Source organism: Crocodylus siamensis, chromosome 10 (genome assembly GCF_052110815.1).
Source record: "Crocodylus siamensis isolate JL-2025a chromosome 10, ASM5211081v1, whole genome shotgun sequence".
NCBI lineage: Eukaryota > Metazoa > Chordata > Crocodylia > Crocodylidae > Crocodylus > Crocodylus siamensis.
Genome location: NC_143404.1, coordinates 9,846,976 through 9,918,633, shown reverse-complemented (window position 1 = coordinate 9,918,633; position 71,658 = coordinate 9,846,976). Strand labels below are relative to the sequence as shown.

Below are 71,658 nucleotides of genomic sequence, written 5' to 3'. Positions count from 1 at the left end.
ACCCTAAATATGGGCAACACCCTAGATATGCATTAAATTCATATCTGACCTAAGCTCATGTAGTTCCCATTGAGCATGTGGGGGTTACCGTCCATTTACATCAAGTCAAAGTACAGCATACAACTCAGACAGCAAACAGACACCCCTTCTGCACAATAGGACTATTTGGCCACTTATAAAAGAGGATAACTATGAAGTAGCATTACATTTCAGCATTAAATATTGGGCTTTTATTCTCTTGATGTATGTATGCCCAAAATACTGTTTTTGAGCTGCAATTGTGGCTCATCTACATAAGGGGCGCTTTTACACATGCTCCAAGAGCGGTGGGGTGGTACTTTAATTAGAGTGGCTCCAAGAGCCACCACGTCTCCTGTATCAGTGTCTCTGTGCTTAAAAATGGCAGCAGGGGTGCTTGAGCTAAAACTCATTCAACAAGCTTCAGCTCAAGCACCCCTGCCATTTTTAAGCACGGGGACACTAATACACAAGATGCAGGAGACTGCTCAAGCATGGCAATTGGCATGCTCCAGCAGACTCGATTAAACGATCACATTAAGTCCCTGTGTAGACAATTTCCTTCACAATTAAAATGGCTTTAAAGTCTGAATCATAGAAAATGAGGCCTGAAGGGACCTCAGGAGGTCATCTAGTCCAATCCCCTACTCAAGGCAGGACCATCCCCAACTAGATCATTCCAGCCAAGCTGTCTAGTCAAGTCTTAAAAACCTCCAAGGATGGAGATTCCAAACCCTCTCTTGATAACCTCTTCCTGTGTTTTACTACTACCCTCCTCATGAGCAAATTCTTCCTAATACCCAACCTAAATTTCCCTTGCTGCAACTTGAGACCATTGCTCTTTGTTCTGTCACTTGCCACCACTAAGAATAGTCTCGCTCCATCCTCTTTCAAGCCATCCTTTAGGTAGTTAAAGGCTGCTATTAAATCCCCTTTGAGTCTCATCTGCTGTCTATACTAAATAAGCCCAGTTCCTTCAGAAGTCATGTCCCCAGCCTCCTCACCATTTTTGTTGTCCTCCACTGGACCCTCTCCAATTTATTGACCTCCTTTCAATATTGGGGGGGGGGGGAGGGGGGTGCGCAAAACTAAACACAGTACTCCAGATGTGGCCTCACCAGTGCTGACTAGAGGAGAATAATCACTTCACTGGACCTGCTGGCAACACACCTACTTATGCAGCCCTGTATGCCGTTAACGTTCTTTGCAACGAGGGCACATTGGGCTCATATTGTTTGTTGTCCACTGTAACCCCTAGGTCCTTTTCTGCAGAGCTGCTGCCCAGCTAGTCAGTCCCCAGCCTCTACTAGTGCATGGGATTGTTCCATCCTAAATGTAGGACTTTGCACTTTTCTTTGTTAAATGTCATGAGATTCCTTTTCGCCCAATCCTCCAATTTTTCTAGGTCACTCTGAATCCTAGCCCTACTCTCCAGTATATCTACTGCTCCCCCAGCTTGGTGTCATCTGCAGGCTTGTTAAGGGTGCACTCTATGCCATCTTCCAGGTCATCAATGAAGACATTGAACAAAACCAGCCCCAGGACCGACTCCTGGGACACTCCACTTGATACTGGCTGTCAACTAGACCTCGAGCCATTGATTACTATTCTCTTGAGCCCAATGCTTCAGCCACTTTTCTATCCACCTTCCAGCTTGTACTTCCTTAGCTTGCCTGCGAGAATATTGTGGGAGACCATATCAAAAGCATTGCTAAAAGCAGATACATCACACCCACTGTGGTCTTCCCACATCCACAGAGCCAGTCACCTCATCATAGAAGGCAATCAGGTTGGTCAGGCATGACTTGAGCCTTTGGTGAATCCATACTGACCGTTCCTAATCACCTTCTCCAAGTGCTTAGAAATGGATTCCTTGAGGATCTGCTCCATGACTTCTCCAGGGACTGATGTGAGGCTGACTGGTCTGTAGTTCCCTGGAGCCTCCTTTTCCCTTTCCTAAATATGGGCATTGTGTTTGCTCTTTTCCAGTCATCTGGGACCTCTCCTGATTGCCATGAGCAACAGCTCTGCAATCGCATCAGCCAACTCTCAGCACTGTTGGGCACAGCCCATCCAGCCCCATGGACTTGCATATGTCCAGCTTTTCCAAATAGTCCCTAACCTGTTCTGTCCCCACTGTTCGCTGCTCACCTCCTCCCCAAACTGTGCTGCCTGGTGCAGTAATCTGGGAGCTGACCTTGCCTGTGAAGACTGAGATGAAGAAGGCATTGAGTACTTCAGCCTTTTCTACATGCTCTGTCAATCCTCTGAAATGACCATTTCCACACTAGGGCTTAAATATAGTCTCATGGATTCACTTTAAATTCACACCATCAGTTAATGTACATCAAAGGTTAAAAATTACTGACTTACATAAAAAACCTAAAATATCATCATCTTTTTTAGTGGCAAGAAAAAAGAAATGACTTCCAATTGTTGGTCTTTTGGTGTTTTACTCATTCTCCTTACATCTGGTTTAATGCCATTATTATGCTGCCACCTAGTGGGAAGAGTTGGAGTTGGAATGTAAATAAAGAGCAACTTGTCAGCCTACACTAGACTAGCCTAATCTAACCTGATTTTGGCTCCTGCTTTCACTAGAGTGAATCCAGAGGCTTGTCACCCATTCTCTTCAGCTGGTTTATATTCTTATTTGACAATCCTTTGGATTTACATCAGGGAAACTGTGAGCAAGTTGCAGGTCCCTGATGCTGTAGTACATCCAATCAGTCAGCCAAAGACCTTGAGTTTCACTGCCTACATACATGGCAGAAAAACAGAAAGTAGAGAGCAATAGTATTAACAGGCCTGGAAGAAAGGAAAAGCTGTTGGGTGCAAGATGGACTAAACGGGACTTTAAATCTGGTATCCTGTCATTAAGCACAGATTTCACCTGTGTGCCCTCAGTTTGCTCTGAATGCTGCAATGTTTTCACTGTAAATATGACACTATAAATTCACCCTTTATTTACAGATAACTCTCTTCACTGTTCTTAGGAGGAAAAAGAAGTGCATTCGGTACCTACAAGGAGAAGGACGCTGTGCCAGCCCAGTTTCTTCCGATGGAAGTGCTATAGACTCCCCTCCCTCTCCTCTGGATGCACTCCAGTGCATATCTTCTGCTTTTACTTCAGACAAGCTTGCTACTACCCCTGCTGATTTCACCCACAGAGAACAAACCAACCCCTTCCCTATCTCTGTTCACATCAAAACTGCTACCCCCTCACCCAGACTGACCTCAAGGTGCTCATCTATGCCTCATACGTCAGTAGCATCCAGTGAATCCTCAGAGTACAGCCTGGCCTCAACAGGAACATAGTACCATGCTCCAAGTTAAACACTTACTAATGCATTGGGCACTTTGCTTTTACCACATGGTTTTGCTGCCCATTGAAGTAGACTGGAGGCTCATCCAAACAATTCATCATGCCGTAAGACTGCCTTTTCAGAGTCAAGGGACAACTGTATCCCATGCCTCCAAATAATCAAGGATGCTGCAATATTCAGTGTTTCACTCAGTAAAAAGGTAGGACTACTCACCCAGATTAAAAGCACCAATCAGCAAATGAACCTTTTCTCCCCACCCTGAGCTGCTTTTTTACTGCATCATCTACTAATGTAGCAGAAAGCAAAATCTAATTCCCTAGCTTGCTGCAGTAGATGGTATGTGCTATATACCTTAAGCAGTGGTTTCCTTTTCATGCTGCCTAAACTGCTTTGAATTGTAGTCAGTCACAGATCTCTTGTAGCTATCATGTCAGACAGCTGAAAAGCTGGAACAGGAACATTTTTTTCCTTAAAGTCCATGTTTCTGAGAATTAAATGTAGCGAAGCTAGGTTTTAATACGATTGGCTTATAAGCAAAGGTGGATTATTTAAAAGAATGAAGTGAATATTATTATTAAACTTCTTGTCTGAGAACAGGAATCATTGTTTACAGGTAACAGCTGTCTGTGCCAGCATGTCAAGTTCCATTAGCATGTGGCATGGTAGATGAAGGGCGAGAGAGAGGATGCACCAGGTAGTCCAGGAAGCTTGAATTGGCCACTTCGAGATCCAACTGTGGGGTGTTCTTTTGTTTTGAAATACTATAGTAGTGCATCAGCCAAATGTAGATTTCTCATTGCTGCCCAGGTTGTTCATTGTAAGCAACAAAGTTTCTAAAATAGAGCTTGAAAACACTCAAACATACCACCTCTTTGCAGTGAAGGCCCTGCTATTGTTAAACTTTGTACAAAGTATGCAGCAGGGTGCATGAGGACATTAAGATACTAGTGCAAGTGCATGTACAGATATCAAGTCAGACACAGAGCATGGCCTTCACATTGAGAGGTGATTCATAAGGCACCCATGTGTTTGTCACAAGCAAGAGGTGGGGATAGAAAGTGGACATAGGCTTCATTCAACATGATGCTCTTCATGCTCATGAAACTTAGCTCCACACTTCCTTGGCCTCTCCCTCCTAGCAGGTAGGGGGACATAAAGAGTGGCAGCAGTCTCACTGATGCAGGGTCTGGATCTCCTATATTCTCCAACTGCCACTGCTCTGCACCTTAGCTACCACTCTCCATCTTAGCTAGTCTAAAACTAAACCCCAAAAGCAGGTTTGATGAGCTGGTGCACAGCTTTTACCATGCACTGTACATTTTATTAAAAATTCCTACTGTCTACTCACCTTCCCAACTGTCAAATGTCAATACATTCTCTCCAGCTGAAGAACATCTAAGGTTTTCTGCTATTTTATTTATATTTTAAACTTGGCAAACAAACAAACACATAGTACCCCTGCTATAGTAATATAAGTGCATTCCTTGGCGTTCCTCTAGGCTTACACTGTGCTCACTGAGATCAAAATCAAGCCTCCTATTTTGAAAACATCCTAGACTGATAAGGAGAGGAGCAACAACACATTAGGGCATCTATTTTTTCTAGAAAAGACTATACAAAGTAATGAAGTATTAATATTATTACAGTATTGCAAGACATTTTAAAAAGGACCTTTTTAACTGTACAAAATATTTTTGTATCTTTTTCATAAGGCACCACCACAAAAATCTACTGTTCTTACATTGCAAACTTATGTTTTCAATAGCTTTCTGTATCAAAGGCTGAAAGTTACAATGGTGTATTGTGTAGAGCAGCAGTTATTGGGATTTTCCCCATTTTAGTCCCTTTCACCTGAAGTTCTTTTAGAGCAGTGGTGCTCAGTCTTTCCATCCAGTGGGCCAGATGAGCAGTGCCCAGTTCCTCCATGGCTGGGTCCAGCAGATAAACCTAATGCAGCACCAAGGCAGGCCTAGCAGGGAGGGAGTTGCAATCCAGTGGTGTGGAGGAGGAAGAGAGTATGGCCCAGTCCCAAACCTGGCCAGGTGGAAAGGGGGAAGAAGGCATGGTTCAGACAGGCAGGGGGAAGAGGTTATGGCCTGATCCCAACCCAGACAGACAGAGGGAGGGAAGGGATGTGGCCCAGCTCCAACCCACTGCACAGGACTTAGAATTTCAGTAGCGGAAATGGACACTGCATCCTTGCCGTCAAGTATCCCAACCCTTCAGAAGCCCCCAAGACCAGATTTGGCTCACAGGACAGAGGCTGAGCACCCCTGCTGTAGAATGATGGGGGGAGGGATGGTCAGGAATTATCCATGCAAACTTTTACTAGAAGATGTAAAGCTACTGCTGTATTTCTTTTGTTGTGTACAGAGCATAATCCCAGAAGCATGTACAGATTTGAAAGAGTTTATGTAACCATCAGATGATTGGCATAATCTGCATTGAAAGCCAGACATACTTAAAACACCTGTGCTAATCCCAGTCAGAAGGATTAATTCTGCAGCATTTGATCAATATTCAGCTTGCTAGCAATGATTGCTAAGCAGTTCAGGAGACAGCACAGTATAGTGGTTAAAGCAAGGGACGAGGAAAGATTTATCCCCAGCTCTCCAACTGACTCTGAACTCAGTCAGGTTTCTCCAGTGCGGTGTAAGGTGAAAGAATCTTCCCTGTTTGACATCCTCAAGTGCTGGAGAAGTGTCAAGCTCCATTATTGCTGTGACAACAGTTGTGTAAGCTAGTAGTCAAGTACAAGCAAGTAAAAAAATTGAGTGTAACAACTTGTGTTCTGTGGTTATATAAAACAAATGCAACTTCAAACCTCTAACAGGAAGTGCCCAAAAGCAAAAGCAGATACAGCTAACTTGTGTATGTCATGGGGAAACGAGCCCTGCAGCAGCACAAGTACAGTTCGTCCAAAGTTCAGCTATTGGTCAAGAGTAAACCGGAACAGCTACCACTGCATGCAGAGGTCACTGGGAGTTGCATCTGTTTAAAATTTGAGCCCAACTCTGGCCCTGAAGCACTTAGAGGGTCTACCATGGCAGAGGGATAGATTAAAGAGGAAGAAGAGCCATTTTATATCCCAACTTCTGTTCTCAATTGCTTTTCATTTGTTCAGTCTGTTGTAGAATTTGCCGAGTGGGTTCCTGGCTTAAACACACCTATTTTCCAGGCACAGCTTTTCCTCCAAGTGAGGCATTTGCACACCCATGGAACCAGGGCCAGTTATACCCATTCACTGACTGATGTACACTACTATTAGAAGGGCTTAGATCACAGTCTTGTTCTGGTTTGAAACAGAATATACAATTTGCCCTGCTCTTAGTTATTACTTCTTCAGACCCCCGGTGCTTCTTCTGTACCCTCAAGCTACGGCAGCATGAAAGTAGTCTTCTGCCTTTATTGCCAACTCCTGTTTACACTGATTTAACTGAGAGCATAATTTGATCATTCTTTTAAAATCTAGCAGCGAAAGACCTTCAGGGGCCTTTCATACACCAACATATGTATAAATGTGCTTTTTACATCCTATAGTGTTATTACACAAATAGAAACCAAAAGAGAAAATACCAAAAAAAAAGTATGTCTTTAGAAATGATACATGAAGTGTTACTTACTTTCTGTTCTTTTTCTTTTTAAAACGGAACTTTGCCCTAAGGTTTTTACTGCAGCAATATTTTTAGTTCTTAAACAGCAAGTTCACTCCATTTAATTATACATTCGATATCCTGAAACCTGTTTGAATGTAGAAGTCATGGAAATACCACTTCATTAAACCAAGTAAAACCACTATGTATGTAGCAAGGATAAATGTTTTGCAGCTGTACTTTCATTTGTCCAAAAACTTATCCATCATTTGTTGTATTTTTTTTTTTTTTAGTTTTGAGTTTGTATTTTTTGGCTTTCATGTTCAAAATATGTTTATAGCTTTATAAATAAAATAATCTGCCAGGGTGACCATTCAGGATGAGCCACTGGAGATTATAATCCTATAAAAAAGTGATCTCTCGTCAAATTCTTCTGTCAAAAAATGCTAAGAGGATTGGAGTGTTTCCACTATTCATGTGGAAAAAGGCATTTTAGAATAATTGCATGTAGTCTCCTATGAGGAAGTTAACAGGGAGGACAGCAGCAGCTGAAACAGTGATCTGTTTCTATGTACATTGGTTTGATTACCCTCATCTTTTCACACTGCCTCAGCAAAAACACTAGCTATACTCATTCCTGATTATACCTAGGTATAATACCCAGCCAAAGAAGGCATAACTACAGCAGTACAAGAATTATTCCAAGCTGCTTTAGAGCATGAAAGCAGGTCAGACATAGACGTTTTTTTATGCTTTTTCCCTTGATTGTAAAATGCCTATTGCAGCTGCCCGTGCTGCTGTAATTTATGTAGTAACAGGTCTGCTAAGAGTACAACCAACTGCTACTATAATGCTTTAACCTCGCAATCCCTTTTGACTGGCTTGTGCAGACTCTAAATGCAGGTTTGAGTCTTGTAATAATTTCCTAAGCCACCCTCTTCTCCAAACCTGTCTCTAGAAGGTGCTCGCTATAAAGAGAGCAAAGCCAAGGATAACTACTGGATGTAATCTGTACAAAAGTTACAGACGACAGGAGGGACACACTTATCCTCAAGTCAAGAGTGGAGATGCACTATCTGAACATACAACTGGAAACAGAAATGAAGGAAGTACAAATTAGTGGCTCTCAGGTAAGTGTGCATTTTGGAAGGTTGCCTCAAGCTGGTTTGCAAGCCGATGGAACTGCACAAGAAGCCACAACTTGAGCTCCCAGGTGCCATTGTGTAGACTCTTGGGAGTTCTGAAAGAGCCCAGCATTCAGACCGTTTATTAGTGCTTAGCCAAGGTACATGAGAGACTTGCTGTGGGAGGAAGCCAGTCAGTCTACTCTGATATACCAAGGAATAGGACTTGCAGGAAACAAAGTGCCATATACAGGTAGAAGCTGGCCAGGTTTATTCTACTGTTGTAGTTGCCCAGATTTTCTTTTGCAAGGCATCAAGTGTCTTTTTCCGATTCAGTGTCCACCAGTAGCACTATAGGTACATCGGTGAATTCCCAGTATCAGGCTTCATCTATGGGAAGGTTTTAAGATCCAACATAACTGCCCAGATACTCTCCAACATTTTACTGCTGGAAGCTCTCTGTGACCATACTAAGTCACAAGGACAGCACCCTTCATAACTGAAAGCAATGGCAGAATGGTACAAGTCTCTAGTTTCAATAGCAGATGCAAACATTGAGACAGATTTTGCTATTGCTGCCTGATCAGCACAAGATGTTACCGTCACATAAAATATAACACTGGCACACATTAGAAGGGGCCATATTGTAAAAGCAAGAGAATTTCTCCTTGACTTGTATTTTATATGGCTAGAAACAAGAAGAGATTTTCCCTTCTGCTGCCCCAATGCACATGATGACCCAGAAGTACTCTGAACACCATTCACTGCAGATCAACAGTTCTCACTGCACCGAGAATAAAGGTACTTTACACTCAGCCACTGCAAAATGATAAAAATGCATCTCTGCTCCCTCCCAGTGCCCAACCCCTCCCTTTTCCCACAGGTTAATGCTGCTATCCACTGCTCACTTTGTGATACAGCAGAGGCAAGCAGAATGGGTACCAGACCCTAGACTAGCTAGTCTAGCACCTGCTGTTAACAGTGATGAGAAAAGCAGGAGTAGGGTTACTTGTTATGAAGAAGTTTCAGGTTAAAGAAAACTACTGCTTAATTGCCCAGACTTGGAGAGCTCTAGCATAAATCCACTGTAAGAGAGGTAGCCTAACCAGCATATTAAGCCTCTTGGGACAGGTTCATCCTTTGTTACTAGCTATACTACAGGATAAAGAATTGAAAGTGAAGACATGTTCCTCAATACTTAGATTCACCCCCACTTTTTAACAGCAAACAATCAATGGCTTGAATATATTTCACCCTCAAACAGGATGGACTCATTCCACCAAGCATAGTAGATAGGAAAGAATGTGACCTAGGAAGGGTCAGATTTCTTGTGGAAGTGGTTAGCATTAATTCCTTGGAGGCAAGTGGGGCCTCTTCTATCCTAGGATTAGGATACTCTGCCACTCCTCTTACCAATGCCAAGGGGTTTTTTGAACAGAACAAGAAGTAGTATCCAGTTAAAGGCTGGTCTGGGGTAAAATCTACCCCAGAGGAACAAATTGGAAAAAAAAAAAAAAAAAAAAAAAAAAGTGCGCTTGACTGGTAGAGTCACAACTCCATTTTTTTGTTGTCAACCGCCCTCTAAGGCTTACCCATTTGCCTGGATTATTATTAGGTTGTGTAGGCTGTAACTGGAGAAACTGTAATGCAAACCAGTTAACACCTTTGAACTTTGAGGGTTAGAACTGATGTAAATGAAGAAGATCTGCATAGCAACAAGAGTGTACAAGAAATTTTCTACCATTTGGCAAGACATGTTAGTTACAACCAGAGTGTCCTTACAGCCATCAAGCAGTTTCTAATACAGAAATTTTTTAAGAACAAACCCTTTATTAACATTCAGAAGTGCAACACTATTTAAAAGGGGAGATAAGTATGTTTATTAAAGTTCATTCTATTCTAAGGTTTATACAGAAGATGGAATGCAATACAAGCCAAGAACACATCTTAAATGTTTAACACTACCATCCCCCAACTCCCTATAAGGGAAGTATAAAAAAAAAAACAAACAAACAAACAAAGGAAAAAAAAATAAATCAGAAAACCAGTTAATATTTAAACTAGTTGCAAGTGGCTTTGTCCAAAGTCATCAAGCTAGCTACTGCACTAGCTTGCGTTTTGTATGCAATTACGACAAGTCTCTAAAAGCTGGAGCCTTGTGTACTCCCAAGGATAAAGATTTGTTGTGGACACAAAACTAGGTTTCAAGAGCTAGACCCTGGCATGCTTAGGATTACCTAAAGCCAGCCACTAATGCACATGCTGATCAATTACATTTACTTTGGTAGTCAGTCATGTTTTTTGGTCAAACTGGGATTTGGCTTTTACACTATTAAAAGCTTTTTAAAAAGCTTTGCAGTACAGCTTACATCTATCAGCTACACACAGGTCTCCAAGACACGGCTGAAGTGTTCCAATTGTCACTGGCTTGTCCAGTTCCAGTCACATTTGCCAAACCCACATTTGTATCATCATCTTCAGTGGGCAAAGATAACTTGGCTGGAAAGTCCTCACTTACAAAAAGATTTTATAACGCAAAACGAGAGCCATGTAAAGTAAAGTAAAGTATCACCACTCTTCATACTTAACTGTTTCAGAAGAAACGCAGCACCTTTTCACCCAGACTGCTTCCTCAAGAAATCCTTTAATTCTTTAAAGCCATTAATACCCCAGGAATTAAAAATGAAAAAGTTAGCTATTTCAGAAATTTTTGCTGTGGTTTTATTTACAATGGTGGAGCTGAAGAATGTCAGATGTCAAATAAGCAATAATATAACACTGTAGCTGGGCACAAACAATTAATGGTAAATGAAAGGGGATAGCCCGGAATGCTACTTTCCATACAGAACCCACACTTAGTTCAGTTTTATTCATAGTAACATAAAAGACATCCGATTACACTGGTAAAAACTCAGGGTTTAAACTGGTACTCAAAACCACTACACATGCAAAGGAACAATATCCTGCTAACGTGACTTCGTTTACTGCTGCATTTGTCTTAATATTAACAATTATGAACAGAGCAGTGCAACTAGTATTTGGAACAATCCTTACAGTGTTAAGAGTGCCGGGCACAAAACTTCACTTCTCTTCACACCACTGGTTCTCTTTGCGTACCTGAAAGAAAACGAAGGTTTAAGAGGACACATTGCAACAAGCTTTATCTACTTGTGCTAACAATATTCCCCAAAAGATCCCAATTACTCCGCTTTAGCAAGAAAGCATGATCCAGAAAGACTCCATTTTTACTTACATTAGAAGCTTGCTAATTTTTAAAGCAGACCTTTACATTCACCAATGCAGATCAAGTTTATTACACACACACACACACACACACCTATCCAATCATTCACTACATAGTTTAGGTCAAACTGTGCATCTCTGCACAGGATTTAGGAAGAGGTGAAGTATGTAGAAACTGTCTTTGCATTCAGTTGTTTAACAATTCCTAAGGTATATTGTTATTCTGTATTTTTATGGTCATTTAATAGTCTTATTTTGAAGTGGGCCATCTTTTATTTTTACTTTTGTTTCTGGAAGATATATCTTACTAGGAAATTCTGAGCATCTGAGGCTTAGCAGCAGCTTCCAACAATATGCTCCGCTTTAAAATAAGCGGCTTAAGACCATGATATTAGTCAGAACATTATGTCAAGGCAGACCAGGACAGGCTGGCCTATTGTTTTGGCTTAGTTGTAGTGAGTTGTGTCACCATATCCTTTAGAAGTGCTGTGGTTAACTGCAAACAGTCAACATGCTGCACTACATCAACTTGTGGAAGTTTGTTGGAGCACTTATCCCAACAAGACTGTATTACATATTAAAATAAACTGAGACCAAGAATGTGACCTAGGAAGGGTCAGATTTCTTGTGGAAGTGGTTAGCATTAATTCCTTGGAGGCAAGTGGGACCTCTTCTATCCTAGGATTAGGATACTCTGCCACTCCTCTTACCAATGCCAAGGGGTTTTTTTGAACAGAACAAGAAGTAGTATCCAGTTAAAGGCTGGTTTGGGATAAAATCTACCCCAGAGGAACAACAAGTCCTTTTATCCAACAACCTAGCTACATTAATATAAAAGACACAGGGAAGAGTTGTTTCAGCGTATAAAACAGGCCAAAGTTTGATTTAGCTGGAACTATGGAATACCTGTGCCTCTTCCTCCTCAGTGAAGTCATTCTTGATATTGAATGTCTTACGAATTTCTTCTGGAGTTTTCCCTTTAATCATGTTTGCAACAGTCTTGCATGTGACATCAAGCAAGCCTTTGATGTCCAAATAGTTTGCAGCCTGCAAGAAAAGTAGAGAGTTAAAGTCTTCACATCATTATTCTGCCTTCATGGATGTATATGCCTGCCAAGATTTGTTTGCACTTCACAGTCCCACTGTAATATTTCAAACCAATTCTAGCCCATCTTCATTTTGAGAATGCTTCTTTCTTTTGGATTCAGTTACAAAGTCTAAAAAGTGTTCCAATATGCTCATAACTGCAAAGTTAAACTGATTTACAATTAAGAGTTTGCTTAGAGAATGAAGCGAAGAAACATTGTTCTTGAAAGTCCACAGACATCCATGGTCTTAATACAGCCAACACATTTGTTCATGCAATAAAGTAAGTTTTCTGCACACAGTTCACACTTTGTATGGGTCAGTGGAAGTGGGGAACTAGCCTGTGAAGTTCTGCAATGCCATTCGCATTTTAAAATTTAGAAGTGTGTTCAGGTTGCTAAACAGAATAAAACATGCAATACTATTTCAAAAGTTTACCTAGTAAAACTTCCACTTTAGTGGAAGAGAAGCCCAATTTCTCAACTGGGGGGGGGGGGGGCGGGGAAATCAAAGCTCAACTCCAATCTGTGCCGATATCCTCAAATGTGTAGCATTAATCCTTCAATGTTCCACATACTGATCAAAGCATCTCTACACATGTCTACTTGAACTGGGAAAGCTGAACTAAATTTCTACTGCTTCTACACCAGTTCAGAAGTCTAAAGAGAATACAGTTGTGCTGAAAATAAGAGGGCATCCACCACCAGCCGGCTTACCAGGATAAGTTCAAAGAGTGTTCCTTGGTCTACCTTCAGGAATTCTTGGTCCCACACAGGGATATCATCTGTTCTTTTCTCTTTGTTCTCATCATCCTCAGGAGGAGGAGGATCATCCTTGTGGTGGGTGCACCACTGGATCACCTGATTAAAATGTCAAGAGATTAAGGTTAATGTTAAGCTCTCTCAAGCAAATCTTCCTTTAGCCCCAGTTTGAATTTCAGACTACATTAACAGAGCCAAAGGCAAAGAAAAAAAAAAAGATGCACAAAATGGTGGACCAGCAGTCTACCTCAGTGCTACTGTCTCATGGTAAGAGAAGAGTCTCAACATAAAACATAACACTCAGGAGTTTCACAGCTGTTTAAAATTCTTACATAGTAAGTTGGTAATAAATTCTTTGGTTCTGCAAGTTTCCTACAACACCAGAGCCACAGGAGCACATTTTTAAACAATACCCCCAGAAAAATGTTAGGAAAACAGCAGACTCATACATGCTGTGTACAATGATATTACAGCCCGAGATTCTGCATGCCCCTGCAAAAATAGTTTCATCCACTTGTGAAACAAGGAATATGGGCAATTCTTATTAGCAGACAGCACTTTCAGTGGATAGTACTACTCTAGATAGTCAAACTAGTTACCAATTTCATGGCAGAAAGAACATGGGTGATCAGCTAATAGAAGCTTTGATATTTCTCAAGGGATGTTGAACTTTTAGTCTGTTTGGGTTTGCAAAATGTTGCCTGTGCACGACAAAAAGGAGCAAATACAGTTTGCTGTGAAGTTTGCCTAATTTGGTGCCAGAGTCAGACTGATTCCAGGAGTGTTTTGAGTACTGATCCCTACCCATGGTGGTAAGATGGGCCTTAGCCAGTTCAGAGGCTGCCAAAATAATGTAAACTGGTTCTCTAGGCAAAGCTTATCCACAGTCTCTTCTTGTTGGAACAGGAAGAGAAGAACCACTTTCAGCCAATTAAATGTACCAGCTTTCATTTGGATTTGCTGTGCCAAACTGCACGCTTGGGACACCACACGGTGACCATAATTAACAAAGATTCCTAGGACACCAACAGTGTGCATGTGGGAGGGGAGGGGAGCAGTCACAAGCATGGCTCCTACACAGTATACTGGGCACACATGACTGCCACTGCTGCTAGCATCACAATCCTTCATTCAGTGCTTGAAACGTATGCTTCTGGGCAGGCAAATCAGTCTGATGTCTAGAACTACAGGTTTGCAGAGCCTGCTCTAACCACACACAGTTTGCATACTCCAAGACACATCCTACAAAGGATTATGGATGTGTGAAACACTTCCAATAATGTGCACTTAACTCTGGCATTTTTTTTTTTGCAAGGTTACTACTGCCACCACCATCTTACCTTTTTTAATATAGCTGCATTAACGTTTGGAAGAGGAACTGGGTCATCATCTCCTTCATCATCCATTCCCAAATCTAAGAATGGAAAGAAGACTGAGCAGTTGGCAGTATTCCACAGTAACTTTTTCCTGAAATTCAGCTACCTGCATCACCCCATCACTACAGACAGATTTAATTTACTCTAACACAAAGTGTTGTTAAGCCATTTGTTTGCATCCAGCTTACCTGCTACAAAGATATGAATTTTAAAGAATATATTTTTGCAATACTAGTGCTGCATTCCTTTAAAGCTACACTGACCGCAGGAGGTTCATCATATCAAGCAGCTAATAAAGTTTCATCTGTTCAAATAAAGTGATGATGCATTTCCTTCTTCAAATATTTATTAGCTCATCAGTTACTTATTAGAATCAAATTTCACTATTTCAGTATTTTAAACAGCGGAACTATTTTATTCCCAACTATGCTAGGAATTTGAGAGGAAGACACTCATTTATATTTTAGCTCCTATGGAAGTTCAGGCCCCAAACTCACCATAAAATGTTTCAATACAGATTTCTCTTCAGTTTTACTATTATATGAAAACAAAGCTACTGTGTTAAGTATAGACAACGTTTTGTCCTCTCTGCAGGAGCAGTTATAGAGATGCTGGGTATTTGGCTTAAAGAAACATTCTGTATCCAGCCACAACAGCCATATAAGTTCGTACTGTGGGACAGTGACTAATTCTTCAAATCAAGTTAATACAAGCTTATGAAATGCAATACCAATAACCATTAGTCTTGTGTGTACATGCAAAAGACCTGGATACGTTTCCGTTTTATTGAGGGGTCAAATTCAAGCTAAAAGATGCCAATATCATGATACAGAAGAGGTACTGAAAGCACAATACAATTCAAATTAGATATTAATCCAGAGGATTAGTACCATATTAAAAGTAGTTGTCCCACTGATTAGACTACTATGGCATTTTTAAATTTGCAGTAACACTGCATAACTGCTATGTTATCTCAGTATACCCTTCATAACGTTATTTGATTGATGCATAAATTTTATTATTTGATGTTTTAAAAAGGACTACACCACATCCAAATTCACTGTCTTAAATATAGCTTGTTAGAACCAACTGCGGTACTGTGACCTCAGAGTAAGATTATGTATAATGGACAAGATCCCAGCAACCTGCTTGCTTTCTTTAGCACCCTATCATTACCACTACTAAGGAGATGAAAAAAAGAAAAGTGCTATTGTCAAGAACTAGCCTTCACTTAACTAGCCTCCAGAGACTAAAAACTACATTAAAACAGGTACTGAGCATTTCACCAATTCATAGGAGGTTCGAATATACTTTTAATGTAGTACAATGCAAGAAAAGAGTTGCTAGTTGCTGTCAAGAGTTGACTGAGGAGGTGATGAGGAATTCAAAAGCCTCAATTAGATGTAGAGAGTTACCAAATAGCAAGGACCACATCTTCATTTTTCACACCAGAGATCTCCAATGCCTCCTGGATAATCTTAAGACACTTTGCACTGACAAACCATACATCAGCCCCTCACTCACCTTTTAAAATTTTGCAGTCTCTTCCTAGTCCTTATGGGAACCATTTGTACATTGAAAATAAATGAACTCTGGAGTACCAGGTATCTGGGGACAGGGAATTCAGTGGCTGCATGCATTACATCTCACACAGGTTTAGGCACTTTCAGTTTTCAAGTAAGCCTAGATACTACTGCACACCTTAAACAGGGGCAAGATTTTTCTGTAAGGATATGCCAAAAATTTTAGTCTATTAACTGTCCATAGAAGTACATATTTACACTTTGTGATTATATTCCCCATCAGTTATGCATACCATATCATAACAAGCACCTTTTGTATTACAGAGTGCAAGAGCACAAAAGCAGCATGCAATTAAGAATCTAGAACAGAGGTTGGTAACCTACACCCCACAGTCTGGATCTAGCCTGTAAAGATATTTAATCCAGCCTGTCAAGCAGGTTTGAGAGAATGCACCATCTAGTGGCTGTCTCTGCCAACTGCCACCTCTGGGCAAGCACCAAGCTGTGTTAGTTTCTGCCAAACCTGGATCTAGAGTATGCCAACTTTTGTTGAACAGAACTTTTTGCCTTTATTTATGCAGTCAGTTTAATGCTTAGTGTGAGAGATGTGGCTTTTGGAGACTGTTATATTTTTCCAGCCAGAGAAGGGGGGAAGGAGAGGCAACAGCACCAACACTTCCCCAGAACACGCTGAAAATAAACAGAACTAGAATCTATACTGGAAGGATCAAGCATAGCTTATTTTATACACAGACCATCTGTTGGTTTTCTGGAAGTTCTTTTATTTGCAGTTTGTACAAGAGAGTAAAATGTTTAATTCTGAACTCTTGAAGTGGTTTGTTTAGTTGCTTACAAAGCATGACACTCTCTGCTTCAGTTCTCATTTTTTCAGTTTGTCATAACATCTCACCTCATGTTACAGAATCTAAAAGGGGATCTGTACTGGAACAGGCCATCTGGTCTGTCCAATTTTTGATCTTTGCAGCATCAGCTACTGCTCAGTTTTACTATATTAAACAAACTGAGTCAAGCTGAAGGCAGATAAAAAAAAAGGCTTGCATTCTCAGTAAGCTCCCCATCAGGATAGCATTAAATTACACAACACTACAAAGTTCAATGACAAGACCTTCTTCCCAAGAGCTCTTTCCCCAATAGTGAAAGTAACTTAGGACTTAACTAATGGCATCAATATGGTCACCCTTTGTTTTCCATTCACATTTTTTGTGGTAAAGGCAGTTTTCTTTCATTCCCCTACCAACTGGCAACAACAGCCAAGGCACCTAGCACCTTGGATATGTACTGTTTTCTGAATGCCTCCCAATCGCACAAAACAGACTTTAGACCCCAAGTACTATATTACAAAGATCTCCCTCTCTATTAAAACCAACATTCCTCTTGTTTTCAGCTCCTCCAGATCAATAGCACAAATAATCTAACCCTACTTACTCTGTAAGAGCTGCATTAACTGCAGTGAGTCTATGCCTAAAGAGTTACTAGAAAACTGGCTTCTTTCCCTTAGCTCAAGGGCATCAAAACAGCTATCACTGCCTGTTCTTCATTCTCCTAGGCATATGAATAAAAGGTCTGTCCCCCTTCTCCCCAACACAGTCAATTTTTAAACTGTCTTTCTGAAGGCATATCCAAAAGTTGTGCAGACAACCAGAACAGCATCTTAAGAGACCTTACTGGTCACCCTGAAGATAAGCATTATAGTTATCATTCCTTATAGACAGACCCTGATCAACATGACAACCTTGAGTCAAGTTCGCCCATCAGAGGCACTTCTTATTAAATCAAGTAGAACTGACAAGCTGATTTTGATCAGTTACCAAACATTACAATGGCCTACTAAATTTCAAGTTTTGATGCCAAACGGGCATCTATAATAAATGTTATTCTAGGAAGCCCCTTTGCACTAGCCAGGTCTTTAGAACACTTGCATAGATCACTTGTATTCTATCATCAAATACCAGCAGTGGCGATTCTACAGAAAAAGAGGTTAGTGCACTGAAACCCAGGCTACTCCAAATCAAAAAAAACCCACCCCTTTAATTCTGTTTCAACACAAGTCCTACTTTCGTTTCTTGACTTTCAACACCATGATACCTTGGTAGCCATCACTTAAATTCATAAAAAAAAAATATATATATGTATATATAGTTCATCATAGGGATTGGGACTGTAAATAAGATGCAGCTATTGAACACACAATTAGTGTTACTTACCAGCTACATAAGGAAGTTTAGACCCAAATTACATGTACTCAGGGGTTGGTACACTAGTTACACAAACCTCACATCACCTGAAATGACTTCACAACAGTAACCTACTTGGGACATCAGTTACAACACAAGAAGCCACACAGCTCCTTTTAGCTAAAGACGGACATTCAAAAAGCCTGAGCCTGAACTGATTCAATCTTTGAAGGTCAGTCTAACCTGGCTAGGCTAAATCAGTTTTGTAACTGGACAGACATCCCAGAAATGTAGGTACATCCCTGCAGTGTCTCAGATTAGAAGCCAGGGGGGCACTAGAGTAGCCCTCCCTTGGCTTCCACAGCATGAAGCCAAGTGAGGCATAGCCAGGCCCTGGCAGCTGCGATTAGCCCAGCAGGGAATTGATAAAAAAAGTGCTTATCTCCCAATTAAGAAAACAGAGGGACATTACCAACTACTTGTTGATTCAGTAGGGACTGTAGCCAGCATGTGGTCTACTAGCCAATACACCAGAGGCGGACAATTATTTTGAGCAGGGGACCGCTTACTGAGTTTTAGCAAGGTATCAAGGGCCATATGACAGGCAGCCAGGGGCACATAAATATTACAGTATAAGCTGCGCTATCCGGCATCTTACAAGCCAGCATGCTCTACTAAACGGCATGCCGGCTTGTAAAATAAAGTGAAACCGGAAGTGCCCACCATGGCAATTCCAGTTTCTCTGAGCCCCCACAGCCAAGGGCAAAGCAGCCTACGCTGGTGAGCCCCCACAGCCTGGGGGCAAAACAGGCACGCCTCCCTGTCCCAGGGGGCCCACAGGAGGGGCAGTGATGCGCCAGGAGGGATGGCAATGTCACAGGAGGGGCAGAGGGACACCCCGGACACAGCGGGAGAAGCAATTAGCTGGCATATTTTGTTATCCAGCATCCCCTATTCCTGGGGGATGCCAGTAACAGAGCTTTTACTGTACTTTTCTAAATTTTTTAGGGGCCCTGCAGGCTGGATACAATGACCTGGTGGGCCACATCCAGCCTGCAGGCTGCATTTTGCCCACTCCTGCAATACACAGACACCTCAGCAAGGCAGAGGAGAGAGGGGAATTCTTGCTTAGCAGGGAGTGGGAGGGGCAGCTGAAAGGAGCCCAGTCTTTGGAACTCCAGCCAAGGACCAGAGGGGAGGGGCCAGCCATGCTGTGGAACAGAGAGCCCCACCAGGAAGCAAAGAGCATGTCAGGATGCTGTGGGTGGGTGTCTGGTTTATCTTAAACCAGCAAAGGGTCTAGGACAGACATTGCATAAACCGGTTTGAGCCAAATCAGTTAAACCTGGTTGAATGTAGTATCGGACTTCTCAAACTGGTTTATGTGCACTGAACATCCGTTCTGTTACAGGTTTAAACCAGTTTCTGATCACTTAAAAACCAGTTTCTGTGTATGTCTGTCCCTAGCCTTACAGAGACTGGACTATGTTCTTAAGCCATCACTACCAAAAGTGTATCGAAGCCAACAATTTGATAGGAAGGAGAGCATGCACTAGAAGTGCATTACGTGGAACAATAAATGCTTCAGCATGTAAAATCATTTATTCCCTCTTCCAGATTAGATTAAGATTCCCAATTTTAGAAGGAATTCCTCACTTCTTGAGGAAAGATACTAGCTCAAGGTCTTCACATTCTTACCTTCCAACATAGTCTTGATAGTTACAGATTGCTTTGCAATTTCAACATCAACTTCAAAAATCTCTCCATCTGAACTCTGAAGTTTAATTGAAGGCATCTACAACAAGAGCAAGAATTATTTAAGTAATCATTTGCAGACAACTTAGTTTTATACAAACTGTTCCAAAGTTATGCATAATAAAAAAGGATTGGCATGCTGCCTCTTACTCAAGACAAATGTTGCCAAGATACCTCGGTACACTAACACAACTACTTTACCATTGGGATCAACAAATCTAATTTGCTTTTCCTAGAGCAAAGCAACTAACAATATACAATAAGAAAAAGGCTACTCTTGCATTTCCCTAAGCAGGTAGGAAATACCTAATTTTTTTTTAGCTACAAAACACTTTCTTCTAAAAATAAGAGCTTACAACATTACTGTGATCCATGTTAGTGGTACAGTATCCCTCACTGGCCACATCCATAGGAGTGTGGACATCTTGTGACACTGGTGTTCCCTAGGGACAACACACAGTAGCACATGCCCTCTGGCATGCCACAAGATACCCCAGGTTTGGTAGGGGATGCTGATGCCAACACTGGGATGGCGCCAGCAGCCTTACCTGGGGCCCTGGTGGCTCCAGCAGCAGATATCCTACCACTTAGGAGTCTGATCAGCAGCCCAAGCATGACTCCAGCCAGCCAGTCTCCAGTTTTGGGCAGTATGCCCAAAACCAGATCTCCCAGGGTCAAAAATCCCCTCACACTACTACCTTGCCATGCAGAAAACACCTGAATGTATGATGGGTGGAGCCGCAGACATGTCTGCTGCACCACATACTGTACAGCCACACTCATTTGGATGTGGCCACTAGTTCCAAATTAGGGTTTAAGTGATGCAGCAAACCTTCCAGATACTTCCAACATTAACAACATGATTAAAAGCAGCCTTAAAATTAAGGCACCTCCTCCATGCAAGTCATGGGCTCTTCATATTAAATTAGATCTAGAAGCACTCTTGAAGTCCTGGTTTCTTGGCCAAGCTCCCTTTGAAGTGAAGCATGTCTGGCATTGTATTTTTGTGAAAGCTTGGCCATGGTATACCCAAGAGAACTTTCAGCTAGAGGTGCACTGATCCATTGGCCCGATATCAGATAAGCACTAATATAAAGACGGCTGGCTGCATCAGAAATTGGCCTGATGTGGCCAATAAATGGCCCGTGCATGCGCAGTCACAACACAGCATGTAGGCAGCGAGGAGCATAGCCCAGCAGCTTGAAGAGCAGTGTCCAGCTGGTAAGTCTGTTGGGGTAGAAGGGAAAGGAAGGAGGGGGGGCACAGATCAAGGGGCCCCTGCAGTGAGGCAGGGAGTGGGGCTGGGGCAAGCGCTGCCCAGCCACAGCTTGTCCAGGGGGTGTGGCTCCCACCTCTGTGCACCACTCACTCGGGAGGTATGGGGGGGTGCCCCCGGATCGGGGCAAGCAGCAGTGGCAGCACTGGGAGCGGGGGCCGTGGGGGGGCCTGCAGCCACCCCAAAATTCACATAGTGTGTGTGTCCGCCCCCCCCCCCACAGACCCACTCTCAGAACCACCCACCCCACACAGATCCAGGGGCACACACCTGCCCCCCCACCCTGCATGCCCAGCCGGAAAAGCAGCAGGAGCCGCCAGGTGAGCACCAGACGGACCCCTGCACTCCCCAGACAAACCACAGCTCTGTCCCACCCCAGCTAGGCAGCCCTTGCCCTTGCCCCAGCCCCACTCCCTCCCTTACTATGGGGTGCCTGGATCTGCCCCCCCCCCCTTCCCTTCCACCATAAGACTTACCAGCTGGATGCAGATGTATCAAATCAGATCAGCATCAGTTAATATGCCTCCTCAAAAATTCGCTATCTGTATCAGCCCCAAAAACCTCTATAGCACCACAGCTATTTCAACCCCGTGTTTCCCACCTACCAGCACCCCTACTTTCAGCACCTGACAACACAATTGCTTCTTAACGCATTTACCTGTAAGAAGAGGCTCCTGTAAAAGGAGGCTATTATAACAAGATTTAGAAGACAGTACATTCTCAAATCCATGCTGCAACCAGTAATGTTTAAACGAACTTACTGGTTAGCTCCTATACAAGTTACAAGCATAATGCAGATGTTACTGGATAAGGCTTTGAGTACCATGCATGTGATTAGATTAGCGTAAGGGTCCCTTCTAGCCTATGAAGTCTAGAATTGCTTCAAAACACGTTCTTGAAATCAAACTGCTTAATTTGGCAAGAATCAGTTAGTTACAACTAAGATGTTTGTTGTAAGGTTGTGTACATCTCCAGTTCGCCATTTCTTTAGCCCTTCGCATTAGGGTGCACACAATGGGATTAGTCTAAAATAACTGGGTTTTATACAAGTTAGATTTGTTTTAATAATGCATTCATCCAATACATTTCCTTGCAAAAAAAAAAAAAAAAAAAAAAAGTAAAATAAGTCAGTATGAAGCCATTTTTGGCCTTGATAGGTTTTGTTTTGCAGAAGACTGTCATAATAGGTTAGAGATCCTTGAGCAAGCAACTGAAAAGCAACCCTTAAGCTACACATCCTAAAATAGTCTGCAAACCCATTTAAGAATTGTTTGGGAAAAGGCTTTCAAGCTAAACAGAGAGATCACTCATATATATTACTCAACTGATGCCTGCTTGAAATACATGCACAAAATAAAACAAACAACAAAAATAAAAATACATAAACTCAAGGAGCCTAAAACTTCATAGATTCAAAGTTACTGCAGTCAGAGCAGCAGACCAGCTATACAATTTTCAACTCGCTTCCATCTGCTTGACAGGGAGCGCTTGCTGTAGCTCATCACAGTACTGCAACAAACGCAGGCCAATGGAGCCCAGCCAATGCAGGTTGCTCAGCAGCAGACGGTAGCCATAGATCTTTATGTTTGAAAGGAAGAAAGTAACCTCTTCAAGTTTACTTGGCAAACTTGCTTCATGTTTACAAAACACTCTACCTCCAAATGCAAGTATTACCACACTTTAGAGGGATAAACTTAGAAGAGTCAAACTCATTAAAGTTGGGCCCAAGATTGTAGTGACACATTGCTGTGTCATCCTGAGTAAAAAAAAAAAAAAAAAAGCAAATACTGAATTTAAAAATTTTAACTTCTTACCACCAAGAGGTCCAATCCAGCAGTGAGAAGCTGAGTTTGCTCAAGTACAAATCTGCTGCCTCAACTGCTAGCTAAAATAAAGCTTCAAACAGCCGAGACAACTTGCAATTGGGGTTCATCTCCAAATTTTATGAGAGTTTTTTCATTGGTCTGTTTTTGGACTATTGCTAGGTTTAGGCTCGGTTTGTATTGGGCAGGCAGTCACTTAAGTTCCAGGAGATCAGGGAAATTTAAACCAGTTGTTTTGCCTCAATTATCTAATAGATAATGCCTCAAAGATAGACAGATAGATACCTGACTTAAAAACACTGCAGCCCTTCCCCTTCCCCAAAGCACCACCTCTATTTCAACCTGCGTTTCCCACCCCAAGCCCTGCATTTGCTTGGGAAAGACAGCAAGATGCTTGTAACCGAGAGCGGGTTTCACCCCAAATATACCAGTCCCCGTTGTGAGCCAGAGCGCTAATGAGGTTTTCCCTGTCCGGGATTGACGCTCCTGTCCACGGACCGGCGCGCGCGGACCCACGAAAGACTCCCCTCCCCCAGGCGCTCTCGCCCACGGCTCGCCCGGGTGCGACGGGCCACGCGGGACACCAGGAGCGGAGGGGGACGGGGGCTGTCCCTGCGGCCTCTCGACCGGGCTCCACGGTCCCCCCATCAATGACCCGGGGGCTGAGCCTACCCACCCCTTCAGACCAGGGCTGGGCTTCCGCGGCCGCCCGGCAGGCCCGGGGCCGGGCGAAGGGAGCAGCCCGCGGACTGGGGTGACTAAGCAGAGCCGCGGGCGAGGACCAGGCCCAACCCCCCTGGGTTCGCTCCGCAGCGGTGGGGGAGGTGAGCCAGGCCTCCCCCACTCCCTCCGCGGGCCGGTCCGGGGCTCACCGTGCACCTGCAACCGGGCGGCGATGACTCCTCAGGCCTGACTGCGGCGGCGGCGGCTTTTATGGGGGCGGGGCGGGAAGAAAGGACCCCAACGAGCGCTGCCTCACAGAGCGCCGGGGCTGCCCGCGCAGGTCGCCTGAGCGCTCAAGGCAGGGAAGTGCGAGAAGCAGCGCTTCTGAAAGGAAATGGGGGTGGAAGGTGGGGGGGAGGGTTTTCGAAAGGTAAACATTGGGGGCGGGGGAGTGCAGGAGCTGCGGGGTCCTTCAGGCAGAGGCTGTCCCCGGCGGAGACGCCGCTTGGGAACAGCGGGCGCTGCCTCAGGAGCGGTGGCGGGCGGCCTCTCGCGGGTGGGTTTTCATCCCACAAGCACGACCCTTTGCCTCCACCCTTGGAAGCAGCGCATGCAAAGCATGAGAGCCCAGCTTCCACAAGGTCCAGGGCAGTATAAAAAGATGCTATTTGCTGTCATGATCCCATTGCACCCCTGACTCCTGCAGGGGAAAGCGGAGTGCAAACTTGATCTGCCCTGCCTTCAACTCGGGTGTTTCCTCCGAAGGAGCGAAACGTCCCTGTAGTACTTTGGCAGGAAGGCGGCTCAAAATGAAGACGGCTGTTGAGGGGGCTGGTGGGGGGAATGACTGTTGAAGGGCAAGGATCACTTGGCCAAGCAACGGTTAAATTTAAAGCTGCACCGACAGCTAGAATCGCGTGTGTTAATGCCATAAATTACGTTAGAAAGGGAGATGCCACCTCTCTACTGCAGTGCGTGATTTCTGAGGAAACATTGGCCCAGTGCCCTCCCTCGCAAATAAAATTTCCAAGTGCTGTTTGGCACCGGTCTGTATTTCAGTGGTTGACAGAGAAACCCTGAATTATTTTCAAGGCCCAGGTAGGTGCCCCGCTTGTAAGCCAAAGCGCTAAAATGCAAGATGCAGGAAAAATTATGGTGAAGGAAAGTTAAAAGGCAATATATACATTCAATATAATTTCAGTTTCTTTAACTAGCATTTCAGACAAACGCAGTGAAATCTTTGGCAACTACCCAGTAGACCAGCAAATGTGGTCTCTAATGTCAAATACATGGTCTCAAATGCCAAGGATAATTTAAAGCTGCTGCTTCATACAGCTGGCAGTTGTAAAGTGGATATGCATAAGCAGTACTGGTTGGAGGACATTTTCAACTGATGCAGGTCTGTGTGGCACAGAGCTACATGGTGGGTCTGTTAGTCAGACCACAATACATTTAAGCCGTGAGCCTGCAAGGAACTCTATGCAGGTGGATGCAACCTGCCCACCCTTGCATGAAGCTTTGCTAATGTTAACAGATGAGGGATGGCAAAAATGGAGCTCTTAAATAGGATCAAGCCCTTAGAGCTAAAACCTCGGGGTATTTAAGTGTCAGGGCACATCCAGACAAGCACAGACACCCAGACGAGCATGGACCTGTCTGTGGAGCCACACACTGCACATGCAGGCATTCCTTGAGCTACTACTTTGTAGCACAGGGTTTTTTTGACCCTGGTAGATCCTGGGGTGAAAAAAACCCACACTAAAAAAAAGTGGGATGGTGCATGTGGTGGCAGTGTGCACCATCCAAAACTTGAGCTTGGCTGGCCGGACCCATGCTCCAGCTGCTGACCAAGCTCCCTGCCACAGAAGTGCCATGGCTGCAGCTCCCCAGGGCCCCAGGGTAATCTGCCACGTGCCAGAGTACACATAGCACAGGTATTCCCCGGGGACAAGTAGCAGTGGCACGAGGTGTCCCCAGGGAAGCACACATTTCTGCTCGTCTGGATGAGCCCATAATGCCTAACGCTTTGGGAAGTGAAATAAAAAAGAAAGGAGCACCTAAGCCACTGACCTGATCGGCATTAGAGAGTTTCTTCTTCTTGAGACCTTGCTGTCCTAGAATGAGGTTCCTACAGAGGCAAAGTCAGGCCACTTGGAATTCACCCCTGCTTTTTCAGAAGTATCCCCTACCATTGTGTTTGGCCTTGGGGATATAGAGACAGCAGAAAAAGCTGAGAGCAAAGTGGACAATACAGATAATATGGCGGTCTGGTAGCTGGGATCATCAAAAAGTAAAAAGCATGGTAAAACAGATGGCAAAGACCTAAAATTATACACATGATATAAAAAAAGACATCTCAGTTTAAGTCTTCCTGTTCTGGCACACTGTAATATTCTGGTACTCCCTCTGACATTCAAGCGGGTGTGGGAAAGATGGTTGGTTGGAACTCAGTAACTGAGAAATTCTGGGATATTATAGATACCAAAAAAGTTCTCATCCTTCGCTAAGGCAGCTGAGAAAAGGATAAAAATTATCAGAGATAATAGGCACAAACTTGAGCAATTATGTTTAGAGAGGTCTTAAGCACTACCACAAACAAATCTAAAAAAATCTTCAAAATTAAAAAAGAAAAAAAGAAAATCAGGGCTTTCTGCTACTGATAGACTATTGACCAAACTAGAAGCAAAAAAGAAGAAAGAATGAAAAGAAAAGGATGAAACTTTCTTCTGAAGTTATTTGGAATCCATCCATATAAGCACCTGAAAGGACTACTTATGGTTATAAATCATCAAATAGGCTGTGGGATCCTTGAATCCTATACAGAATTATAAGCTTTAAAGTCTCATATGCAATACATAGCATGGAACTCAGTTTGCCCTTCTTGATTGCGTGAAAGTCAGAGGCAACTGCTAGGACTGAGCCCACAGTTCAAGAGGCCAGATTTCTAGACATCATGTTCAGCCTTCAATACCATTTGTGGAAAGTCAGGAAAAGAAGATGTTAATTCAGAAGCACCTATTTAGGATTAACAGATTACTTTAGTAAATCCTGCCTTTCCCACATGTAACAGAAGTTTTAAAAACCCAATTTTTTTAGGGATATGAACAGGTAGGAAAGCAGGTATGTGTACATTCATTTTCATGGCCACTGAATCAGTCAAATGCACTTCGACTTACTCTTCTGAGCCATTTAGCAAAAGGTTATTGCTGCACTCACAGGTAGACTTCTACTATTTATTCTGATTTCAAGTAACCCCTCAACCCCATAGTACAGCTACCATATACCCTCATTGCGTTTCTTGTTATGTATTTTTTATGCAAAGAGACTGTTGATAGTTCAGGAGAAAAGAAAAAATGTGCTGTCACACTAACAGCACTGCCAGTTTCCATTACTTAAAAAAAATTGTCTTGCAGTTGTTCATGACTCAAATAGAAAGCATCCTATTCCTTGTGCCATGACAATGTGAGTCAGCTGCCAGTAGTTAAATACTTATTTTTTACCCTAGCAGAAGATATTCCAGATCAATAGATCCCCCTATGCAGCCACAACTCCACAAAATTCTAATGAAGCCATACAAAGCACAAACTATAAATTCAGAGAATGGTAAGATCAGGGTAAGAGACAACAGTGTAAAGGCTGAAGCCACTACTGGAAACCAGGAACTTTGTACTTGTAACCTCTGCTCTGGCACAGACTTCATGCAGAGCCTTGGGCAAGTCAATTGCCCATTCAATCTTGTTTTCCCTGTTTGCAGAATGGAGAATACAATCCTTACCTACCTCCTAGGATGCTGCAAGGATTAGAAGTGCTAGAGAAATGCCTTGGAGAGGTCACATATTTTACTTTTAAAAAGAACATCCAAAATAAAGCTGTAACTCAAAATGTATTTGTAATGCAGACTGACAACCCATCCTTTTGTAGATATTTAAGACATCCTAATTATCTTGGTACTTCAGCAATTTTATCCTAAAGTCAGGGTGCGTACATTCACCAGTTACTAAATTATTGCATGGTCTGCCAAGTTGAGTAAACAATGCAATAATAATACTAAAATAACTTGCTTCCCACAGAAAAATCTGGAGATAAGTCCAGATATTGTAGGTATGAAGACTACATGAGTACCTAGAGAAGTACTATCAGATGGAATAAAACAAACAAACACCACAGACAGACAAAACTGTAGACATGGGAGTTAAAAATTACCTCTGAGATATGTAAACCTCAGGTGTCTAAGAGAGAGAGCTGCTTTAAATGGTACATAAGCTCTGTAAGGTTCAAAAGAGGCTGCTTCTGAAGTTTAGGCGAAATGGGGCAGAGAAGAATTAAAGCTCCCATTGAAGGAGAGGGGGCAAATTAATCTTAAAACCCTTAAAGTGCGTAGGCCACCTTTACCTACCAGATACAATTGTGGATGTAAAACCATGCATGTCACCTATAAATGGTAAAGTTGGAAAAGCAACAGCTACAGATGCAAAACTGCTGATGAAAATATGCTCTTAGTTCATCCACCTGCCAGGCTCAACTCTGAAATGCACAGACCTAACCAAACAAAGGGGAAGCATCAGGCACAAGTGTGTGTGCTGCAGTTCCTCCACTTGCAAACAATTTCGGCTTTGGAGAATTAATGGAATTTCTCACCTTTCACAGACTTTTTGCTGTAGCCATTATAGGAGATAGGACACTGGGACAAACAGGATAGTAGTCCATTCTGATACAAAATTGTAACAAGAACAAATGTCAAGTCTCTCTCCTGTTATCAAGTGAGGCCAATTCTTACATTCTCACTGGAAGGGGTAGTTTAGTGGTTAAGACACCAATATAAAAGCTGGAGCAAGGGTCTGTCCCTTGCCATGCAACCATCACTAGCTATAAGTGTTTTCCTGCAATATAACATATTTTGCCTCTTTGATGCATTAGAAGGTAGTCTATATACCAAATTATTCTGAAACAGCCACTGAAAATAAAAACTCTTAATTAAACCCCTGTATTCACAGTGACTTCTGCAGGAATAACTCTTTGGCCTATAAGGGTAACAGGGCTGTTGTACAATGGTGGAGGTACTTTAATTAAAACTTTGTGGGATATCTCTAATGTTAATAGACTAGACTGCCATAGGGACCAACCTTTTTGGCAGGTGTGCCACAAATTAGCCCTGCTCCCTCCCCAAGCATACTACTATCCTCTTTCCCTGCCTGGTCAATGAAACAGGTTTCTAATATCCATGAAATGTAAAGGAAGAGACTTGCATAGATGTTATTTAATGGAGTCTCACCATGCAATACCTGCTGCACTCCCCCACAGCAAAGGTATACCTTGCTCTTTAGAAAATGTTTATATGAACTGAATATAGGCAGCTGATGTTTTTAGTTAACCACTACACTTCTTATAGTAGCCCTGGTGGAGTTCTAGGCTAAAAACAAAATTGCTTTTTGTATTAAATTGTAGACAAATATGCTACTATATGAAATTCAACCAAGCCAAGGGTCAATTGGCTCTCTAAATGAATCTGCCAGTCTTTGGCAGGAGTGATGAACTATGAACATGCTTGGTGACCTTTTGTGATATGCAACCTTAGCCAGGTGTCAATATAGATATTAAACATCAAGACATTATTCCCTTAGGCAAGCCATCCTCCAAAGAGGCATGTATGCAAGACACAAGGATATTTGTGGATGATATATTTTATTGGACCAACTGTATAGTTGGAAGGGACATAGACAAGCTTTTGGGTTTCACGTTTATGGGAGTCAAAGGAGATTGCCGAGAAAAGGTTGACCGTCCAAAATTTAACTAACAGATAAATTTGTTGAGGGGACCCAAGACCTAAAATAAGTAGCACCATCTTTTCTGAGTTAGGGAAGTGGGGGGTCTAGATTCCCAGACCGCAGAACTGAGGCACCTCTTTTACTTTATGAACTGAAGAAGAGAAAAAGTCTTCAAATACATCAAGCTGTCATCAGAAGGAACCCTGGAGAGGGAGAGATGGAGATGCAGAGCAAACTGCTTTTGAAAGAGAACAAAATTGCCTTTCAGAGGGTACCTGGAGTCAAATAATTTCAGTCAAATATTTTCTGTACACACTTAAAAAGTATTAGTAGTACACTGTTTTAGGGAATGAAATTCCACTAAAACAAAAGACAGAATTTCCAGGTATGGCTATATGTCAGAATTTAAAAGCTGGAGTTCTAGTCTCAGCCATGAGCATGCAACAGAAGAGTCTTTAAGCCAACCAGGTCAGAAATTTAAACAGTAAAAAGCTGCAAGGATCTATAAAATGCTAATCCTAGCTATGGTCTATGTAAGGATCCTGCTAGCTTGTCACAAACTGACGAACAGCTGAGCTACATCCACTTTGTCCTTTTTGCCCTTGCTCTAGGGAACAGATAGTAAAAAGGTTCAGCCCAAAAGTACAAACCCTTCAGCCAGTAGCATTCGTTACCTATATTTTGGTATGTGTGTGGACAAGCTTCCTGTTGTCAAGTTAGTGCCAAAGTTACAAAATGAACAAATACAGAAGCAGAAAAGTGGGATGAAGGAGAATAGGTCGTTACCTGATCTTATGCTGACAACTTCAATAAAGAATGGGGTTTGGCAAGTTTCACCATTAAATAATTTACATTTTTTTAAACTGCCTGAAGAACAAAGGAGATTGGGACCCAGGCCAAAAGCATTCAGCACAATTGATTAGATTACTAATTTAAGTAGTACATTCTCATTTGCAAGTTTCAGCAGATTTTATTTTGAAGTGCATAATTAAACAGCACTTTTATATACCTTAGGTCAGTAAATCGTCTGCAGGAAAGGATAACACCCACTGAATACACTGGAAGTGCAGATAGTATCCTCTTTATAAATTCACTGTATAAAGCATCTGGTGTGAACATAGGGGTATCAATACTTGATATGAAATTGTAGTGACCAGAAGTAGATATACTCTGAATGGATACTGGTTTTACTATCATTAGGTAGGGGTGAGGGAAAAAGTTTTTAGCAATTTGAAACCAAGGTTAAAAATTGACATCTTTATAGCATTATGAATAAGATATAACAGCAATGCTCCTGCACCTTTGGTCTCAATTAGACTGTAATCCAATCAGGTATGTATTGTTAGGTACATACATTGTAGGTAATGGCTTATGCAATGTTTAGATACTGTTAGTGGTTGATAATCTCGATTATTGCGCATGTATAACGAGGGCCCTACCTAATTCATGGCAAGACAAAGGGTTTTTTGTGGTTCACTTGTGGCACGCAGAGCCGATTTTACAGGCATTTCACAGCAGCCCCACCCCTTGGTGCTGATCGGAGGAGACCCAGGGGAAAAAAAGGGACAAGGGGGGCAGCTGCCATCTTGATAGCTGGTTGCGCTTCATACCATCCTGCCCCCAGCGTGATTGGCAGAGGCCCTGGCAAAGTGAGGAGGGACAAGGTGGCAGCTGCCATCCCGTCTGCTGCCCCATCAGCTGGTGTCTTCTCCTTGCAACAGCAAGGAGCACTGGTTTCCACTGGGGAATCAGGTTATTTTTGCTAAGCTTTTTTGTTGTTGATTTCGCAGACAATCCTGGTTTTTGTGGTTTCCACAAAAACCATGAAATTGCAAATTAAGTACAGCGTGGTCTTTGGTACAACCGTAATGACTGCATCTGACTGGAGGGCTTTGTGGCAACAAGGTGGGGCTACTTGTGGCAGGTACCTCCTATGAAATACCACAATGGTGCAACCTCCGGAATAAGGACAGTATAAGGGCCTCAAAACCCTAGACCCACATCTTTTTGGTTACTCCTTGGTTGGAGAAAAGCTAAGGATCATCACACTAACACAAATGGGGTCAGGCAGTCAGCAGCAGCTCTAATCTGTTGCTCTCTGGTAGAAGCTACGATGGGGAGGGCAGTTATTTCAGGCAGAGGGCCGCTTACTGAGTTTTGGCAAGCCATCAAGGGCCACATGACAGGCAGCCAGGGACAGATCAATATTAATTTTCTAAATTTTTTTAGGGGCGCTGCGGGCCAGATAGACTGGCCTGGTGGGCCCACGAGCCTCATTTTGCCCACGCCTGAGCTACAACCATTGAGACACTGAATGACTGGACTTGGTCTGGCCTTTGGATTCTGTCTCAATGGTCTGAAGGGGAATGCTAATGTAAGGCAGTCTCCACTCCTGCCTAGGCATACATGCGGAAGGTCTTGGTGTGATGGTCCCACAGACCTCACACATACACCATGATCCAGAGTATCGACAGCTGCAAGGAACAATGTGCAATCATTTTCTCCAGGTCTAACCCAGTCCTGGCTGTTTACCATGTAGGTACAATCAGCAATAGTTACAATTAAAAGATGAGATACCTGCCAAGGACTGGCTTCTCAAGGAATGATACTTTTAAACTTTACTGCACATGAGAGAACTTGAAACAAAAAACTTAATTTAAAATCAGAAGTCTCCATTTTTTCTTCCCATATATATGCCAAGAAACACTAACCACTTGCTCAAGACAGCAAACTGTCTTCCTTTTCATCCAGAATGCAGAGTGCAGCCAAATACATTACAGAACCAAAGCAGCACTGCAAAGACGGCATAAGGCTGAGTCATGAATCCTTTGCTCAGCATTTCCTTTAATACATTTATAATGCATCCCAAGGAAAGGCCAGTTCTGTGCAAGTCATATGCTTATAAGCCAGCTTCTATCCAAATTTAGTTTTGAAACCATGACACTTGAAGAAACCAAATATTCTATGTAATCTTCATTTTGGTATAAAGATGGGTCTCATATTGCATAAACATTTGGCATTCCCCACCTGCTAAAAAAAATGGCACAAAGAAACTGAGATTTTTATGTCAATAATAAAACTCAGACTTACATCTGAAAAGAACAGAGTGAACTGCTGCAGTGCCATAAGCCTGAAAAACCATAGCTTCAAACAGCAAGGACCATTCCTTAAATAGACTAGTAAATTCTGATACCGAGATAGAATTTTCTATTACAGTTATTCACCTACAGATCATTTTAGTTGATTTTATCCATCTTGTGTCCTTCTCCCATAATCCTGAACTGCCTCACCTCCTACATCTTTCCAGATATCGGAAGTCCTAAATGTCATTTTGGTCTCTGATTTTCCCTCTGAACACATGTAATGCAGACACTGGCATTTCAGAAGTTTCTGACATTAACTGAAATTAAAATAACATAAAAGAGATTAACATAAACCTACAGGTTATTGTACCCAGTTCATTTTATATTTACTCCAATAAAACCCTTCAGTTTTAATATTTGAAGCTAATATTCCCAGACTGCAGGATCCAGAATTCCTGTTGCAGTTTTGGTTGTGTTCCCTGCAAAGTATCCAGAACCATGTAAACTAGGGTTTACAATCCACCGTAACCCAGTATCTAAAACACGAACCATTTCTATATCAGCTCCAAGTTAGATTTATGCTATATCATATGCTATCTAGGAACGTAAGTGAACTGAGAGGCCAGTAGAAACATACATCAGTGTTAGTTCTTGAAGGAAAACAAGACTGAGTATAACAAAGCAGCAGTTCAAACCACAGAGTACACTGAATTATTTCCCAAATGCAGTATGAAAGGGCTGAATTTTGGTTCCATGACAGCATTATATTCATATACCTGGGAACAGAGCTCTCCAACCAAGGTTCTCCGAGCTTCCAGTACACCATATCCATTAATGAGAAATGGCAGTTTGCTCCAATTGTAATAAAGCTTGCTGGGGACTGGAACAGACATGCTGTTTGAAGTGCACCAACTACCTCTAAAGCACGTCAACAGCCAGGAAACAGAGATCTACATGACCAAGCAGCACTTAAAAATGGTGGAAGCACTTCCGGAGCTACCCTCAAAAGAGGAATACTTTCAAGTGTGCTCTGAAATGTCTGTGCTTCTCAGCAGTGCTCCAGCATGCTGTACTGCTCTGCTCCCCAACCCTTCAGTGGGGATGAGTGTCAGGGAAGTGGGGCAAACAGCCAGCGAGTGCTCTTCCTGCGTGCTTGGCCGTCTTCAAGAGTATCAACAGCAGTGGTTTTTTTGGACTTGAGGCACCTCTCCATAAAACTTTTGGGAATTGAGTGGCACCCTATTTCAAAAATGACTTTAAATATTACAATACTTACCTCCTCGAAGAGGGGCTGGGCAGTGGTTCAGCCAGGCAGGGACGAGCTTTAGTCTGCACTTATCTGCTTAGCTTATTACATCATACCTGCTTAATCATCTTAAACCTCTGGGCATCCTTCAAAGTATCTGATGGCACCACAGCACCCTGGTTGAGAATCATTGCTCTAGAGGCCTAGAGGTTTCCTGTGAGCCTTTGCAACCATCTTGAAGTAAAGGGGGGGGAGGCACAGGAGGAAGAGGGTAGTATTATCTACATGGTGCTAAATTTGAAGCGTGCCAGGATTTGGGGTGCTTCAAAAGGCATGGTCGTCTGTGGCTCAGCTGCACTTAAGTTTTCTTTCCAAGAAAAGCAGCTCCCCCTCCTCCCCACCAAAGGAAAGGAGATATTTCCTATAGGAAAACTCCATACAGGAGACTGTACCCAGCAGACCTGATTGCAGGGAAGTACTTTTTGGTTCAGGAACCAGGATCTCTTTAGGTTGTTCAGTTCTTTCCTAGCTAACTCATCTCTCAATTATTATCTATTCATACATTTTAAAATAATTTTCTATGTTTTTGTCATTACAAAATGTCAAATTTCCAATATGTGCCATTTTGAAAAACCTGCCTTTGGAAACTAGCATGACTTAGATGTGCTCCAAGTATCTTTCAGAAACAATCACATATCTGCCAATAGTTTTGAATGGAAAAATGGAAAAAAGAAACTAGACAGGAATATAGGCAAGAGGTAAAAAATGAGACAGGGAAGCTTAAATGCAGCAAGTGTCAAAGCAAGTGATACACAAAGAAATCACCTCACCCTTTCAACCACTGCTATTATGAAACAGATTGAGCTAGCCCTGCCCATTTCCAATTTTCCCATAAACATTTTAAATATCCTTTAGGGTAGGTAGGGTTGAAAGATGTAGAAACAGGTAAAGGCTGCCAAAGTACATAGACTCTTGGCTACATGGCTGAACTTCCCACACAAATGCCAAAGGCTGGAAACAATTTAACATCAGCAAAAATTGGAATGGTATCAAACATATCCAAACTCTCCATTGGTTTATCCTGGAGAAAATTTATACCTGTACATGCAGAGTCTCTTGTCAATCACTGATGGAATGTGCTGCTGGAAGAGCCAACCTTAGTCTCGTAAGGATCATAAAATAGCCATACTGAGAAAGTGCGCATCAGTAGTGGCAGCAAAACTACTTGAAAACATTGACTAGAACAGAAAAATATTCAAGCATGTTGCAGAATATCTTAAATGCAAGAAAACAAGAGTGTGAAAGGAACTGAAAAAAGGAAGGAAGAAAAAGAGAAAAGAGAAAGATAGCAGAACTTGAAAGCATTTCTAACAGATTTATGGAACACACAAGAGAAAAGGTTTGCCCTGCTCCTTGGGCAAAAGTATATACGTATGAACCTATGCTTTTGTAACATCTCATATTCTGAAATCTGTTTTTGAATGCAGGAGTTGCATGTTGCACGGAAACGCGCATGCATCGATTTAATTCTACCATGCAGATAAACAAAGACTTGTTTAAAAAGGCTAGCGGCCCAGAACATATAAATTGTAAATGACTCTTATAAGAGTGAACTATGGAAAGCTCTAAAGACCTCTTTAATCTCAAGCAGGGAAAATGCTGGTGCTGCTCTAATCAGTCAGTGCTCCTTGGAGAATTTATTTTCCTAAGACCATAAAGAATCATAGAAAGTCAGGGTTGGAAGGGATGTCAGGAGGTTACATCTACTTCAACCCCCTGCTCAGAGCAAGACCAGCCCCCAACTAGATCATCCCAGCCAAAGCTTTGTCCAGGTGAGTTTTGAAACCCCCCAAGAATGGAGCTTCCACCACCTCTCTGGGTAGAATCTAATTGATCTTAATTATAATTTATAGGCACAAAAACTCATTCAAGGTAAATCAAGATTTTGGAAAAATTCCATTAAAAGAAAAAGGGTAATCAACATAATTAGCTACTTAAACCTAACCTATGTTACTAGGTTTCAGGTACTGAGAAATATGCACAAACATTGGCTTCCCTGACAGAAAAAGTAACATCATTGTCTGAGATTAATCTTAAATTTTAGTGTGGGAACTACAGTGCTTTAGATTCTCTACTCCTGAGCAATACTGGTTGCTCCCATTTGTCAAGCTTGTAGGACAGTAACACTGTATAATAATATTCACTTATTTCTTTCACATCTTTCAAGGAAAGTTTTGAAATAGTTGGTGCACTAATTTTCACCGAAACCACCACATTGTGATAGGACCGTGGAATCCTGAAAACGTACATAATAGGTTTGGATAGTTTTTACAAATGAAAGGAAGAGAAAGTTCAGATTTTGCCTTCAGATCTATTTATTCAGTTTCTAGACAACCACCCAAGTTACCTAACTCTGTTCACATGCTTCTGTACAGACCACCTCATCTCAATTAAACAGAAAGTGAGACATGTCAGTTAATAAGAAATCAGAGATGGACAGAAAGAATCCTATTATTCCAGAGATGGATGACAGCAGCAGCAAGGATAACCCAGACCATTGCTTATGAAGATGGGAAAGTGACAAGCAAAACATTTTTGAGGAAAAAAACCATTCTCCTTAAAACATGCGAAGTTCTCTTTTAGAAGAAGTAAAAAAAAATTATGTGCTAAATTAGAACACAGCTTAATACCCCCTTTCCCAACATATGGCACAAATTACTTCTGAAAACATTTTGGTCCTCAAGAAGTCTTGCTGAAACCCTCCAGTAAAGAGTTTAGAAGTCAATATGGTTTGGATATAGCAGAAGAAAAAGAAAGGCCAGCAGTAAAAATCCTGCTTTATACATTAAAAAATAAGGGGGGAGGGGAAGGAGGGTAGGGAGAATGGGAAAGTATGTATTTCATAAAATAGTTATCTGCTTGCAATTTAGACATCGCAGGCCAGATTTAACATGTAAAAATATAAGTTCTTTGGTATGAAGGTAGCCAAAAAGGGTAGCTTCTAAGAAATTAAAAACTGGAACTACCTTTTTTTTTTTTTACTTCTATGGAATAGAAAACTTGAGATGTTCTCTTTTTTTTTTTTTAAACTGAAAGAAAATAAAACTGGTCTGATTATTTTGCTGAACAGCCTCCTGGACATCATAGGATATTTTATAGAAACACTTGAAAGGGGAAGAATGTTGAATGCATGAAGTATTAACAATGTGAATTTCAATGAGAACTGTAAGCCTACTTTGTACAGCATGAAATAAGAAATAAAGCACAAAAGGCTCACACCTCCCTTTACTGTTTAGAACAGTTATACACACAATGCACAAGAGCTAAATTTTAGATCACAAGTCCTGCTACATCTTAATACAGGTATTTTATTGAACTCCAAGTATTTTATTTCTGCAATTTAGAAAGCAGCATGAGATTTTTGGGGTTTTTAAAAAATAACTGATTTGAATATTTTTGCCCTACTGCTAGTAACTTGTTATGCTGCAATTACAGATTGGAAAGTGTTCTCTGACCAACAAGCAAATGGTTCAAAGAAATAACACTACAGAGAGTAAGGTAGAGAGCCGAGAAAATGTGACAGTTCATTAAAAACCACAGATTCATGCTCACCTTCAAAACCACATGAGGAACCAACAACCTTGGAATGGATTTCAGGAGTTTAGAGCAGGTTGGAAAGTCATTCCAATGACCTATTTTTTCTTTAGGATGAAGATTTGCATACAGGGTTTATGAAACCCACCAAGGTAAGTATCTTTTTATTAAACTAGCAGAGTTAACCTGAGATACAATTAGGAGTTGACATTTTTCCATACTTAGTTCACAAGTTTATTATGAAAAACACTGCAGGTACTTTTCTGCAGTAACATCATCTTACAGAAAAAAACAGTTCTGTTCAAAATAACTCACTACGCTTGGACAATTACAAGGGACAGTGTAGGAGGCAAAGAGTGAGGGGAAAAAACTGAGTGTGGACATAAATCAACACAATTAAATTAAACAGTATTCCCTGAAAATAAAACAAAACAGTTTTAGAACACAAACAGGAGGCGGTCTTGGTACTTATTTTAAAAATGTTCATTAAGCTTCAATGATTGTTTGCTGCTATCCTTATCTACAGTCATGCTGAATAAAGCTATAGCTAAATGGAAAGTTAAATGTATTCACGAGGTGTTAATGTCTACATCTTATTATTCGCAGTCTCTCAGAGAAAGCAAAAGTAACTACAAATAGCGCTATGCCAGAAACTGGTTTCTTGACCAACAAAGTTGCTTCAGCATGCAATGAACTGGTTCTTTCTAAAGTGGTCACTGTTGTTGACGACAAGAGGCTTTGTATTTTAATATGGCACATCTTTTGGTCCATGTGAAAACGAGTTTGAATGTTAAATATTTTCTGACACTTCGGAGTTACTGTTGCTCTTCCCATTTCCTTTAGGTCAACATATGGTTCATGGCAATACTGTACAAGTGTAAAATCTCTTTACAGGAAGTAGTCTGGGGTGCGACGAGTAACATGTGGTTCACCTCTACGTGGCGCTGGATCAAACTGCAAACTGAAAGATAACATATGTTATTCAAAGTGCTAAAGCTCTCATCAGCTTGTATTAAGGATTGCCAGACACGGGTCTAATACACAGTAATCACAGTAAGTCTTAGGCACAGTAATAACAGCAAGACACAGACTCCCCAGGTCTGGGACTAAGTTGCTATTTAAAAAATTGCTCATCTAATTTATAAAATTCCTCTGGCGCAAGCATTTTTAAAGGCTTTTTTCCAATGTTAAACCTGCAATCAGGGCCCATAAAACTTAAATGTACTTTGCAAAAATATATTTACTGTAGAAGTATGGTATTAACTGGAAGTAACACAATAAGGACTGGGTAGAAATCAGAAGATGCATTTTTAAAATAGCCAAAACATTTGTGGTTGCAGCCAAACACCAGTACCAATTCTGCAGAAATAGTTGATAGCCTGTCACAAATCCACTGTCTTGCTTATTTTATGCTGTAAACATCATTATAAATAAATGCATTTAATGAATACCTCACTATAACATACATTAGGGATGTCCACCTTCTAAGCAGCCAGAGGCAAGCCAAGTGTGTCCGGGCTATTCCCCATCCCACACAGGCAGCCCCTCTCCCCCAGCTCAGCTCCCTTGCAACACCTACACTCTGGACTATGCTACCCTGCTCCCTTGGGTTGGGAGTAAGGAGAAAAAGCTGGGGGAGGTAAGAGCCCCCAGCTGCTGCTGCAGCCAGAGCAATAAGCAACACCGAGGCAGGTAAAACCCTAGAAGCTGCACATAAACTGCTCATGGGCCATATACAGGCTGCCATTTAGACAGCCCTAATGTACATGAAAACCAGGGATCCAGGCTTTCCATTCACTGCAGAAAAACACAGTTTCTCATTATAAGGAGAAAAACCTCTCTCTTTGAAGGACAAAAATCATGGGAAGTGGTGGGTTTCCCCTTGCAGGCTGGCAGAGTTCCAGCCTGCAAAAGGGCTAATGCAGGGGCAGGCAATTATTTTGGGCAGAGTGCCGTTTACTGAGTTTTGGCAAGCCATTTGGGAGCCCAGGGCAGACAAATATTAATTTTCTAAGGTTTTTAGGGGACCCCACGGGCTGGATAAAATGGCCTAGTGGGCCGCACCCATCCCGTAGGCCACATTTTGCTCACCTCTGGGCTACAACGATCAGGCGCAGAGCAGCCACAGCAGAGCTGAACCCACAGCTGCCAGCCCACAGCCACACCCAAGCCCCCCATGGGCGCCACTCCAGCTATGATACCTATGAGGGAGGGGGAGCTGGGCTCCGTGCTCTACTCCCGCCATAGCAGATGGGGTTCAGGGGCTGGGGACTGCAGACCCATGTCGCTGGCCCCATTGCCCTGAGAGCTAGGGGCCCCCCTCTGACAGGGCTGGGGGGTTGGAGGTCGTAAGTGAGGGGCAACAGCAGGGTTGGGGGCCTGTGGCTGTGGGTCAGGAGTGAAGGGCACCGACACAGTCCGGGCACTGGTATGTCCGGGCTGCTCAGGGCCACAAAATGGGGGGAGGAGGACAGGGGACAGGACACAGCTGGACCCACATCCTAGTAGGCAAAAAAGGGACAGAAGGAGCTCTGATTTCCCAAGATAAAAACAAAAAATTATAGGTATTTAGAATTTATTTTACTGTAGTGACTGAAGCACTGACAGGCTTCCAAACTGCTTTAAAATTGTATATATACAGCAAGAGCTGTGTTAACCAGCACTCTATTAGCTGGAAAATGCTATTTTGCCGCATCCCTCAAATGCCAGTTAAGTGAAACTGGAAGTACCGCTTCCAGGGGACTTCCTGTTTCGCTGCCGCAAGCCAAGTTTTTCTTTGCCACTTCAGGCCACAGCCCAAGGCAAAGCAGCCTGCGCAGGGCCCTACTCCCTGTCCCCTGGCACACTGACGCTGGGGAGTGCACCAAACAATGCACATTTCATTAACCAGCATGCTCCATTCGTGGGGGATGCCGGATAACAGAGCTTTTACTGTATATAAAATATTATGTTCAACTGATACCTATATACCAGCTGACTTCCTGCCCTTTGGGCGGGAAGCTGGACTCAATTTTCTGAGGTCCCTTCCAGCCCTAACGTCTATGAAACCTATGTCTATATCTATCTATCATGGGAAAATACAGATTTGGGTGGTTTTAAAAACCAGAGAATCTGCAATTTTTAAACAGAGAAAACCAGGATCCCTGATGATAACCTTGACTTTTGGCTTATGTTAAATCCCAATAGGAAGTTTTTCCAACTTTTAAAAATGAAAAGGTTAGAATTGGGACATTTTATTGAAAAAAAAATAAAACAATAAAGCAGCTAATATTCTAAAAAAACCCAGAACGCCCCACCAAAGAAATACAAGTTTTGTTTAATGAAGAAAAAAAAAAAAAAAGATGCGTTTAAATGTCTGTTTAACAGTCTGTCATGTTGAATGGAATTCTTGGAACGTGTTATTTCTCCTTCCTCTTCGTTAAACTGTTCAGTCTCAACTAGAGGTGCAGCAATACACTGGCCCGATATTGGATCAGCACCGATATAAAGAAAATTAATTGCATTAGAAATGAGCCTCATGTGACCAATAAATGCCCTGTGCATGCATGCACGCAGCTGCAGTGCAGCATGTAGGCAGCGAGGAGCACAGCCCAGCAGCTTGGAGAGCTGCGTACAGCTAGTAAGTCTGTTGTGGTAGAAGGGGAGGGGAGGGAAGGGAAGGGGTGGGGGCAGATCAACGTCCCCTGCAGTGAGGGAGGGAATGGGGTGGCTCCCACTGCTGCACGCACCCCATGAGGGCATGGGGCAGAGGGGGTGTGTGCCACCCCAGATCTGCATGGGGGGAGGCTGCAACTGCAGACTGGGGCTGCACCAGCCTCTTCTTGGCATGTGGGGGCTGTGCTTGGGGTGGGTGGCAATACACTGGGTTAGGGCTATGTGGGGGCTACAGCAACCACAGCCCCCCTTCTCCCCGTAAGCCCCCTTCCAGTGCAGCCCCTATGCCCTGGGAGCATAGCCACAGCCCCAGCCCACAGCTGCAGCCCCCCCTTCCCCCCCACAGATCCGGGGCACCCCTGCCTCCATGCCATCCTGGGGTATGCACAGTGGTAAGATCCACCCCCAAATGAGCTGCGACACCATCCCACCTGGGCAGTGCCTCACCCAGCCCCTCCCTCTCCACAGAGGCCTTCATCTGCCCCCGCCCCCCCCCCATCTACCACAACAGACTTACCAGCCTCAGGCAGATGCATCAGAAATCAGATTGGTATTGGCTGATATGCCTCATTAAAAATTGGCTATTGGTACTGCCCTCCCAAAATCTCTACTGGTACACCCCTAGTCTCAACTTAACATTTACATACTCTTAATTTGCTCAATGTTGTCCAGATCCTGCTTAATTTCTTTGCAAGACTTTAAGCATGTAGCTAGGAGTTCGTTTCAGCAACATGTGCACAGATACTTGACAGGCTACACCCTTTAATATTACAGTTTGGAAAGCTTCTATGCTCAACTTCCTAAGGGTAAAGTGAAGTGAGCAATTTTATGAATGTTTTTTAAGTTACATTGCTTTGGTGAAATAAAACTGTACTAAAATGCCACACAATCTGATCTTTATATACTTACAAGGAGTATTTTAGAGTATCATCAAGTTCCATAATTGCAGCCTGGTTGCCACAACGGTAGCAATAGTTTGGAGCGCTGAAAATTGTTACTACGTTCCGATCATGGCACCAGTTGTACCCCTAAAGATGGAAAAACACCATACAAGTCTTTAAGGTCACCTTAATTCATCATCATTTGTGTCAGCCTAAGAACTCAGTAGTTGATGATTCACAAGCTATGGTCTGTGGAACCATTTCTCTTCACTGATAAGTCCATAGAATAAGAACTGAGAAAGAACTCTGACCTCATGTTTCACCCCACAATTTGTATTTCAAAAAACAGGATATTTTTATGTGATTAAATTTAAAGAAGTGCAATTATAGAACACATTGCACTTATCACCAAAATTTCTGTTGTATCAATATTAATAAAACCTGGATTTTATCTTACTAAGATGACAACTTGAATCTATACTTAGAAATACTGGCAACCAAGTGTTTCAGGCATTTTACTGGAACACATATGGTACATCCAACGGCACTTCAAACTTCAGGTATCAAATTTATGTAAATCTGCACTTTCTGAAAACATGAACATGCACGTACACTTCATTAAGGCAATAGACTCCACACTGAATTTACAACCAGGAAACTGATGCTCAAAAAGATTAAGTAATCTGCTGCCCTAATCCTTAGTGTGTAAAACTATAATGAATCCTCAAAGATAAGGTAGAGTATTAAGAGCTAAAAAGGTCTCCAACCTTGGATAAACTGACACAGGTCAGTCCAACTGGTGGTCCATGAGGGGGGTAGACCTTGGACTCACACCTGGTCACTGCTCCTTCTCATTGCTCTGCTGCAATACCAAGTCTCTGGGCTCCTCTCCTCCACCCTCTGCTTGCCACTTCCTGCCTCTGCTCCAGAGTGCAGGCCAGCATGGTGAGTAGTGCAGGGAGCAGAGGGAGACTATGGGGATGTGCATGAGGAAACTGTGCCCTTGAGGTGTAAGTGTGGGGAGATGCCCTGTGCAACAGTGAGAGGGTCACAGATGTATGCTGCAGCAGAGGTGGAATACCTGGTGCAGCAGTGGAGATGGGGAGTTACCTGCATGAATACATAATATGGCAGAGGGGATTATCAGTGTAGTCTAGTAGCTCATGACTTGAGTGGTACAACCCCCAGGGGCTTAGAAATTGTACAGCCCCAAACTAAACCATGCCTGCATGACAGTCAACTTGTTTGCAGTTTCAGGATAATGCTAATTCTTACTTGCCTCTAACAGTAACTGACCACAATAGAACCACAGGATCAGAAACAAGAGCACTAATGTAATGGAGCTTAGGCATCAAGAACGCAATTTAGAGTCTTTAAAAAGAAGACTATATGCTTACCTCCATTACCAGCTGATGAGCTCTTGAAACCAACGTAAGGCCATTGGCGTGGTTAAAAGTTTCTGATATATCTTGCCCAAAAGTATAACCAGCACCTCGAGGAGAAATGCCCCAACCACCACGATCATCTGGGTCTGACCATAGCAAGTCACACATTGGACCCTAGAAAATATTTCTAGAGAGTTAACAGTTCTCCAATGATTTAAGTTGGTCTATTAAAAGATAGCAGATTCACCTGAAGAAACTTGTCTTTCTAGAGTCAATAATTTTCAGAAGCCAAGGGCAAAGGGATGCCAAACCACACAGGTAACCAAGTCTAGGACAACCACAAGTGTTGGTTTAAATGGATTAGGTGGGCAGTTGAACCTTGAAACGGGCAACCAACTGAACTGTGTCAAGAACTTTAGTGAGGAAAGGAATTGCTTTCCAATGGGTATGTCTACACAAGATGTTTACTGCACAGTAGACCAATTAGTTGCATAGTAAGTGCTGCATGTCTACATGTGTGCCCATGTTAGGGTGGCATTAACTAAATTTAGACACTGCTCCAGCTGGCTGGGGCATGAGGGAGCTGCCAGCATGACAGTGCTTGCCCCAGCCAGCCCCGCTGTACCACGTTGGGCTGAGGGGAGCAGCCCTGGGCTGGCAGGCTGACCCAACCCGGTTCAACATGCTGCGGTCCTGGGCGCACATGCAAACAGCACACCTGGAGCAATAAAGTGGAGAGCAATAAGCTCCGAAGTCTACTGCTTCACATTAACATGCACATGTAGACAAGCTCAATAAGAATTAAGCACCTTAGCCTAAAAAAGAAGGTAAATTCTCCAGAACACATTGAAAATAGGAAATACATAACTATGCACCACTTTCTGCAGACCATTTAAAACAGATATTTTCATAGCATTAAGATAAAAATGATATTTCTGATCATTTGTCTGTATACAGACTCATGATAAACATATACTGAAGTTTAAAATTCTGACTCCAAGATGCACATTTCAGTAACAGATTTGTTAGTACCTCATGAGGAACTTCTTGGAGGCGATCAAGTGCTCGGATGTGATCCAGTGTATCTATAGATGGTGAAAGGCCACCGTGTAGACAGAAAATCTGGAAGAGTTGTGCATCTGTTAGATTCACCCAGATTTACTTGCAAGTATCTGTGTTTACACATGTACAATTGGAAGTAAAACTGCAACACAAGTTAGCAACAAAAATAGACCTATCAGTTTTACACATGCTTCTACAGCTCTTTCTAAAGTTTGCAACCTTCCGCTGAAACTTTTTTAACAATAAAAAGTTAGCCTTGAAAAAAAAAATCTAATGACAGTGTTTGAGAAGACTGGCACAAAGAAAAGACTTTCACATAATTAGGGAAGATAGTTAAAATTCTTAGGACATTAGACAAAAGGGACTGCCTAGAAAAAGACAATCAATCATTCAGGGATGGGTGAAAAGAAGGGGAGGACTGGGAAGAATGTGGATAAAGAACACAAAGGAGAGGAAATGGGGGGGAGGGGTCAATCAGGTGAAAAGACTAGCAAAGAATAGACAACTATGGAAAGATCTGGTTTACTGTACCCCCCTTAAAGAGAGAACAGTTGAAAAAATAAGTTTCAACATACCTGGCCATCCACCAAGGCAGTTAGAGGAAGATAATCAAAAAGGTCTGTAAAATATTTCCAAACATTTGCATTTCCATATTTCCTTAAGCATTCATCATAGAAACCATATACTTGTGTGATCTGTCTGCTTTCATGATTCCCTCTAAGAATTGTGATGCGTTCACGGTAACGGACCTAAGACAAAAAGCATTTAATATCATTAACAAGAACTCACCATCTTAAAGTTATCAGTCTTTCCAGAAAAGAATTACTGAATAGGAAGTTCAGTACAGGACTTCAGGTTATATTACTATGAGCCAGTCAATATATGTAAACCAGATTTCATTGAGTAAAAATAAGATGTAGTAGTAAAATCATTAAACTGAAGATGTATTAATGCACTGATTGAAAATTATATTAATATTTGCTCTAGGCCAATACTTGAGAATGAAAAAAAAGTTATCCATAAAAAAGCCTCCTAAACGTTGGGCTTTTACATAATTTGCAACCACTATCTTCTCATAACTTTCTGTTGAGCACACAATTTTCGGAAGTTTAACACCAATCTGTTTAATCCTAATTCAATAATATATTAAGCATCCTTAGGATTTCCTTTTCAATTAAGCTAACACCACTCTAATCTTCCCAATTACTCACAGCAACCTCTCCAAGTCTCTCAACTCATCTGCTAGAGCAGGGGTTCCCGAACTGTATATTTGGGGGTACACAGGCGACTGCATAGTGGTGAATTTAATATTCCTTATAATAATAATTGGCATTTACAGGGTTAAAATAAAATGCTCGTAAGAGTACATGGGCAACAGATAAGTCTGGAAGGGGGTACGGAATAAGAAGAAAAGTCTGGGAACCTCTGCTCTAGAGTCTGCCTTGCAGCTCAAGATACACAAGCCCAAGAAAACTGCCATTTCTTAAATAACAATTGCAAATTAGTCTAGTTAAAAGAGTTTTAATTTTAAGGACAATATTCTTGATTGTTTTTTTCCTTAAAACACAGCCACATACTCTTTTAAGTAAAAGACTGGGGTCAGGAGTTGTAGCTCTCTGGCAGTAACACCCTGAAGTTTTAAATGTGTCAGTTCCCACAGCTATAAAATCAGATAGGAGACACCTGGTGAATATTAAGTCTAGCTGGCACACAGCTAAGCAAAAGAGAAATATTTTTTTGTCAATACAACCACATAGCTTAATAAAAGTTACCTTAAGAGCTACGAGCAACGTGACTGTTTCAACTGAATAATACCCTCTGTCAACATAGTCCCCCATAAACAAGTAATTTGTGTCCGGTGATTTGCCTCCAATTCTGAAAAGTTCCATGAGGTCGTGAAACTGTCCATGGACATCTCCGCAGACCGTGACTGGACATCGTACTTCTTGTACATTGGATTCTTTCGTCAAAATTTCTTTAGCCTGCAACAGAATAGTGAAAGAGTCAAGATATTGTCTGTAGACAGCCTTGATGTTCAAGCTGCGTTCTACCATTCCCACCTCTTCACTGCTGCTCCCATTAAATAAATATTTCTGTACATGCTTGTCCAAGCTGATGAGCCTGAATTGAAATATTTTAGTAAAATCCTATCCTTTTTAAATTCGATTTGGAAAAAGGAGAGTTAAAATGTAATCTCCGTGTGAGGGTGGGGCTTAAATAGGCTTGGATACTATGATTAGATCATTTAAAATTTTAAAGCTACATTAACATTAGTCAGATGCTGTTCTCAAATTGTGAGGCCTTGTTTATTGCTGCAAGAAGCTGATGCTTTGGGGGGCATAAATACAACAATATTATTTAAGAATTCTGGAATATTTTTGTAATTTTAAGCAAAAATCCTAACTCTTTGAAGTCAGCTGTGTCCTACCACATTCATAATTTCTCTCACGCACCAATCTTTGAAAGCATTCAAAATTCAAGGTACAGCCCTCCCACCCAAACTCCTATGCCAGAGACAGTCAAAATATTTGACAGAAACTCAATTGTTTGCAGTTTTAACATTGGCAAACATTCTTCTAAAAATCCAGTCAAACAAAACCAGTCACATTGGTTAAAGCACATTAAATTGTCTTTCTACCAGGATGATTATCCATGAGGTGTTAATAATTAACTCAGAAGTCATTATTGGGCTTAAAAGTCACAACACCAAGCTAAGTAGGTAAACTGTTTCCTCCTTTCAGGACCTATTGCAGATTTAAGAACAAACTGGCTTTGTCATATTTGCAAGATCTAAATAGAGAAACTGGAGTGTTGTACTTTGATTTTTTTTTTTTAAGTATTTTACAGTGACACCCTAAACATATTACAGTGAAATTCTGTACATTAACCCATTAGTTACTATTAGGGAAAAAACAACAAACAGAAACAATAATATATTCTAGAAATTAGATCAGAAATAAGTTAAGCACATCAACAGAAGGCAGTTTAAAAAGTGATTCCCCAGTGCCAGCGGAAATGACTTGGTTTCACTTCAAATCAGCATGAACAAAAAGAATCAAAAGAAGTTTGCAACTGACAATTTTATGTCACTACAGAGATGTCTAAAAGCAGCCTAAAACAACAGCTTGGAAATGTGAAACACTATTTCTCTCATGGTTATTGAGCAGATTCCTCAGGTTTATTTTGCTTTTCTGATCTACCGCAACTCTTCCTGTTACCACCCAAAAAAAGAAAATGGGATGCCTACTTTCACCAATACTCAAAAATCAAAGCTAATTCCCAAACTAATGAATAAAATTAGCTACAAATTACTTTGTATAGTATCTTTCATTGTATAAATTAAATTAAAGTTTCCTCTCACCCCAAAACTTGGTTTATTTTTTGTTCTATTTGCATAAGGTAAAGTTCAATTATAATTCTAGATATAAATTACACAGCAGGGAAACTAATAAAGTGAAAACAAACGCTTTGCAGTACAGCCTCCCCTTCCAATAAAAACAAAAGATTTTCTTCCCACCTTTACTCCTAAAAGAGGTACCACATGGAAGTCAGTAGAAAAAAAAATGCTTTGAATCAACAGTGATCCCAGTGGTATACTGATACCCGTGCTCTATCTAAATAGTTCATGAAGCAAGAAAGTCAGTTCTCATTAAGAGAGCAAGAGGGATAAAGTAGAGCATCCAGAATGATCACAAATTTAACTCCTGCATTATTTTAATCAGATGATCTTGCTGCCAGCTGTTGTAGTTTGTCCCCATTACAGCTATAAAATACATGCCAAAGAATTTTTACCTTCCAAGCCAAGGGGTAAGAGAAATATAAATAGAAACAAATTTTACAAGGTAATCTCTACAAAGATCTCCATGCTATTTCAGCTGAGTGTCCTACTTGAATGCCCTTATAAAAGCAAGAAAAGTCAGTTTGTACCTCGTCAGAAAGGTGGTGCACCAATAACCAAAGCAAACTCTCTCTCACTCGACAGTTCTAAAAAAGGGTTCCAGAAGTGTATCTAGCAATGATAAATGCCATCTCTACACAGGCCACACACTGAACCAGAAATAAATATTTAACTTGAAAAAGAATTGAAATATTCAAATTAACAGGTGCCATGCACTTTAGGGTTAATTCTTTTAAATGTCTGTCTGATTTGCTAGATCTCTGGTATGTAGAGCAAAGAGTTGATTTGTGTTTTTTAAAAATACAGACATTTTCTGAAAACATGGTTGCATTAATTGCTGAAGGACCAAACACCTGAAACGTTATTCAAGCCAACACCCTATATTTAGTTTACTTTATACCTTAGTGTACTACAGATACAGAAGCATTGCATCCAGGATGCCACATTACCCATGAAACAATCAAATAGCGACTCACCCTAAACCTGGTCTCCGTGTTCTTGGATATGATACCCTGCTCATGCACAATAGCAATAGAGGTTCAAACAAAACAATGCCAGTCTTAAGCTTTAATTAGACATGGAGTAACAGGGTTCATGAGATCTAACCAAAACCTAGAAAGAAAAATGTAAAAAGCAAAAAAAGATGTGCTTTGTACACCATAAAATAGAAGGACCAAGTTCCCATTAGCTTTAAAGCATGAAGATAAGACTACCAGGAAATTAGTCCAGGCTCCAGGAGTATTTATATTACACAAAACAAACCTACTTTTATTGTATCCAGTACTGAAAAGTCACATGGCTAGCTGGCAGTGGTTGCCATGAAAGCAGAATAACTTATTACAGGACACAACTCATTTTTATAAACAGGAATATTAAAAATTCATGTTCCCAGGATGCAAATAACCAAATATATCTTTGGACATTTAAGCTCAATTCTTTACTAAATTTCCTTTAGGTTGAGAAGGAAGTTTCCTTCTGAAATGGCCCTTGCGCTTTGCCAAAAAACTCTGCTTATATATGCCCTAAAAGCCAGGACAGAACTCAAAGAATACTTTTAAATGTTCAAGTGGCTGAAGAGAACCTTAAATCATGAACTTTCTCCCAGGTTTTTCTAATGGCCTATTTTCCTCAAACAGAATGGCATATACTTAAAGATTTGGCTAATCTCATTCTCACAAGATGTCTTTATTGATAGCTTTAATGGCAAAAGAAGGTGTTAAGTTTCACAAGCACTACAAAGAAGATTCCCACAAGAACTGAGGTTTACCACTACCCTGCTTAGAAGTTGTACAGTGGGACTGATCATGCATTTCCAGGTGATTTCCAACCCACCCCATTTGCATTAGGTTGCCAAATTAAAAGTGAGCTACTCACTCAACTGTTCGCTATTGCTTTGACTTCAAAAGAGTACCACTTCTCATGGGACTACTGATGAGCTCCACCTGTCTAGAAGTAAGTAGTATACTTTGAGATGAAAGCAGCAGCAAACAGCTGGAGGAACTCAGTGGTCCAATACAGATATCTGCTGCAAGCCAGTATGCCCGCAAGTACTTCACAATTGCAGTGGGGTCAGGAACCTAACTAACCCTGCAAAGGAGCTAGATTCTGCTGTACGCATCCCTGCGGCCCACACAGTAGAGAATAAAACAGCTTCCTCAGCCTGTTTCAAAACAGTTCTGTCATCAAAAATGTCTTAATTCAACTTAAGAAATCACTCTGTTGCGTATTACTCGTTGAAACCACAAACACGTGAATCAAATGTCTATTAGGATGAAAACTAAGGCATTGCAAAAGTTTTACTGGAGTGGACACCCTAGAATAAACACTGATTTTGTGGATCTCACTTAATATTTACAGCTATAAGCCCACAGTTCTCATATTTCATCACTTTTGGTCAAATATGTGACTGTCACACCACTTCATCCATTTACAGACATTGTAACATTTACAGCAAACATTCAGTAAATGTACTGGTAGCTGTTGTAATGAACTTCAGTAATTAAATGCAAAAAAGGGCTACAAATCATCAGCAAAGGGTCCAAAAGTTGAAGCTGAATTCAAACTAGAAGGTAGTATATAGATGTACTTTTCAATTCTAAGACTCCTGAATTTTTCCTGGAACATTCATCAGAATTTTACCCATTAAGTACTTTTTAAAAACTTATCTGTATAACTTAGAAAGTCAAGATGCGCAAAAAAATAAATGCTGCTTAATAATTTCCAGCTTTGTACTCATGACAAACCAAGTTTAGTTTATCACTGACATTTTCATATGCCACAGATTGAAATTAATATAATGAGTTTAAGAAGGTGGTTAACATCAGGAGTCTACTTCAAGAAAAATGTATTCATTTTCTTCTTTTCAGATCAGTTCAGTCTTACAACACATGCCATTAGTTGGCAAGTTTTTCCTGTATTAAAAATAAGTACATAGAGAATATCAATTATAAGGAGTATTATTATAATATATATATTATATTGTAATTACAATATTAATGATTCCAAGCTGAGCCAAGGCATACGAAAAACATTAAGACCATAGTTTTGAATAGATAAAAGTACAGTTACTGAATGTACGTTGTACTTCTACAGAAAGAAAAATCAGAACTAAGCAAAACATGATGTAATATAGGTTGGCTATTAAATCAGCGCTCCACCCATTTTGCTCAGCAGAATACTCTGAAAGTTCAAGAGGTAAGCACTTATTAAACACACTTCAGCTTAGTCATACTGTAAATAAAAGTGTCTGGGTAAGCAGACAGCTCAGATGCCAACTGTAACTGAAGCTTATGAAAAGCAGCACTTCTGACAGTGATAGCGAAAAGAATGTGCACTACTGATAGGGGGAGAACCTATACTCGTTTACGAATAAAAGAATTAAAATATATGGTAGTTTCCAACCTACTACAATAGCAGAATCAAATGATGATGTAATGTGCTCCGGGTCGTTTTTGTCTTTTTTAAAAATTAAATCATTTTTGGTAGTTGCCAGTTATACTCTAATGTGCCGTGTACTTTCATTACCTAGGAAGGAAACAAAGGACCCCAAACATGCCAAGGTGACACCTGTTTAACAAACACTTCAATTTCAGTAGTGACACTTCTGTTTTAACATGGTGTTTTCAGTCATCCCAAAAGAGCTACTTTTGTCAAACTGAAAACTCCACCCATTCCCTTACATTTCCTCTTTAAAATTAGGCGTGCAGGATGTGACTAATGCCAAACCAATCATCTGAACAGGATGAAGACTGGCCTTGGTTTACAACATATACTGAGAGAGACCACAGTTCCAACAGGACCATTTCATAATCACAGACCATTTCCAGACTGTATCTTGCAGGACTTCCAGAGAAAGATTTCATAGACAGTAGGGCTGGAAGGGACCTTGAAGATAATTGAGTCCAGCCCCCTACCCCAGGGGCAGGAAGTCAGCTAGGGTCAAAGGATCCCAGCAAGATAAGCATCCAAATGTTTCCTGAATAAGTCTAAAGTAGGTGCTTGCACCACCTCTGGAGGGAGTCTATTCCAGGCCTTGGGGGCTCAGACAGTAAAGAAGTTTTTCCTTATGTCCAGCCTAAAACTGTCACGGAGGAGTTTGTGACCATTGGTCCTTGTTATACCTTGGGGCACTCTATTGAACAGACGTTCCCCCAGATCCTGATGCACACCCCTTACGTACTTACAGGAAGCCACCAGGTCACCCCTGAGCCTGTGCTTTTCCAGGTTGAAGGGTCCCATGGCTCTCAGCCTCTCATCATAAGGCCTGCTCTCTTGCCCTCTGAGCATGCACCTGGCTCTCCTCTGGACTCTCTCAAGCTTCTTGCCATTCTGCTTGAATTGTGGAGCCCAGAACTGAATGCAGTACTCCAGCTGCAGCCTCACCAAGGCCAAGTACAGTAGAAGGATGATATCCTGAGATTTACTTGAGAAGCATCTATGGATGCAAGCCAGGGTTGGTTTGTTTTATCAGCTGCAACATCACATTGAAGGCTCATGTTCATCTTGTGGTCAATCATGACCCCCCAAGTCCCTTTCAGCCATGATACTAGTGAGTGTAGCACTGATGAACCTATAAGTGTGCTGTGGATTTCCTCCCCTCCCCCCAGAGGTGAAAGAGTACAGGGTGATAATTTGGACAGTAATGAAAAAGAGCTGCAAGGATCTTTTGACTGTATTTCCAGAACTATTAGCATTCTTAGGATACAGATATTAGGCCAGAAGGTAGAACGGAAAACTAATTCTCACCTACAATGAGCCTAAGAATTTTTTGGTAAGAGAAATGTTTACATATGTGTAGGAATCAGATCAAGATGAGGATTTCTCCTCAGGGTGTTTAACTCAGCTTAAATGATTTCACATTTGCTTTGAAGTTCACATTTTTTTTACTTGAGTAAATCCCCCCCATTCAAACAGAAATAAGAGCAGCAACAGGCCTTGTTTGGCTACACTTTGGGATGAAAGTATACCTGCCGCTCCTTGGTTTTGCAAGCAGTATCTAGTCCCACACTTCCAAATCCTCACACTTAATGCTAAGAAGGTTTAAGGCTTAATAAAAACCATGCAAAAAAAAATAAAAATCAGTGCTTGTGACTCAAAAAGCCTCTTCAATACATTGCATATTTGCTACCATTCCTTTCCCAAGTTACCAGGGGAATGGTCAAGAACTGTGTTTCTCAACCCATGGGTCATGACCCAGAAGTAGGTTGTAAGAATATATGAAAGGGTGGCAACATTTAAAAGTGGATGCTCCTTTAAAAGAGAAAAAGGTGGGAAATGGGGCTTTTTCCTTGCAGGCTGGCAGAGTTCCAGCCTGCAAGGGGCTGCTTGGGGGCCCCTCTGCCCCACACACTGGGATGCTGGGGGAGGGTGGCAGGGACACTGGGTTGGGACTGCCCATCCATGTTTACAAATGGGTCCTGGTACAAAAAGGTTGAGCACCACTGGTCAAGAGCTATGAAAAGAATGAGAAAAATTAAAACAATGGTGGGGAGGAATCGAAGTCAATCACCACAAGAGTTCAAAGAGAAACAACAAAATGTAGCTGTCTCATTTGCAATTTGGCAACATACTCCCTGTTTCCAATAAAGACACTGTATTCAGAAGTTCATGCATTTAATTATGGATTAAGTTTAAAGAGTGAAGCCAGGAGGACATTAAGCAGCTCTCTTTCTGACTTAACCTTCCTCTGTATAAAAGAGAAGAATATTATTAGCCAATAGAAAAACTGAGATTATTTTAAAGGATGAAAAGTTGGCCTTTATGGAAACTGCGTGGAGTGAAAACCTATAATCCTTACAAAGATATTTATCATTATCAAAACCTTTCCAAAACAACAATTCTTTAAATGATAAGTCATCATGACAATATGCAGTCCACATCACAGCCCTCAGTGGTGTTTCATAGTTTCTAGGGTCAGAAGAGACCTGAGCAGATCATCTAGTCCGACCCCCTGCCATGGCAGGAGGGAGTACTGGGGTCAAACGACCCCAGCAAGATGTGCATCTAACCTCCTCTTAAACACCCCCAGGGTAGAAGCCTGCACCACTTCTCTTGGAAGTTGGTTCCAGACCCTAGCCACCCTGACCGTGAAGTTGCGCCTCCTGATATCTAACCTAAACCTACCCTCTGCCAGCTTGTGACCGTTATTCCTGGTCCCTCCTGGAGGTGCTCGGGGGAACAGGGACTCCCCCAGTGCCTGCTGATCCCCCCTGACTAGTTTATAACAGGCCACTAGATCCCCCCTCAGCCTTCTCTTTTGGAGGCTGAACAGGTTCAGGTCCTGTAGCCTCCACTGAGATAGGGATGTTGGGGTCAGATGACATGCAAATTCCAAAACAAAGGGAATCCCTAACTGTTCTTTCAAGCAACATTTTTGTCATTGCACCTTGTTTAGGCAGAAGCAGCCTTTTTATTTTATTTTTATAGAGCTGTCAGACAATTTGAGGGAAAAAAACCCAGTTAGTATGAAGTTAAGATATGTCAAATTGTGTGTCCTGAATTAAGTGAAATCAAGCTTTAGTAAAAACGAATATTTAACCTTAATTTTTATCTTTTCATCCTTAAGCTTTGTTGCTATGAACCATGCTGTCCATCAGCACCTGCTACACTCGAGTGTAAAACAGACTAGACAGAGTAGAAAGATCTAAAATCAGTTAGCTACATGTTAAGATTTTTTTTTTTTTAATCTATGGTACACAGTCTCTCCTAATTTGGAAGCACAGATTAAGTGCTTTTTAACAAAACAAGGTGGAAGTTTTCAAGCAAGTGAAACAACAATACTACAAAGTTATATTCATTTAAATTGATATGATTTCATAGACATCAGGGCTGGAAGGGACCTCAGGAGATCATCGAGTCCAGCCCCCTGCCCAAAGGGCAGGAAGTCAGCTGGGGTCATAGGATCCCAGCAAGATAAGCATCCAATTTACTCTTGAACGTGTTCAATGTAGGTGCTTGAACCACCTCCGCTGGCAGACTGTTCCAGACCTTGGGGGCTCAGACAGTAAAGAAATTCTTCCTTATGTCCAGCCTGAAACGGTCTTGCAGGAGTTTGTGACCGTTCGACCCCGTCATCCCTTGGGGCGCTCTGGTGAACAGACGTTCCCCCAGATCTTGGTGGTCACCCCTGATAAACTTATAGGTGGCCATCAGATCACCCCTGAGCCTGCACTTTTCCAGGCTAAAGAGTCCCATGGCTCTCAGCCTGTCATCGTAAGATCTGTTTTCCTGACCTCTGATCATGCGCGTGGCTCTCCTCTGGACTCTCTCAAGCTTCTCCACATCCTTTTGGAATTGTGGAGCCCAAAACTGGACGCAGTACTCCAGCTGCGGCCTCACCAAGGCCGAGTTCAAGGGGAGAATGACGTCCCGGGATTTGCTCGAGAAGCATCTATGGATGCAAGCCAGCGTTTTTGTCGCTTTACTAGCCGCAGCATTGCATTGGAGGCTCATGTTCATCTTGTGGTCAATGATGACCCCCAAGTCTCTTTCTTCTGTAGTGCTATCCAGCGTAGCACTGCCGAGCCTATAAGGATGCTGCAGGTTTTTCCTCCCAAGGTGGAGAACCTTGCATTTTTCAGTGTTAAACACCGTCAGGTTCTTGCCCGCCCATTTGCTGAGCTTGTCCAGGTCAGCCTGGATCACCCGCCTATCTTCTGGCGTGGATGCTTTGCCCCAAAATTTGGTGTCATCGGCAAACTTGACCAGTCCACTCCTGACTCCAATGTCCACATCATTAATGAAGATGTTGAACAGTATGGGTCCAAGGACAGAGCCTTGAGGGACCCCACTGGTCACAGGGCACCACGATGAGTGACTGCCATCAATTACAACCCTCTGGGTCCGACCACGGGGCCAGTTTCCCAGCCAGCAGATTGTGGTGGAGCCAAGGCCACAACTGGCCAGTTTGGCCAAGAGGTGATCGTGGGATACCAGATCAAAGGCTTTTTTGGAGTCAAGATATATGACATCAATCTCTTCTCCCTTGTCCAGGTGATAGGTCACCTGGTCATAGAAGGAAATGAGATTGGTCAAACAAGACCTACCCGCAACAAACCCGTGCTAGCTATCCCTTAGGATGTTAGCCTAGGCCAGTCCATCAAGGATGGCCTCCTTAATAAACTTTTCTAAGATCTTCCCCAGGATAGAAGTCAGGCTAATGGGCCTGTAGTTAGCCGAATCCACTCTCCTCCCTTTCTTGAAGATCGGCACCACATTGGCCTTCTTCCAGTCTTCGGGCACTACACCAGAGCGCCAGGAGTTTTCAAAGATCCGTGCCAGGGGCTGGGCTATGACGCTCGCCAGCTCCTTGAGTACCCTGGGGTGCAGGTTGTCAGGGCCGGCCGACTTGAAGGTATCCAGCTTCTCAAGGTGTTCCTTCACGAGGTCAGCATTTATGGAGGGTAGGGGATCCCCATCACCTGGATCTCCCTGTCCCATAGCAGGCACGGGCGCCCCACGGGACTGATGAAAGACTGACGCAAAGTACCTATTTAATAGGTTGGCTTTTTCCTGGGCGTCAGTTGGCAGTTGCCCCATCTGGTTTAGCAGGGGCCCAACGTTGCCCTTGCTTTTTCTCCGGCTCCCCACCTATCTGAAAAAGGACTTTTTGTTGTCCTTGATGCTTGAAGCTAGTTGGAGTTCAGTTGCAGCCTTGGCTTTCCTGGTTTGCTCCCTGCAGGACCGGACCAGCGCAGAATAATTCTCCTTGGAGGTGAATCCCGTTCTCCATCCTTTGTAGGCTTTCCTTTTTAGCCGCAGGAGGTCCGCTAGGTCCCTAGAGAGCCAGGAGGGCTGCTGTGCCAAAAAATCATATAAATCTATTGACATTAGGAAACTTACCTACTCACCGACAAAACACTAAATGTTGTTTAAGTAATCATGTAACAAAGAATACTGTGAGTGGTAAGAAGATGAGAATCCCGGCTTCTGGCAAAATGCTGCATGTTGTTTGCTTTGGGTTACAAGAGCAGTTGCACCATGTCTACTACCCGTTTAAAAACTGTACCCATGCCTGGAAAAGGTAATTTTATTAGCAACTCAGAAGAGCAAAGTGTTTTCAACCACCCATAAAATAAAGGGTTTGACAGAGTGAAGTCGAGTTTACTTCTCAGAAGCAAGTTTAAAAGGTAGAAGGAACTTCACAGTGGACTGCAAGTTTTCCAAGGCAGAAACTACAAACCTACATCTGTACAAACAACAGATCTGTACTGTCTTAGGTGTAATACAAAGGCATTTCTCACCTCTACTGTAATATAGTGGGCCACATCCTGCTTTCTGGAACCACATAATGGGCACTTTTACATGTGCTCTGGAGATGGTGGGGGGAGCAGTGCTTTAATTAAACATACTATCATGTCTCCTGTATCAGTATCCCTGCACTTAAAAATGGCAGTGGGGGGCACTTGTTCATTCAACAAGTTTTAGTTCAAGAGCCCCACCACCATTTTTAACCATGGGGATGCCAATGCACATGACACAGGAGGCTGCTGGAGCACAGCAATTGCTACGCTCTGGGAGACTTGATTAATCAAGTCTGCTCCAACACACTGGAATTCCAGCGCATCGGAGCTGCCTCTTTTCTAGCGTATAGGTGCCCAACATCTCTACTATGATATTCTCAGATGTGCTGAAATGTTCTTCACGTACCTGCAGGCTACGCAGAGGATAACAAAGCCATTTTCCCAACTTCCACTGAGACCATGTGATTCTCAAGTACTACAAAAATGTGTCCTTGTGTTCAGGCAAGGTTTTTTGCGTGGATGTGATATCTTTTATTAGACCAACTGAGTAGTTGGGAAAAAGTTCTTAGCAAGCTTTTGGGTGCAATCACGCTGCTTCGGGCATTGGGAGTCTCTAGTCTATTCAAGAACTCTGTTTACATCTTTCTTTTCCCTTTACTGCATATGTGTGTTACCTTACTACTCGTTAGCAACAAACTATGCAGTGCATGCTACAATGCAACCAAGATCTAGTCCAGTGGTTCTGAACTGGGGGGTACACGCACCCCAGGGGGTACACCATGCGATGAACCTCCAGGGGGTATGTGAGATATATTTCAAACATTGTCTAACAGGTTGCAGGGCTTAAAAAAAATAATTAATTTCCCACTGAAAGGGGGTACATGAAGTCTCACTCTGAGACCTTTTTACGTTGACTGATAAAGGTTCAAAGCCACTGATCTAGTTCATTTTTCAGAACCCAAGTCTATGCAGCACTTAAACAAACAACAACTCTTAATTTGTCAGCTATACTTTAGGATTACAGACCTCACATTGTAAGTATGAGGTTATGATTAATCTGCCTGTTATTCAATTCAAAAGTTTATTCATTCTAACGATAACAAAAAGACAAGCACTTCAATTCTTTCTAGATGCAGATACTGTCAGGGTAACAGCACAGTTACCATCCACGATCTAACCAGGCACAACAAAGCAACTGGGATATACTGAAGGCACACAGAACAGCACAAATAGTCTTTTTATATGTTTAACAGGCTGCATGAAGAGGGAAACCAGAATACTTGGGCTTCTCTCTAGTCCATTAGTCCCAACCCACTGGGCTGGCAGATCTGAAGAGCTTGGTTAAATAGAGTGCTATGGAAAAGACACATTAAGAAACTATTCAAAATTGAATTTTCTGCCACGGCACCAAAAGTCTGCAAATATGCTGAATAATCAACACTGATATCCAATCATAAAGGCACTGAATTTGGTAATGGATGAATACTAGCTGCACCTTCAAGAATGCAACTTTCTACTTTGTTAAGAAGCCTACCCCTAATCCCATTCTATTTCCAATGATCCTTTCTGACTTGCTGGGCATGCCGTGACACAGGGGTGGGCAAACTGTGGACTGTGGGCCAGATGCAGCCCGCCAAGCTGTTCTATCTGGCCCACAGGGCCCCTAAAAATTTTTAGAAGTTAATATTTGTGTGTCCCTGGCTGCCTGCCACGCAGCCCTCAATGCCTTGCCGAAACTCAGTAATTGCCCGCCCCTGCCTTGACAGGACATTGTTAGATGACAAAGTACTTCAGCCAGGGGAAAAAAAAACAAAACAAAACTTTCTTTGCCTCATTTCCCTTAGAGGAAGCTTAGTTTATCAGCTTCTTTTGACACTAGGAATGGACAGCAGCCCTTGACTTCAGGAGGGCCGATTTTAATGAGTTAAGGAGATTAGGTGGGGGGGCACTGAGGTCCCGGAGGGTGGGGGAGTTGGGAGTCCAAGACAAGTGGCCGTTCCTTAAAGAAATGATCTTCCGAGCCCAAAGGGTGACAGTCCCAATGCGAGTCAAAGGAGGCAAGAGTGCTCAAAACCCCCCATGGCTCAAAGGCACTCTTTGCATATACCCGATGGAAGGGAGGAGCCATCACCAAGAAGGATTATACCTCCATTGCTCAAGACTGTAGGGGGGCTGTTAGGAAGACTAAGGCAGAGACAGAACTAGGACTAGCAACCAGGATCAAAGAGAACAAGAAGTCCTTTTTTAAATACACAGGGAGTAAAAAGAAGGCACTAGGTAATGTGGGGCCCCTGCAGGACATGCTTGGCAATCTGGTGGTTGCACCAAACGGTAAAGCTGATCTCTTTAACAAATTCTTTGCCTCCTTTTTTCTGAGCAGGGACCAGGACATCCCCCCCACCAGGATCCCGGATGGACTCAGGAGAGGCATACCCAGACCTAGTGTCAGGGAGGGCAGTTAGGGAACTTCTGGAGGGGGTGGATGTGTTCAAATCAGCAGGTCCTGATGATCTCCACCCCACGATGAAGAGGGAATTAGCAGAGGTCATTGCAGGACCCCTAGCACAGCTTTACAAGCACTCACGGTGCTCTGGCCAGGTGCCAGAGGATGGGGAAAAGGGCCAATGTGGTCCCCATTTTCAAAAAGCGGAGGAATGAGGACCCGTGAAACTGTAGGCCCGTTAGTCTTACCTCGGTCCTGGGGAAGCTCTTTGAGAAAAAAGTATCCAGGTACCAGCAGGGGAGATTATGCTTAGGGGCAAGTAGCATGGGTTCATTAGGGGCACGTCCTGTCAGACCAACCAGGTCACAAAATCCTTAGACACAGGTGTTGTGGTGCACGTAGTCTTTCTGGACTCTAGGAAGGCCTTTGACACCGTCTCTTTACCCAGTCTCATTAAAAAATTAGGGGACTGTGACATCATTGCCTGCCGTCAGATGGGTTGCAAATTGGCTGGAGGGCCACACCCAGAGAGCGGTGGTAGACGGGCCATTTTCAACATCTTCATCAGCGATTTGGACAAGGGGGTGAAAATCACCTTGTTCAAATCCAAAGATGACACTAAGATGTGGGGAGAAGTGAGCACGTTAGAAGGAAGGGAAAGGCTACAACTAGATTTGGACAGGTTACAGGGGTGGGCGGATGAGAACAGGATGGGATTCAATACTGACAAGTGCAAGGTGCTGCACCTGTGGAGCAAGAAACAGCAGCATACCTACAGGCTGGGGAACTCCCTTCTAGTTAGCAGAGGCAGAAAAGGATCTTGGTGTCATTATTAATTCCAAGATGAACATGAGCTGCCAATGTGAGGATGTGGTCAGTAAGGCTAACCGTACCTTGTCATGCATCCACAGATGCATCACAAGCAGGTCCAAGGAGGTGATCCCCACCCCCCCCATGCGACCTTAGTCAGGCTGCAGTTGGAGTACCGCGTCCAGTTCTGGGCACCGCACTTCAGGATAGAGTGGCAAGCATTGAGGGTCCAGAGGAGGGCCACTTGCATGGTCAGGGGGCAGCAGGGAAGGCCCTTTGAGGAGAGGCTACAGGACCCGAACCTGTTCAGTCTCCACAAGAGAAGGCTGAGAGGGGATCTGGTGGCCGTCTATAACCTTATCAAGGTGGACCAGCAGGGAACAGAAGAGTCCCTGATCCCCCAAGCACTACCAGGAGTAACTAGGAATAATGGCCATACGTTGACTGAGAGTAGGTTCAAGCTAGACATCATGAAGCACTACTTCACAGTCAAGGCAGCCAAGGGAAGTGGTGCTCGTTCCTACCCTGAGGGTCTTTAAAAGGAGGCTAGATAATCACCCTGCCAGGGTCATTTGACCCCCGCATCCCTTCCTGACCTCGGCAGGGGGTCAGATTTGATGATCTGCTCAGGTCCCTTCCGACCCTACCAACTATGAAATGAACAAACAACAACAAGTCAAAACCTGACACATGCTTAATGTGGGTCAGCAGCTTGGTTTAAATTGTTTTTGCCTACTCTTCCTCTGAGGCTTCTGTCAAACCATGATTGTTTACTCACCCATGAAACAGAGCTAAGTTGCTGTGGTCTAGTTTCCTCTTATCGAGGGATAAGAACCAGTAAAATCAGCAGTCTCCTAACAGCTGACAAGTAAATCCCTGCCCACTTTTAATTCACTGTAACCTGTTCACTTCTCCATACTCAGTGTGTACCAGCTCTTCAAGACTCTTGCTTCTTTCTACTGGCTTCTCTAAATATCACGGTCCCTTTATTTACCCTATACAAACTTACTTCTAAGGTAAATTATCCTAGAAGATGAAATTTCGGGGGGTTTTTTTGGGTTTTTTTTTACAATAAACTTTCCTTCTAGCCTTTCCTGCCCAATGAATACCACTCCCTTTGCAACTGAAGGTTAATTTTCAACATATATTTCCTTCTATATATAGACAGCCTGTTGATTCTATAGCAGACAAAAAAATATTTTATGTTCTTACTGCTCAGGACAGTTCTCATCTTGGCACACAATGTCATCAAAAACAGTTCAGTTCAAGTCAGCTTTCTTTCCCACTGACTGACAGAGAGGTATTACAGCAATGAATATGTAAGAACTAAGGGCAGATCAGAACAGGTATCTAAACAACCATGAATCCAAGAGACTTCAACCTGCAAAAAATCAAGTTGGTTGATACAGAGAAAGAACACAGATAATAACCAAGTTTCTTTTCTTAAGTATTCACCAACTGCATTCACGTTGCATACCCATTCACCAACCATGCTAAGTTGTGACTGTTATTTAAAAATGTAAAGATCCCTGTAGCATGTGTTCCCAAGCATGCTATAAAAATACAGGCAACTCCTGCTTATTGCTATAATGCTCATTTTACATTGATACCCAACTCTCTACTCTGCGAGTTTTGTTATAATGCTCATGGGCCTCACACAGCTGGCAGCAGAAAGCATACACTAGCGCCACAGCACATCAGCAGCACACAGCCTTGCTGTGCCAGTTAGCGCCAGTTGGCTTGTGTCACCATCTTGGTTCGTCAAAAAAAAACCTGGTCTCGCTTAATGCTATTCCTTTTAATGCCTGGTTTTTCAGGAACCAATTACGAGCACTAAATGGGGGTTTGTATTTTACTCGAACAAGTATTTAGGAATCTGTACTGGCAACAGGACTGTCCTTAAATAGTTCTTACTCACCTCTTGGAAAAGTATTTTAAGGAAGAGGTTGGTATATCACAATCAGGCACTTCACAAAAAAAAAATTATTAAATCCTTTTTGGTATGAAACACTTGTTTGGGATATATCAAACTCTTCCTTAAAATACTACACCAAGCAGCAGTTTTCCTACTTACAACATGACAATTTAGAGACTCACCACATACCATAATTTGAATAGAAGTAAAGTACTGGAATATTTTACGATGGTAAAGTCTGACCATGCTACACTCATAAGCATTTGTTTATGAAAGCACATTTGTGTAATTTCATAGAGATTAATCAAGGGCACTCTACAAAAAGAGATTGGTTCAATCAGCACACTACAGTAGTCACAGGCACAATGCCAAACCTGTCACTTCAGTGTTAGTGACAACCATAAGGGGGCACATCAGTGACGTCTCCCAATTCTGTAATCATCAGCTCTCCCAAGCACATGCCACAAAAGGTATTTTTTTCCACGATAAAATCATATGAACATACAATGCCCCTCTCTTTCGCTGTTAGCGCTTCTCAGCTACAAGTCCTGAAGTAACCCGATTCAACACGAGACCTCCATTTAGGATACAAGGTCGACATGACAGGAGGAGCGTGCTTGACCTGCACAATAAATTGTTGCCCCCTAGGAACAAAAACACAGCATCTCTTGCTCCAAGTCAAATCATTGAGCCACACGCTTCCTCAGAAGAGACCGCTCTTCTCACTCGTGCAGGCACGCGACCCGACAGCATCACCAGGCACCCGACGCCGCAAACAGACCGTGTGAAGAAAAGTCTAAATAAATTTGCTCTGACCTATACCTGTCGCTTTCCCTTTTTTGGTGCAAAAGTCTAGTTCATAGATTTTACAGGCGTTATCAAGTCCAGCCCATGGCCCAGGGGCAGCAAGTCAGCCAGGGTCACAGGATCCCAGCAAGATCAATTGATTCTTAAAGGAGTCATGAGTAGAGCTTGCATTGATCTGATACAAGACAAATCACCTCTACCACGAGTCCCGATGCCCTTTCGCCTCTAGACCAATAGGGCCGGGACCCAACACTTTCCTTTTGGGTGTTAAACGCTTTAGAGACAGAGAAATTCGCAGAAAACAAAACGACGGCTTTAAAAACATCGCAAAAATTTACCAAATCCGCTCACCCCCGTCCATCCTGGTGCTTGCCCGCCAGAAGGCGATTTAGCATGAACGTCTCTCGCAAGGCGCGGAACCGGTTAGGAGGAAGCCCACGGGCCTCCCGCGTCACACGCGATTTCGACAACCGGGGCGAGCGCCGGAGCGCCCCGACCACCCCGGGGGGTCTGTCAGGGGCTGGAAGAGACCTCGCCGACCTCCCCCCCACACCCCGCACTGGGGCGGGGAAGCCGGCTACAATCCGGCGAGACCGCCGACTCGCGCGGGAAGGGAGAAGAGGAGGCGGGAGGGAAGCGCCGCGACCCCGGCTGGGGGGGGTCTGGGTGCGGTGCAGGCAGGGGGCGGCCCCGCGCTCCCCTCGGCGGCTCCCGGCGCCATTTTAGGAGCTGCGAGGAGGAGGAGGCCGAGGCCTAGGCCGCCGCCTGCCCCGCCCCGCCCCACTCTGGCCCGGCCCGGCCGGCGGGCCCCGCGCTCACCTTCTCGCACAGGCTCTTCACCTGCCCCTCGGACAGCTGCTTGCACTCGTTGAGCTGCTCTACCCACTGGTCCAGCTCCTTGGTGAAGACCTTCTCCTCCATGACTCCCGCCTCCACACCGGCTCGGCTGCACGCAACGCTGGCGGCCGCAGCCCGCGGGACGCGCACACACAGCGGGTGGCGGCGGGAGGCGGCTCGACCGCTGCCCTCCGTGTAATGGCCGCCGCCCTGACGTCACCCTCGGAGGGGGCACTCCGGAAAGGGGAGGGGACACGGCGCATGCGCCCCGAGGCGGGGGGCCCCGCCCGCCCCGCGCCTGCGCACTTAGAGGTTTCGGGAGGGAAAGAGGCTGGGGGCAGTTGTCCTCGTGCCGCGTTGCCGGTGGGGTGGCGCATGCGCCTTGGGGTTGCGTGGTAGGGGTGGGTAGTAGCGCGAGCCCCTACCTAGGTAGGCCGCTTTCCTCCTCTCGCGCCTGACGTGGCGAAGAGAGGGAAGATATCGGATCCAGCTGTGTGGAGCAAGGGGGCTTGGTCTGGTCCCACATGGGAGGGGGCATGAACCTGCCCATCCAACTCCACGGTGCAAGGAGCCCGGCGGGGGAGGAGATGTGGCCCAGCCACACCCAGGGAAAGTGGCAAACCTGGGGAGGGGTCCAGACCTGCACATGGCTGGGGGAGGGATCATAGCTTGACCCCTAACCCAGCTGTGCAGGGGGCATAGCCACGGCCTGGCTCCCACCCGCTCAGGATTTTGGCAGCGGGAGGGATGGCACTATTGACCCCCTCCACCACATTTCCTGACCCCTTCTGCAGCCCCCCAGCTTGCAGGCAGGAGGTGGAGCGCTCCTCATTGCATCTGGAGGTCCATCCAGGAAGCCACCTCCCGCACTCGCACTGAGAGCATAAGCCCAAGTGGCACAAGTCCTCTCTAGGTTGCTAGTGATCACTGTACTGCCCCAGTGGCTCAAATTGCAGATCCTGGTCATCATGATTGCCCTGTAATTATTTATTTTGAAGTGAGCCTTGGATAAAGAGTAGATCTGAGCTCCAAAGTATTGTTTGATGACCATCCAGAAGAACAGTCCTCTGACTTACAATGCAATTGGTTCTTGAAAGCCGTGTCTTCAGTTGAAACATCGGGACTCGGAACCAGTTTTCTCATGGGGACAGTATTACCCCAGACTGAGGCAGAGTGGGGGCAGTGGGAGGGCTGCAGCCACCTGAAACTTCACTGTAGCTCCCACCGCCCTCCTGGTGCAGCCCTGGCCGCACCTGCTCCACCCTGCGCAGATCGAGGGACGACCCCCCCGCCCCTTCTCCCATGGTCTCCTGGGCCAATGGGGGGAACCGCTAGTCAAGCCACCAGATGAGCAGGGCACAGTGGCGGGAGCCACCACCCCCTCCTTCCTGTGCCCATCTGGCCCTGGCTGGGCAGTGCCTGCCCCAGCCCCTTCCCCACTGTGGGGGACATTGATTCCCCCCACCATGCCCCTTTCCCCTCCCCATCCCCTTCTACCACTTGCCAGCTGCATGCAGTATTGACCATCGTAAAGATGAAACCAATGTCGAAATGCGGTGTCAGTTTATAAACATAATAAACGACATTCATCGCAGCTTGAAAAGTCATAAGTTGGGGGTTGTCTGTAGTTCATATTGGGTATCAGAATATCGGAATCCCTGAAACTTCTCTCCGTCATTTTGATTTTCTGGAAGGACCTAGCAAATTAAAACTAATATTTCATTGGAAAAATGTGGTATGAATTGATCGAGTAGATCAGACACTAGATAATCAAGAGTGTAATTCTGCACTTGGATTTCTTCCATAGAAGGCACAAAGACTGCATTCAGTATCTGGTATTCTGCTTCTAGAAGTGGTTATCTGATGTTTGAGAGGAAGGTTAAATAATAAAAATAAATGCTTACTTTACAGTGTTGCACACAGTGGTGGGGGTTGTTTGCACCCACCGAAAGGAGTGGTTAGATTGTGTCCTGAAATAGGAGATGACAATATTAATTCATAGCAATTAGCATGTGAACGGGAATCAGGCTTCCATATATCTTATGTGTAATTAAGGAGATCACTCTGTTCCAGTTGCCAGAATGAGTCAACAGAATAGTCCTTCACCTTTCTTTGTACCTAGTCCTAATGCTTGAGTCAGTGACAAGTGTTTCATGTTGCTGGCATGCTTTAAAAAAAGGGTAAATCAAAGTTGATTACACTTCTATTAACATGAATAACTACCAAGTTGTTATTGGTCATGATTATTCAGCCCCTTTTAAAAACCTTCTATCGTGCTAGCTAGTTCTCCAGTGTCCAGAAATGAATTCCATAAGATCATTGACCTTAGGTGTATTAATGCTTGTAGTAGATGTGTCATACTAGTCAAACTGCGAGCTTTTTGCTACTTCCTTTTTTATTTTATTTTTTCAAAATAGGGGAGAGAGAAATCTACAGCTATGAAGAATGGAAGAAGCTTCTATATGCAGTTTATTGCAGACTTCCATTGTAAGATTTCTTGCACTGCCTAAAATATCAGGTACTGGCTGTTTAATGGAGATTGATTACTGAACTAGTTGGATCCCACTGTTCTGACCAAGTTAGGCAATCCCTGTGCTCGATAACCATTCCATATAGAAAGTTATTTATGAGACGTGTCCCCCTCATACTGATAAAGAAATTTAAGATTTCCCTTCACTTGATCCTTCTGTACGGATATTCAGTCCTGGTTATGCTCCAGGATTCTTATACTTGTCACCGATGAATCCTGGTTATTCACCAGTATAAGAATCTCCATGTCCATTCAAGATTTAAGTGAGGCCAGGCAAGGGATGAACCCCATAATTAATGCCATTAAATCTTACCTGGAGCACACTGCTGCTACATATGCAGCCTCGTGTGTCTTTGACTGCCTGATGACGTAGTATCCCTAAGGCAGCCTCAGGTGGCTTTCTTGAGAGCCGTCATAGTGCAGATAATATTAGTCCCTGTGACACTAGTTGCAGTCATACAAAGCGTAACATAGGTGATGAATTGTAACAAGTATGAAGCTTTCAGTTTTCAAGGATGAGATGCTACCCAGTAAGAAGTCTTGTTTTGCCTAAGCAAGAGAAAGCTAGCTCTGTCAGCTATCATATTGCCAGCCTGAGAGAGAAAGCCAATGTCTGTATATATTCTGGACCCCTCCAAGGCATTTCACTCTGCTGCTCATTAAGTATTAACAACTTATAGGATATCTTGCAATAGCAAATGAGGATGTCTTGTGCTGAATCTGTTCAGTCTTACTAAACTGAATCCAGAGAGATGTGAAGGGCATTTGTCACCAGTATCATCCAATTTAATACACTATCTCTTTTACTCAAAACAAAGTGATACTTCTTGGAGAGGTTATGAGATTACACAGATTCATATTCCACTAATATGATTACACCAACTGTATGTCTCCACTGAGGTACCTCACATTATTACTAAGATGTCTCGGTGTCTTTAAGAGATTAGCTGATGGGGGGGGTGACTCCACTTTAACGAAGGATTAGTTTTCATAAGTCTGATTCACTGTTGTCCTGTATAAAAATCAAACCAGTACATAGTAAGTGCAAAGTGCAAAATTCTGCATTCTGATTTGATGTCATTTCATATCTACTTCAGACTGATGCAAATGACTTCACAAGGTGAAGGCAGTAGAGTTAGGCCCAATGAAATTACGTTTGTGTTAGGCTTGGACAACTAGTTTTTAAAGCATTGGCTTTGCTCAGAGTCAATAGCCACCAGGGCACAACAGACTTTGTAAACTCTCTGTTTCACCCATAATTAGACCCTCAGTAGTAGGCAACTGTCAATCCTTCTGGATCATGGTGCATGTGAGAGAGGTCACCAGCACCTTCAACTTGTATGCCTTGGCAGGAGCATGGAGGAGTGGAGGCTACCCAGGCCTTCTACCCCCACCCTCCCCGTTAGACCACTGAGACAGAATTCAGAGGCCAGACCAAGTCCAGATGTTCAGTGCCTCAAGAGCTGTAGTTAAGTGCATGTCCTGCATCAGTATCTCTGGAAAACATGCAAGACTGAGGAGAGCATAACAAAAGCTAAGCATTAGATGCTTGTTGCCTAAGTACTGGGGGTCACGATCTGGTTACATTATGATCAAATTGGAGAAAACTTGGAGCGATTTTCCCTTTCATCTGTAGCACAAGGTATGATTTCCCTGCTGAGATAATTTGGGCGTAGTTCCACTAATCCATTCCCTTCCTTTGCAAGGCCTAAGGGATTGGTGTCACCTAGGCTTCTATAGTTTGCCAATGATACATACTTTTGATTTAAACACAGTAGCCTACTTGAATTAAAGTCTTTGGACTTAATATAGGGGTATCTGTATGAAACTTAATCGTCTGTAAAATGTGGGCCATGGTATATTGATCTCTTCTGGCCTTAAACTCTAACTACTGATAAACCTAATATAACAATGCAAATACCAAATTTTTGGCTGATGCAAGTCGATTGAAGTCCACAGCATTGCACTAGAGATGAAACTAGCTTGGGTCCACAGCTGTGGAATAGAAACAATGAATCTGCTGCCATCAGAATCTTGCAGTCAACAATAAGCGGAAATAAGGGCCTGCAAAGGAAAGATAAAAGGCTATCAGGCTGCAGAAAAGACTGCACGCAGCAAACAGAGCATTAAAACGGGTGTTTTGCCTTGCTCCGAAATGTCCTATAAAGATGTAGCAGGTCCAGGCCCCGGGGCAGCCGTGACACCCCATGGTGGCCCAGGGGCTCCTACTCTAGTCTAGTCTCAATCCTTTCCCTTGATCATTAGGTGGGCTTTCTTGGCCTGTCTGTGCCCCTTACGGCACCTGTTGCCTTAAGACTGTTCGTGGATTCTGACCTCCCTACAGCCATGCTGAGTCTGGGTCTGAGCCATCTTGGGTCTGAGTTTCAGAATTGCTAAGAACCCGCTTTTTCTTCCAAATCACATCAGGAAATCTCTTGAATAAATCATACACTTTTCTTATTCATTGTCACATTCTTTCTCCCTAGGTGTGTTAATATTTCATCTTAGAAAACATGTCCTAGTATGTGCAGTATGTTCCCTTGGTTGTTTGCAGAATGCTTAGGTAGATCTAAATACAATAATCCTTAGCATGTATGTAGCACTTTCAGTCTGGAAAATACTTTACAAAAAATATCTGCAAAAACCTGACTGCACTGCTGTGATGTGGGTCAATAAGTGTTATTATTCCATTAAAGACATTGAGGTGCAAAGATTAATGCAGTGGTGCTCCTTTTTTGGCTGGCAGGCTGGGTGGGTGGTGGTGCCCAGGCTGTCCACAGACCTGATCCGGGTAAGTGTCCCAGTCTGGCATGGGAAGGTCACAGCAGGGCCCCATCTGGTTGAACAGAGGGGACAGGGCCATCCCAGTCTCAGTCTGTCCCCACAAAGGGAGGGAGGGAGGGAGCGAGCATAGCCCAGCCCCAAGCCAGCACCATGTGGGAAGGGCGGCTTAACTCAGCCCTGTGGGTGGGAAGGGAGGAGGGGGGAGGCTTGAGCCAGCTCCAGCCCAGCCCTATGGGCAATAGAGGGCATGGCATGGTTTCATCCAGCTGTGGGGATGTGGGGAGGAGGCGTGACCTGGCCCCAACCTGCTGCGTGGGGCTTGGAGTTTGGGAATTTGGCAGCAGGGGAGAGTGGCCATATTTACTGCCACCATGCCCCTGCCACCAAATTTCCTGATCTGTGAGGCACCCTGGGGGCTGGGTACCTATGGCTCTGTGGGCTGCAGATTGAGCACCCCTGGGTTAACTGACTTGCCATAAGCCACAAAAGGAGTCATGGTCACGGATTAGAGGCCCCAGTTCAGGAAAATATGCATATATTCAAATCAGTTCCTATAGAAAAAGCATTTATGCACGTCATTGTCTTGAGAATCAGTGCCAGAACACTAGCTTTGGTGGCCTTTAGTCTCACACTTAAATTGACACCCTTTGTACCATGAATGCTGTCTCAGGAACAGCTTTCCTGTTGTCTGATCATTCATTTCCACAAGCTGTTTTTTTAAGCTCGTGGGACATAGAACAGATCATGAATATAAACGGACCGTTGTCATGGAAATAATATGATGATACAGGTTTTGTTGCGAGCAACGTACACTTGGCACTTCCCACATGCCTTGTACAGACAAATCCTACATAATCTTTCCTGTGTTCTGTATGGAATACGTCTCTGCGCTTCCTGCCCACACACAAGGGAATGACAGCTGTCTCTGAGTTTGAAACAGCCAACTGGAGAAATAACGTGGGATTTGTAGGGGTAAGTCCTTAAATGGAGGCAACATCTTAGCTAAGGAGTTGTTCTAGTCGTGTCCTTTAAAATCAATCTCAAGCTAAATCTGTGCAGTTGTTAGAAGTATCTTCTCTCCACCTTGTGTGGCAGCATGTGGTCCATGCAGACAAGGTGACCCCAAGGAGAACAGTTAATGGGGAATAACATCATGACGATCTCACTCCAGTACATGCCAGGAAGCCTGGGGGGCAGGGGTCATGTGCTGCACTTGCAGGTTTAAAGCTTGTTAAGCACCAATCTCTCGGGCATTCAGCTTGTGTTTCTATTCTTCATAGGCCCAGGCCATTAGAGCATCTCTCTGCAGCAGTTGCACCTTCACAAACTTGCCTCTGGGGCTACAGAGAAGAGCAAGGCACAGATTGCCCCAGTAAATACATTTTTTCCATTTGGTTTGTTATCTGTAACCTATTTTCTCCATCTCTTTGTCTTGTACCTAACAAAGAATGATAATTTCCCAGTTCAGAAATGCTGGTTTTGGCTGTTATATGCTGATTTGGCTGTATGTTTTCTCTTGGATTCCTTTCAAATTATATCAGGGATTTGGGGGGGGGGTTCCTTCCCCAGGATCTCCCTAAAATAGAAAATAGGTTACAGATAACAGATTCTCAAGTGATTCTGCTTACAAAGTCATTGTCTCTATGGCTCCCATCTGGGCAAAGAAATCTGTAATAGATTCTACCTCTACACTGGCCACTGCTTATAACTAGAGACCGACTTAATTTGTGGTTGCATGGAAACTGCAAAATCCACAAAATTAATGACAATAAATAAACAAACTGTTGGCTCCCCAGTGGGAGCCAGTGGTCCTCACTGCCAGGAGGGGAAGACACGAGCAGGTGGGGCAACATGAAGGGCAGCAGACAAGATGGTAGCTGCCCCCTTATTTGTCCTCCCTCTGTTGGCGCCTCTCTGTCAAGCAGTGCCGAGGGGCAAGGCAGCACGAAGGGCAGCCAGAAATCAAGATTATGATGAACTTCTCACCTCCCACCCCATTCAGAGCCTCTCTGCCAATCAGCGCCAAGGGGCGGGGCCATCGGGAGATGCCTATGAAATCGGCTGTGTGCACTATGAGCAGGTGACAAAAAAAACCTTTGTATAGCCACAGTTTAATTATGTCCCTAGTTACTTCTTCCAGCTCAGAAAGCACCATAACCAATACACTCCTTCCAGAGGTGGTGCAATCACTTACCCTGGAGATCTTCAAGAGGAGTCCTGACCCCAGCAGTCTTTCCTGCCTAGTGCAGGGGGCTGGACCCGATGATCTTACAAGGTCCCTTCCGGCCCCTAACATCTATGAATCTATGAATAACCAATATTTTTAGTTTAGAAAAGTGTAACTCGTAGGTCAGGGGTGGGCAATTATTTTGGGCAGAGGACCACTTACTGAGTTTTAGCAAGCCATCAAGGGCTGCATGACAGGCAGCCCAGAGCAGATTAATATTAATTTTCTAAATTT

The 71,658-nt window shown here is 43.1% G+C and overlaps 3 protein-coding genes across 8 annotated transcripts in view; 1 reads left to right on the top strand and 2 right to left on the bottom strand.

Moving 5' to 3' along the window:
* TCF7 (transcription factor 7) overlaps window positions 1–7,140 on the top strand; it is a 105,067-nt gene extending 97,927 nt beyond the window's left edge. For 3 of the 4 annotated variants that reach the window (XM_090064184.1, XM_090064180.1, XM_090064182.1), the window contains one exon: window positions 3,015–7,140. In XM_090064184.1, the coding sequence (XP_089920310.1) occupies window positions 3,015–3,336 (322 nt within the window). In that variant the 3' untranslated portion in view covers window positions 3,337–7,140. The remainder of the gene's footprint in view (window positions 1–3,014) is intronic. The other variant, XM_090064183.1, reaches the window with a different exon arrangement.
* A 3,617-nt stretch (window positions 7,141–10,757) lies between these two features.
* On the bottom strand, window positions 10,758–24,124 carry SKP1 (S-phase kinase associated protein 1). Of its 2 annotated transcripts, none has more exons than XM_090065334.1 (6): window positions 23,972–24,124; window positions 19,944–20,040; window positions 14,492–14,565; window positions 13,107–13,250; window positions 12,211–12,351; window positions 10,758–11,178 (listed from the first exon to the last, which is right to left on the bottom strand). In XM_090065334.1, the coding sequence occupies exons 2-6, from the start codon at window positions 20,038–20,040 to the stop codon at window positions 11,143–11,145; spliced, it is 492 nt and encodes a 163-aa protein (XP_089921460.1). In that variant the 5' UTR covers window positions 23,972–24,124; the 3' UTR covers window positions 10,758–11,142. The 2 variants fall into 2 exon arrangements, with proteins under 2 accessions (XP_089921460.1, XP_089921461.1); XM_090065335.1 differs by having other exon boundaries at window positions 23,979–24,003.
* A 13,546-nt stretch (window positions 24,125–37,670) lies between these two features.
* Window positions 37,671–64,119, bottom strand: PPP2CA (protein phosphatase 2 catalytic subunit alpha). 2 transcript variants are annotated; one of them, XM_090064916.1, is made up of 7 exons: window positions 63,866–64,119; window positions 46,205–46,414; window positions 45,008–45,181; window positions 44,403–44,492; window positions 43,383–43,544; window positions 42,014–42,132; window positions 37,671–38,411 (listed from the first exon to the last, which is right to left on the bottom strand). In XM_090064916.1, exons 1-7 carry the CDS (start codon window positions 63,965–63,967, stop codon window positions 38,339–38,341), a joined length of 930 nt encoding a protein of 309 aa, XP_089921042.1. In that variant the 5' UTR covers window positions 63,968–64,119; the 3' UTR covers window positions 37,671–38,338. The 2 variants fall into 2 exon arrangements, with proteins under 2 accessions (XP_089921042.1, XP_089921043.1); XM_090064917.1 differs by lacking the exon at window positions 63,866–64,119 and adding an exon at window positions 63,398–63,552.
* Window positions 64,120–71,658: the final 7,539 nt, after the last annotated feature.

Excerpts from the sequence above, each read along its gene's own strand:
- SKP1 (XM_090065334.1), bottom strand. The coding sequence starts at position 20,040 with ATGCCTTCAATTAAACTTCAGAGTTCAGATGGAGAGATTTTTGAAGTT. Across the intron at positions 13,251-14,491 it reads ATGCAGCTATATTAAAAAAG|GTGATCCAGTGGTGCACCCA; the intron begins GTAAGATGGTGG and ends CATTTTAATCAG. Across the intron at positions 12,352-13,106 it reads CACTCTTTGAACTTATCCTG|GCTGCAAACTATTTGGACAT; the intron begins GTAAGCCGGCTG and ends CTTTTCTTGCAG.
- PPP2CA (XM_090064916.1), bottom strand. The coding sequence starts at position 63,967 with ATGGAGGAGAAGGTCTTCACCAAGGAGCTGGACCAGTGGGTAGAGCAG. Across the intron at positions 45,182-46,204 it reads CGTTGCTCGTAGCTCTTAAG|GTCCGTTACCGTGAACGCAT; the intron begins GTAACTTTTATT and ends TTTTTGTCTTAG. Across the intron at positions 44,493-45,007 it reads CTGCCTTGGTGGATGGCCAG|ATTTTCTGTCTACACGGTGG; the intron begins GTATGTTGAAAC and ends CAACTCTTCCAG.